Source organism: Schistocerca americana, chromosome 1 (assembly GCF_021461395.2).
Source record: "Schistocerca americana isolate TAMUIC-IGC-003095 chromosome 1, iqSchAmer2.1, whole genome shotgun sequence".
Classification (NCBI taxonomy): Eukaryota; Metazoa; Arthropoda; class Insecta; order Orthoptera; family Acrididae; genus Schistocerca; species Schistocerca americana.
The window spans coordinates 851,799,965-851,872,053 of NC_060119.1; positions in this window are offsets into that span (position 1 = coordinate 851,799,965).

Sequence of the window (72,089 nt, forward strand, 5' to 3'; positions counted from 1 at the left end):
ATATTGTCATGTCTTTCTTGTTATAGACATTTTGATTTTCTGACTCCTCTGTTCGTTCATTCTCGACCATTGGTTGAACAGTTCCATCAGTTTGTCTTTGAATACCATATTTATCTTCTCTCAATGGATTTGTACTTTGAGAGAAAATTTCCTTACCAGAATTTTGTTTAACCTGAATATCATCTTTTTCTTGCTGAGATAGATATCCTGTTGACAAAACATTTTCCTCTTTAGCTTGCACTGTATCATTACATTTGTTGATGTTATTTATATTTCTATTTGTAGTTTCTTCATGTTTTCTCATTTTTAAAGTGTTCTGTTTTAAAACATCTGGTTCATTTTGATTTCTCTGCCGGTCCCTTGCACTGAAAACAATTGCTTCTCTGTAAGGAGTGTCTGTCGTACTTGAACCAAATGAAAATTTCACAGCCTCTGTTTTAAGAGAACTTAGATTATCAGATGTTCTACCAAATATTCTGTTTTCATTAGGATCATTGCTTATGAGATTTTGGTCCTTTTCTTTGTTGGTTTCTAAAAACTGAGATTGTGGTCTACCTATTTTTTCACAAGTCTCAAGAGAATTTGTATCTGCTACAGTCATAAAATAGTTCTTCATATCTGCTGGCTCAGGGCTGGCACACAGTCTCAATGCATCCTGCTTTGCTATGTCATGTTTGGCTTCAGTAGGTTTATCGCTACTGTCAGAAGATTTTACTTCTAATACATGAGTTTCAGAATGCTGCTCTGCTGATGTTATAGTGTTTGTCATGTCATTGTGCTGTAAATAATTTTGTGTTTCTGCGAAAGGAGGGCTCTTCCTGTGCTCCATAGTGTCTTCAAACTTCAAGCTTTCTTCTGTAATTGTCTTAGCAACCTGCAAAAGAAAAATAATATTTGAAAATACATTAATATTAGTAATTGAAAGCAGCAAAAATAGCTTGAAAACCTAGTACATGAGGATGAAATCTAGTTTTCAGGATTTCCTTTCAACAGAAGAAGAACAAAAATGTATAGAATCATAAATAATGTTAATAATCCATAGCTACTTTTTATAGTGTTAATATGTTTTAGTTAGCAGCTGAAGGATTGTTGATAACAGAAACACGCACTGTATATCAACCTGTACATGTTCTAATGTCAAAATAAGGAAAAAAGGAACAAAATAAATACTTCAGAGTTCAAAGCCTTAGATTAATCATCAAGCACAAAACCATGCGGCTTCGCCTAAAAGGATGATGTTCTAAATAAATAATGCAAGAAAATAGAAATTCTTGAATGGAGCAGTATGTAAAACAAGCAAAAGGCAACTATTCATCTATAGCAGACCACTGCATAGAGCACAGAAACATGTAACAGGAAACAGCATTCACACAAGCTTTCAAGCTCTTGCACTTTTTCTAGAAAAAGTGCACATATTCTAAAGACAGTCACACAGACACCCAAACACACACTCCCATGGCCATGGTCAAATCTCCCACTTAACAAGTTTCACTGATAAAAGTATTTTTTTTTTTTTTTTTTTTTTTTGCATAATTCCTGGTGTTTGTGTTTTGCATGTTAGTATTCTGGTTGCTATGGGTTTATTTACCAATTTTAATTTTTTTATTTACCACTGCTGTTTGAGTAGAGATTTTCATTTTGTCATTTGGAGATAGTAAGGGGAGCTGTGGATGCTAGAAATTCGAGTCCCAGTGGAGAAATTGGAAATTTCTGACATAGTCTTCTGTTGAGGAGTGACAGCAGCAGAAACAGCTAGAAACATTTGTGCCGTGTAAGGGGATAATTGCATTGGATGGAGCATAGAAAGAAAATGGTTTTCTAGTTTTAATGAGGACTGTTTTGACATTAGTGCCTCTCAATGTTGTGGAAAACCTTAAGGATTTGATGAAGATCATTTAAATTCATTAAGGCACAATGATCCACATCAGTGTACTCAAGAACTGTCAAATATGATGAACAGTGATCATTCTACCACCATGTGACATTGGCTTGCAATGGGGAAGGTTCAAAAATGGCTCTAAGCCAAAATCACAAAGATCAGTAGGTGGCCATAGGTGCATCTCTGCTTGTCATCAATTGGTTCATGAACATCATCAGTTGTTACTGGTGGTGTCTTTATGATAACATTGATAACATAAGGAAAAGAAAGGAATGCCTGAGCTCAAACAAAGCAGCAACTCCCCGTATAAAGACCTGCGTATATCCACAAAAGATAATGTTATACATCTGGTGCCACAGTAACAGTGTGATGTATTTAAAGTTGCTTCCCCAAACTGACATTTATTGTGAAAACTGAGATATCTTGCAGACAAAATACAAGAACAATGACCAGGAAGACTCCATGAAACAATGTTACTCCACAATAATGCTGGACTGACAAAAAATGCTACATGGGAGTTGGGTTGGGAAGTCATTCCACACGGAACTTATTCACCTGATCTTTTGCCCACAAATTTTCACCTTTTCCAGTCTCTAGAAAACAACCCTCAAGGAACTCCCTTTCTTGGTGAAAATGCACTGTGAACATGGCTCGATGAGTTCTTCGCCTCAAAACCTCACAATTTCTCCAGCTGCAGAATCAAAAATTTAGCCCAGCACTGGTAGACTATTGTAACCAGCGAAGCAGAGTATACTATTGATGAATAAAGTGACTGTTATGTGTATCTGTTGAGATTATTAAACTTATGGAAAAATGCTACAAACTTATGCACCAAACCAATATTTAAGGATTGACCACTGATTGCTTGACAAACTTGATATTTATCTGCAGCTAATACCTCTGGGAACTCTTTATACATTTTCATTGATGTAAACATTTGCTCCCACAGTTTTTTTACTTCATATGGCAGGTTCACATGGCTCTGGATATGTTTCCTTCTGAAACTATATTACACAAAAATGTTTCAAAGCAAAAGGGAATCAAGCCCAGTTTTGGTCGTTTTGGGCTTATTCCATTTCCAACAAGGAGAACACATTGAGTGCCATAACTCAATTTCCTAGAAACCTCGCTCAGTGGAACAGTTAATATAAGCAAACATGTGTCTCGCATTATCTGTAGGCACATGACAGTTTCTAAGAAAATTATGGTCAAAGGTTTTGAATTACATTTCGTGCCTTTTGGCAGATGAATTATTTGGTAACTATGTGAATGTTTTCTGGTGTGTACTGAAATAACTTTGACTTTATTTGTGTGCTAACTCTATATGTCTGTTGAATGAAAACAAATAATGAATGAGCAAATTATTTGAAATTGTTTTTGGTGAAATTCCTTTAGCTTATCTTGATTTACAATTGAGTACAAGAACCTGTTTTGGTACACTGATCTGTTACATGTAGTTTGCCACAAGATTATTTGCAACATATGAAATCTTCAGCAATGTTAATGAAGTTTCTTTTCCCAGTGAGATTCATACGAAGAAATGTCACTGTGGCAAACCTGCCTTCACACATAACGCCCCTAGTGTTCAGAATTTTTATGCTTGGCATGTTTCTATGACCAGGATTATTCTAGGTATGCACTAAATCTTCATGAAGAACAAAAAGAATAAAACAAAAGAATCAATGTAAGAATGGATATAAAAATGAAATACACGAATATTAGAATTTAAAAAGATTATAACCCCTGATAATATCATACACACACACACACACACACACACACACACACACACACACACACTAATTGTGAAACTCAATAGTAATTTTACAATTAATATAGTGCCCTTTATCCTCTAACCTGATGAGAAACATTCATGTAATAATCTTCTATAGACTTGGGTTTATAAACGAAAAATAAGTAAACAAATAAAATAAAATCCAGAAAAACTACACACATCACAAAAAGTTTTGCATCACCTCAGTTCCAAGAGTTACAGAACCTGTACAGAAAACTGGGATAGAGATCAACATAAACATCATTTCCACCCTTTTTCTTGCTCATGAAAACCACACATTGCATGTTGTACCACCATACAGTGAGATCTCCAGAGGTTGTGGTCCAGATTGTTGTACACACCAGTACCTCTAATACCCAGTAGCATGTCCTCTTGCATTGATGGATGCCTGTATTCATTGTGGCATACTATCCACAAGTTCATCAAAGCACTGTTGGTCCACATTGCCCCAATCCTGAATGGCGATTCAACGTAGATCTCTCAGAGTGGTTGGTGGGTCACGTTGTCCATAAACAGCACTTTTCAATCTATCACAGGCATGTTTGATAGGGTTCACGTCTGGAGAACATGCTGGCCACTCTAGTCAAGTGATGTCACTATCCTGAAGGAAGTCATTCACAAGATGTGCATGATGGGGGCGTGAATTGTCGTCCATGACAACGAATGCGTTGACAGTATACTGCCAATATGGTTGCACTATTGGTCAGAGGATGGCATTCGCGTATTGTACAGCCATTTGGTGCCTTCCATGACCACAAGCAGTGTCCATCAGCGCCCCATAATGCCACCCCAAAACAGCAGGAAACCTCCACCTTGCTGCACTTGCTGGACAGTGCGTCTAAGATGTTCAGCCTGACTGGGTTGCCTCCAAACAAGTCTCTGACGATTGTCTGGTTGAAAGCATATGCGACACTCACTGGTGAAGAGAACATGATGCCAATCCTCAGTGGTCCATTCAGCTTGTTGTTGGGCCCATCTGTGCCACGCTGCATGATGTCGTGGTTGCAAAGATGGGCCTCGCCATGAACATTGGGAGTGAAGTTGCGCATCATGCAGCCTATTGCACACAGCTTGTGTTGTAACACGATGTCCTGTGGTTTCACAATAACCATTATTCAACACAGTGGCATTGCTGTCAGGGTTCCTCTGAGCCATAATCCATAGGTAGCAGTCATCCACTGCGGTAGTAGCCCTTGAGCGGCCTGAGCAACGCATGTCATCAACAGTTCCTGTCTCTCTGTATCTCCTCCATATCTGAACAACATCACTTTGGTTCACGCCGAGATGCCTGGACACGTCCCTTGTTGAGAGCCCTTCCTGGCACAAAGTAACAATGCAGACATGATTGAACTGTGGTATTGACCATCCAGGCTTGGTTGAACTACAGACATGAGCTCTGTACCTCCTTCCTGGTGGAATGACGGATGGATCAGCTGTCAGACCCCCTCTGTCAGATGACTGTTTACGTCTTTGGAGGGGTTTAGTGACATCTCTGAACAGTCAAAGGGACTGTGTCTATGATACAATATCCACAGTCAACATCTGTCTTCAGGAGTTCTGGGAAGTGGGGTGATGCAAAACTTTTTTTGATGTGTGTATAATTAGGTTTTGGACACAGGGCACAAAAGTGAGAGGCTGGAGTCCTAGCCACTCTGCAACCATTTCAGCTGAGAATAGTGTGCACCAAAAGGGCATCTAAATTACATCAGAAACTTTGACTGTCATTTCCTCAGAAATGGTCAAGTATCTATGGACAAGCCTAAACATGAGTTCGGATAGTTTGACTCCTCTTCCACTGAGCAAAGTTTCAGGGAAATCGAGTTATGGCATTGGCTGTGTTCTTCTTGTAAATATTATTTATGAAGCTGCTTTCAGAGCGCCAAAGATTCATTTCTGGATATTGTAAATAACTGTCAAACTGTCATAGAACTGGCAACACTGCTGAGCATGGAGGGAAGCACTATTGTGTTCAGAACACTATGGAAAAATGTCCATTGTCATAGTTTGCATATTTTTCATTGTCAGTGTGAGCTATAATTAAAATAGACTGATGATTATGAGTGATTTGTCTTAAGATATGGAAGATAACACATCAGAATACCAATGTTATAGCACAGATAAGCTAATCATTACATTGTAAATTTGTTAAGTGAGAATAAACTAACAGGTTAATAACCAGACTGGGCTATTACGGTTACATGTAGAAGAGTATTATTACATTTTGCAATATTTCATACCTAAAATATAAGATATAATATTACTTGGTACTTTCCAAGTCATTGTACATAATATTAGCACATTTCAGGTTGCAGACAGGCACAAAAGTCACTCACATATACCTTTCAGCCACAGCCTTAACCAGTAAAACAACCACACACACACACACACACACACACACACACACACACACACAAGCAAGTACACATCATGCACATATGACCACCAAATCCAGCATCTTGGGCTGGAATGCAGGTTATTCCAGCCCAAAATGCTGGAGATGGCTGTCATGTGTGCATGATAGGTGCTTTTGTGTGTGTGTGTGTGTGTGTGTGTGTGTGTGTGTGTTTTACTGACGAAGGCTGTGGCCAAAAGCTATATGTGAGTGTTTTTCATTGTGCGAAGGCTGTGGCCAAAAGCTACACTCCTGGAAATGGAAAAAAGAACACCGTGAATTCATTGTCCCAGGAAGGGGAAACTTTATTGACACATTCCTGGGGTCAGATACATCACATGATCACACTGACAGAACCACAGGCACATAGACACAGGCAACAGAGCATGCACAATGTCAGCACTAGTACAGTGTATATCCACCTTTCGCAGCAATGCAGGCTGCTATTCTCCCATGGAGACGATCGTAGAGATGCTGGATGTAGTCCTGTGGAACGGCTTGCCATGCCATTTCCACCTGGCGCCTCAGTTGGACCAGCGTTCGTGCAGGACGTGCAGACCGCGTGAGCCGACGCTTCATCCAGTCCCAAACATGCTCAATGGGGGTCAGATCCGGAGATCTTGCTGGCCAGGGTATTTGACTTACACCTTCTAGAGCACGTTGGGTGGCACGGGATACATGCGGACGTGCTGTTGGAACAGCAAGTTCCCTTGCCGGTCTAGGAATGGTAGAACGATGGGTTCGATGACGGTTTGGATGTACCGTGCACTATTCTGTGTCCCCTCGACGATCACCAGTGGTGTACGGCCAGTGTAGGAGATCGCTCCCCACACCATGATGCCGGGTGTTGGCCCTGTGTGCCTCGGTCGTATGCAGTCCTGATTGTGGCGCTCACCTGCACAGCGCCAAACACGCATACGACCATCATTGGCACCAAGGCAGAAGCGACTCTCATCACTGAAGACGACACGTCTCCATTCGTCCCTCCATTCACACCTGTCGCGACACCACTGGAGGCGAGCTGCACGATGTTGGGGCGTGAGCGGAAGACGGCCTAACGGTGTGCGGGACCGTAGCCCAGCTTCATGGAGACGGTTGCGAATGGTCCTCGCCGATACCCCAGGAGCAACAGTGTCCCTAATTTGCTGGGAAGTGGCGGTGCGGTCCCCTACGGCACTGCGTAGGATCCTACGGTCTTGGCGTGCATCCGTGCGTCGCTGCGGTCCGGTCCCAGGTCGACGGGCACGTGCACCTTCCGCCGACCACTGGCGACAACATCGATGTACTGTGGAGACCTCACGCCCCACGTGTTGAGCAATTCAGCGGTATGTCCACCCGGCCTCCCGCATGCCCACTATACGCCCTCGCTCAAAGTCCGTCAACTGCACATACGGTTCACGTCCACGCTGTCGCGGCATGCTACCAGTGTTAAAGACTGCGATGGAGCTCCGTATGCCACGGCAAACTGGCTGACACTGACGGCGGCGGTGCACAAATGCTGCGCAGCTAGCCCCATTCGACGGCCAACACCGCGGTTCCTGGTGTGTCCGCTGTGCCGTGCGTGTGATCATTGCTTGTACAGCCCTCTCGCAGTGTCCGGAGCAAGTATGGTGGGTCTGACACACCGGTGTCAATGTGTTCTTTTTTCCATTTCTAGGAGTGTATATGTGAGTGTTTTTAATTGTGCCTGTCTGCAATTTGATGTGTCATCTTTAAGGTAAGTAGCAGTCTGTCTTTTCCTACACTGTTGATATTCCTACCTGGAGTTTCCATTGTTTCATTTTGGCACTTTTTTTTTCTTTGAATGCGGAAGATGATACAGCTGCTGAAGATAGTTGTTGATAATAATGTCGTCAATCAGGACGAAGCAGAAAGCAGAGGAAGAAGACACTCTCAGCATCCTGGAGTATTAGGCAACAGCAACAGAATTGTGGGCAGGATTATACTATGAGGAATGGTGTAAGAGTTCCAGCAAAAGCCTTTCTGTTAACACTGCCTACTGCACTTGCAACTGCCACAATCATCTTCAATCAAAAGAGAGAGAAAATATATTTCATTCCTCCTAGAAACTTGGTGATTACATATGGAAAATTGTGTACCTTCAGGAACTTGTTCAGTCAGGTCCAAATATGGTCTCAGAACAAAGATTGTTCCAGAAATCATAAAGGTGGTAGCTTCAAATATTTCTTAAGGATTGGAGTGAGATATGCAGGGTGCGTTTTTTGAAAACCTTTCAAATTGTGGGAAAAGATTATGCATGTGTATAAGTAAAGATGAAATTTTTAATGTATTAGACGGCTGGAAACACTAATTAAGCTGATGGAGAAGCTTACATTTCTTTCTATTCTGTGGCTCAGTGAAGATTAGTTTGGTCTGAAAGAGACAGTAAACTGATTCCATTCTTCACATCTCCAGCACAAGTTTGACTTCTCCTGAGCCTACAAAAGATGATGTAGGCAACCAAACACCTGGGATATACAAAATACCCTGTGTGGGTGGGTAATTTTATGTCAGATAGATTGCACACTAGTGAACAGTGCCATGTAGAACAAGAGAGCTTTTCCTACCTATGGTATCCCAAGAAATTATTGGTAGCAGAACATGCACTGGGAAATGGGCCCCAAATTGCATTCAGTGACGCATCTAATATATTACTGAACATAAATGGTTTCTGAGATAGCATAATAAAAGAAACAGTATAGATAAAAATATCTGAAAACATCCTCAGTAAAGACACATCTTGTAGCTTCATGCACTGGAGCTTATGGACAAATAACTCCCAGCCATAGGTATCTTCCTAGATCTAACAAAGGCCTTAGACATGGTTAATCATAGTATACTTTTGCAAAAGATGCATTCCTATGGAATAAGAGGAAATGCCTATGACTGGTTTAAAAGCTATCTGGAAGATCGACAGCAGTATGTCGAATTAAATGAAACTAAGCTCTCAGATACAGCCAGCACTGTACATTCCTCCATACATACCATAAAACAAGGCAGTCCACAAGGCTCCGTCTTGGGCCACTTGCTGTTCTTACTTTACATAAATGACCTTCCTCACAGCCTACCAGACACAAAAACCCTTTTGTTTGCTGATGACACCTCTGTACTCATATCTGTGCCCGAACAAATTCTCCATTCTAATATAGATAGGACCACAGATCAAATAAATCGATGGCTTCAAAGTAACAGGCTGCTTCTTAATGCAAAAAAGACAATTGGAATAACCTTCCACACTGCCCAAAACAGAAATCCATTACTACCAATTATATCACTGGAAAAAAAAATGTTAAACTTGAAAATGAAATAAAATTTTTGGGGGTCACTATTACTGATACGCTCACATGGAAAAGGCACATTGACGTTACCAGCACAAAACTTAGTAAAGTATGCTTCATGATTAGATCAATAAGGAACATCACTAACACTAGTATCCTAACCACAATGTACCATGCCCTCTTTCACTCTGTACTTAACTACAGAATCATCTTCTGGGGCCAAAATTCTGAATCAGTTAAGATATTCAAACTGCAAAAGAAGATAGTCAGAACAATTATGTTCAAAAAACAAAGAAACACTTGTAAACCATTATTTAAGAAACTAAATATTTTGCCCCTCCCATGCCAATACATACCAGATTTATTATTCTTTACCAAAAAAAGTATCGACAAAATTAGCAAAAATATGGATTACCACGATTATGACACAAGATCAAAAAACTCTCTAAGAACACTTCCCCACTCAACAAAACTGTACAGTGATGGTGTCAAGTGCATGGGAATAAAATTATATAACCATCTTCCAACTTTTATACAAGAAATCCAAGAAATAAATAGATTCAAACAGACAGTGAAATCTCTTTTAATAAAAGACTGCTTTTATACCATCCAGGAATATATGGAATCAAAATTGTCTTAGTGCATGATAATGTATCAAAGCTGAATGTTATTAAGTCAATTTTGTCACATCATGTAACAATTCATTGTAAAGCTTTAACTTTAAGTAACATAATTTGTAGGTAATGTAAAATAATCATTCTTCTGTGTTCTTGTTTACTGTTTTAGACTCCTGTAAACCGTATATTTGTATTGACTTATCCCATATCAGTTGTACAAGCCATTGTACTGATTTGATCTATGGGACAAATAAATAATAAATAAATAATAAATAAATAAATAGCTAAGCACAACTTATGACCCAGCCATCAGAAGTATGAATAGGGTGTGGTGGGTGCACAATCAAAACATTACCATGTATGACATCATCAGTGATGTCACAGATGGTAACAAATCTATATAAGAGTGGAAGCTGTAACCATATAACAGTCACTAATTGACAAAGCCCAAGGATCACTCATCCAAAAGTCCATGCATATTTAACCACTTTACACAGTTGTTAGCTTAAGAAAATTTTACTTGTTAATATTAACAAGAGAGCATTGTGTGTCCAGTTGGCACAGTATAGGTCTAAAAGCTACCACAGTTTTTATTCTCTTTTGTGTGAGCCGGTCAATGACTGAATGCTCCCAAATCCATGAAATCATGCATTCATACAGTCCTCCTATTATTCAGTATTCTGCATTTATCAATGGACTTTTACTAAACCATAACCAGTTTAAATGTAAACTGTCCTTAGCCAAGCAATTGTTGCTTTAGAATTTATTTGTATTTATAAACACTGTACCTAGACTATTAAAGATTTAATTGATATCACAGTTAATTTTCTGCATATGTCACACATACCCAGATCTTTAGTAAACAGTGTCATTAACTGCAGTTCTCCATATTATTAGAGATTTTTGGTGGATCGAATTAAGTTTGTTCCCTTAATAATTTTGTCACTGCCGCTGCTTGAAGAGAATTACTACCTACATGGATGAAGATTCCTTTATAGAGCTTGCAAGATTTTCGTGTTGAACCATCCTGTGTAGTCAGTGTCTTATTGAAACATTTCTTTAATTGGTGTGTTCTGATCCTTGGGTGAACATCTGTTGTGGAACTTTGGACTACCAGATTTGCAGCAAAAAATGATCTATAACAATAAATTCTCCTTTTTCTTTCTGTTTTCCATTTCTGTGTGGTCTCATGTTCTTTTTATTGTCTGCTGCTCTTATTTGCTTGTATTTATTTTCAGATTTTGAAATTTACATTGGAGTTTATGGGTACTTGGCAACATACTTCATATAAGACTGATCAAATGTGTCACTCTGCCTATTTAAGTGGTTCTCATCATGTATCACCTCAGTTTTACTACAAAAACATTTTTTAATGTTTTTGGTCACAGTTGTCTCACTAAAGCAATCCTCGTCCTTCTTTTAGAGTGTCAATGTCACTTTGTAGTAATTCAATAATTTTTCTCTTGAGAACTCAAGCTGGATGAAAGTGCAGGGATATCAACCTCACATGTGATGGAACCTCTCTGACAAGGCAGTGAGGAAGGTCTTCGACTAACAGTTAAGTGACAGTGCAATGTAGATGATAGTATTGTGTGGATGTGTGTATTGTAGGTCTCGTAAGTAAAGTCTAATTCATACAGCATACCATGCATTAATAGTGGTACCCTACTGATCCATAGTCTGATACTTCCTACACTGTGACCAAACGTCTGTTGAGAACACACATTCATTCAGCATTCACGAAACACCAGCTCAGACTATCATGTTGCAATAACGTGGCCATCCCAAATCAATTTAACCATCACAATAATTTCTATGGACAACAACTTGAGGAATGCTGTGTCATATGTGCAGTGTGCTAATTACGTGATTAAAATTGAGTGCAACTTTCAACAATGTGATGTTTCTTGGTTAACTCTGGCCTTGCAATGTCTCATCAATGGCCACCTCCTCCAAACCTATAATTAGACTTCAAAAACAATAGTGTGTATGGCCCTGCCTTGGTTCAGCAACAGACCAATCTATGTACAATTCTGTGTTTGTGTCTCCCACATCCCTCATATCATGCATTGGATTCAAGCAACTGCTAACTGTTCTGCCACAACCAGTTGTGCACTATGTAGATCCAGCAGCCATACTGCTTAACATGACAAATGATATGACTGTTCACCAGCCTTCCTTGTCACCACAGTCAGGCATGTATTTAAAACTACACCCATCCAACACCACTCGATCGTTCGTGACTGCAGAATGTATTTTTGAGACTATCAGAATTTCCAACAATGCCAAAAAGTATGTGCATCTACTCTGTTATACAGAAATGCAGGCCAAACTCATTAGTGACTCTATCCTGACCTTGCTGTTTAAGAACAAGTGAATGGAAATATTCAGAAAACCTTCATGTCCAAAAACAAAAATTTTCAAGAGATATAAAAAAATATTCCAGGTCTTAAAATATGATGAAATTCCAATTTTTTTCACATTTTGAATTAAAAATCAATGTAGAGGGAAGAATGCCAATGAACTGTAGACAATCGTGACACACTTTCTTGATGTAAATTTAAAATTTATTTAAAGAACATGTGGACTTTCTCAATATTTTGTAATACCCAAGCATAATTCATTACTTACTTGTTATTTTATTGCTAACATGGACAAAAATTGAACAAATTATGTCTATTTCAGATTCTCTTTGAAATTATTATTTGGTTCACCCTTTGATGCATTGGCTAATTCTATGTGAAAGTGAAAAAGTTCTGGATTATTTCTTCTTTTGGCTCAAGTGGTAGAAATCACCTTTAAGTCATGCATTTTCTTGTCATTTATAGGCACATATCGATTATTGGCTCTGTTTAAAACAGTGCCAACAACACAAAATTTAACTCTGTATCTCTTGTATTTCGGTTTAGATGACAGAATGGCAGCATAACAGCACAGAAAATGCCAGAATGTATGGCATTTCTCTATATCATGGTCAGCCTACCTGTTTAAAGTACAAAATCATGGGTAACTAAATTTGTCAAAGAATGGACATGTGGGGTTTTTCAATATTCCCTTTCAAGTATGGTGCAGTGAGAATTGCCCTGTTATAGACACTTTCACACTTTCCAGAACAGCAACTTCAGGAGATCATATATGAGCATCCATGAGGACACACTATCACAATTTTGGAACTGACACCATGCTACCGTCAATATCTCCCTTTCTCTAGATATGACATTTTGGACCCTACGGCTAGTGAAGTTACAGACTGAGCTACAACTCACAATGGTCGTCCATGACCCAGCCCTTGTAGAAGATCAACTCAGGCTCATAGAACACATGTCTTCAATGATCCAACACCTTTGCAAGATTAATAAGTGCAAGAAGTGCACACCTGCCGGCATAGGAGGTCACCTGAATCTGCCAGAACCATCCCGACTATTCACAAAGAGGACCTCACACCCCGATGACAGTAGACAACCCACCATGGCTCAGCTACCCAGCCTGCACCACATGGCAGCAGTGCACTAGTCACCACTTCCACCTTCTGACAGATGACTTGTTGATTTCACAGTTGATTCGGTGGTGCTGCTTGTAAGTATCACAAGCTCTGTGATTACCCAAATGCTGCCAGCATTCTGATTTAGGTGCATCAGCCCATGAGGAAGAAACAAGTTGCTTACTGCTTTCATAGCCTATTGCTTTCATAGATTGCCCAGGTGCATGGTGCCATGATGAGATCCATGAAATGACACCTCTTTGTGCCTGACCTCTTGACACATCAATACTTCTTTGTAGATACGGGATCGGACATCAGCTCCCTACCGCGACTCAGCACACCAATGTTCACACCAGCAATGAGTTTATACTCCCATTCAGTGAACGACTCAGAAATTATGGTCCATGGCACCACCAACCACACAGTGCATCTTTCTCTAACCTTGCAATACACTTGGACATTCTGCATTACGGATATCATTGAGCCAGTCAATGGCATGGGCTTATTATGCTTTCACCAGCTGTCACCAGATGTAATAAAATGGAACACCGAAAGCCGTTATTATGATGTTATTTATTATATGGCTACCAGTTTTGGTGCTTCAGTGCACCATCTTCAGGCCTTAACTGATGCTGAGGGGATTAACTCCAATCATACACATGATTCATCAGTGGCCAACATCTATGAATGGTTTTTGCAGACTACTTTTAACAACAAAGTTGTGTCTCCAACTGTGATGTTGGTTGGTGGTTGGAGACACAACACCATTGTTACAGGTAGTCTGTGAAACCCAGTTCAGAGATGTTGGCCACTGATGAATCATGTATATGATTGGAGTTAACTCCCTCAGCATCAGTTAAGACCTGAAGGTGGTGCACTGAAGCTCCAAAACTGGTAGCCATATAATAAATAACATCATAAGGATGGCTGTATGTGTTCATTTTAGTATGTTATGTAAATGGCTGACATCCCCCAAACCTCCAATCAAAACGATGAGCACACAAAAACTCACCAGATGTTGTTTATTCTGCTCTCACCCATCAGCCCACCAGTGCTAGCATTCAGGGCCTCTTCCTCCCCAACCATGTCTACACTGCTCACACCTGCCCAGCATTGTGTTGATGGCATGTACTTCGATATGCTTTGGGAATGTGTCGCACTAGTGGATGATATACTGAGTACACATCAACACTACACTGGCTGTCACAAGCGATGTCAGTGGCTTCACAACAAGGAGCAAGACCTTAGGTGATGCATCAATGATGTAACTACTGAATTGCATATGGCCCGTGAACACCTTCACATGGCTCAGTGTCAACAACTGAGGACAGCAGGCCATGTGCTGGGTCCTGCCCTGCCCCCTCCAGCTAGCCTTGGCTTGCATGCAGCACCTGCCCCACCATGCCAACTCCTGCTGCCTTATGAGCTGTTACATGTGCATTTGTACATACTTCTGACAGCTCTTGGGCTTCCCACATTAAACTGGTGCCCAAAAAAGACAGTTCCATCAGACTCTTCAGTGACTATTGGGTCTTGAACTCCAGGACTGTACATGATACTTATCGCATACCTACTATCTAGTCCTCACACATGCACTTGCTGGTGCAACAGTGTTTAGCATCACTGATTGCAAACAAGCATACTTTAAGTCCCAATGCATCCAGATGATATCCAAAAAAACAGTGATCACTATGCCGTTTGGGCTGTTAAAATATTCCTACATGCCTTGTGGTCTTAAGAACACAGCTCAGACATGGCAGTAGTTTTCGATTGTCTTTTTTCCATTATCCATTTAGTTATACATACCTGGATTCTCATTTTCTCCAAATATCATAATGAATATTCAAGGCATCTAGAACTAGTTCTAGCTATGTTCCAAGTTGGTCAGTAGTTATTAATGAATCCAATCCAAGTCACAGTTACGTCCAGCAGAGGTCACATTCCTAGGTCCCTAGCTCAACACTTCTCGTATCAAGCTGACAGGAGCGTATCTCTATGGTGAGCAATCTTCCTCTTCCTGAAATATAATACAACCTACAGTGCTTCCTGGGGATTCTAAATTTCTATCATCACCACCTGTCTCATGTGGCTGAGCTACAGGTACCTCTCATGAATGCTCTGGTGGGCAGACAAACGTGACAAGAAAATTCAGTTGACTTTAGAGATGGCTGATGAATACACTCTCACCTTGGCACACCCAAAGCCTCATGCCCAATTGACTCTCATAACTGACATGAGCAATTTCATTATGGGCCAGTTCTGCAACAAATCGACAGTGAATCTTAGCTGTGCTGTTTTTTCTCCAAGAAACTGTCACCCTACCAGGCCAAGTGGTATGTGTTTGAGTGGGATCTTCCAGTAGTCTGTTCCACCATTTGGTACTTCCACAGAGACACTGAGGGCTGACAAGTTATCATGTATGCAAATCATAAGCCGCTAGTAGACATAAAAAAACCATCACCAACCTCCAGCTCATGGCTATTACAGTATTTGGACCTTATAAAGCAGAACACCACAGACATCAGACAAGCACATGACACAGACAAAATTATTGAAGATTATCTTTCATGCATCAGTACAAAACAACTTTGCATGTGTAGCAAGGGAACAAATGAAAGACACAAGTATCAGAGAGCTGCACTACAATTCAGACACTAGCCTCCACAATGAACATTGTCCGGTCCCCTCATCTAATGAACATTCGTTATGTGATGTGTCAAAAGACAGACCACATCCACTGGTGCCTTTATTGATGCAGAAGGAGATATCTGACCTGCTACATAACTTGAGTCACCGCAGTATCTAATAACAGTATGCCTCGTCACAGATTTGTGTGGCTGAATGTGAAATGCGGTTGCTCTCACTGGGCTCTGCCTTGCAATCCCATGCCAAAGAGGCAAGATTGGTCACCATGTTTAAGCCCACCTTGGATGCTTTCTGATCCTGAAAGCATGCTTTAAGCATGTGCATCTTGACATCATTGGCCCCTGACTAGAACTAGACGACTATTGCTACATTCTTTCATTGATCAGCCAAACCACATAGTAGGTCAAAGCAGAAACCCTAAATGACATTACAGTTGAGTGTACTGCTCATGTGTATGTCCACCTATGAATCACATGATTCAGTATCCCAGAGCAAGTTACTACTGATCAGGGACATCTATTTGAGTCATGCCTCTTTAACACCCTGGCTGCCTCTGCAGAATATCGCACATGTGCACCACCACCACAAAGTAATGGGCTCTGTGCATGGAGAAGTGGTACAGGACCATGAATGTGGCCCTGATGTGCCATGGCAAGTCCAGGTCTGAAGCTGTTCTGTGGATTCTACTTGGCATATGCACAGCACACAAGGATGATATGCAGACATCACTGGCAGAGGTACTATACAGTGACCTGCTTGCACTACCCGCACATTTTGCACAACCTTCTACGATCCTGTTCAGGCATACCTCTCATCATTGGTTCATCAGGTATGGCAGCATATTTGCACAATTTGAGTACCAGCACCACATTCAACACCAAAATCCTTGAGTGGTTCTATGGACAGTGAAGCAACCTCCTTCATACACATGTCACCCACTGAGCCTCGAAATCACAGTACAGGCACCTTCATCACCCTCCTGCACACTTGGCCCAATACCGGCTGTACAGCATTCAAATGACACCCACATTTCACTGAGAAGCAGTCCAGTCACATCCCACATTTGTACCAGCCATGACATGGCTTATCATGTGCATCTGCATGTGATGACACTCCCTGCCATCAGCTGCATCTTACTGAGAAAAGGTCCAGACACACCAAGCAGTTGGGCCATCCATGATGCGGCCAGTCATGCTCATCTGCATGCATTGACACTCCCTGTTATCATCCACCACAGTACTCCATGCTCCCAGACGGGGACTCTGTGGGGATATTGGTCTAGCCACAATGGGAATCTCTCTGACAAGGCAGTGAGGGAGGTTTTTGGCTAACAGTGAAGCAGCAGTGCATTGTAAATGACAGTATGGGTATGTGTTGTAGCTCTCATAAATAAAGTGACATAAAGCATAGTGTACTGTGCATTATTGGTGGTATCCTACCAACCCACAGTCCAACAGTTTCTGCAAAAGCTTTTTGTATTAGCCCTCCAAACAGTTTAGGCACGACTACTGAATACGGTCATTAATATATTTTAGGTATATTTTTGCACATTTTTCACGCAGTCAGAAGTAACATTTCATGCACAGAATTCCTTTTGCTACACACTTCAGACACTTTTTACTGAATGCACTATTAAATGTCCTGTAAATATCCGCATAGAATGTTACAAGGAACTGTATTAAGTGAAGAGCCTTGTAAATAATGCAGTCTCCCATGTACCACTCACAAAGGACTACCAAGAGAAGATTAGACTCATTACAGTGTGCAGGCAGTCATTCTTCTTGTCCTTCATATGTGAAAGCAATGGGAATAATCTGTAACATGTTACACAATGGGAAGTGCCCTTTCCAAGCATTTCACAGTGCTTTGCAATGTATGGATGTTTGTAAATGTAGATTATCTTCTTGTTTTTCCATAAATTGACACACACAGCTCACAGTAAAACAATAATTGGAGGCATCCCACTACTTCTTGTTAGAGAGCTTGTGCTGTCATATGTTTTAACTTTCCCATCTACATATGTTTCTCAATTAGTTTTAACTCAACATCTGCATCTGTCATATTAAATTAATGGAGAATTCCCCACCATGAACCCTCTGACTGATAAAAACTCATCCCTCTGCTTCATGTTTGACCAATATACCTATATTAACATATTACCAATTTCCTAACAGAGTCATTCAAACAGTCTTTTAGATTTCACTGCTGCAGGATTAAGTATCAGCCATTAATCTACAAGGTGGACACTTGTAGAAAAGCACAATTGGTCAAAATCTTGAAAATTGTGTTCTGTACTTATGTGATACTGACAGCCAATTTAAGACATATAAAGGTCACTTGCACCTGGATCAAGTGATAAACTTGTAAGCAAAATAAGAATTGTTTCAATCAATCTCGATAGGACCTATGATTTCTTGCCAATGTAAAGACACTACAATTCAAACAACAAGCAAATGCATATCTTTGGCAAAAAAGAAAAAATAATAATAATTTGCAAACATCAACTGAACCACATCCTTCACCAGGGCTATGATTATCTCTCATACTGCCCTAAAGTAAGGGAAATCCTACCCAAGATGCTTCCCACCCTTCCTAAAGTGGTGTTCCATCACCCACCCAACCAACACAACATCCTATTCCTCCCTATGCCACTCCCACTTCTGGCAGACTGAGGTTCAAGGCCTGCCCAATCCACCCACCCAGCACTTCCAACCCCATTCTTGTCATAGGCTTATCTTACTCCATCAGAGGACAAACCATCTGTGAAAACACCCATGTCATATATCAACTCTGCTGCAAATACTGCATACACAACCTTTTATGTTGATATGACTACCAACTAACTGACCACCAGCATGAACAGCCACTGCCAAACTATTGTCAAGAACAAATCTGACCACTGAATGGCACAATCTGCAGCTTGGGGCAACATGCGTAATTTCAATGGCTGCTTCACAAGCCAAGCAATCTGGGTCGTTTCAACCACTACCAGCTTCTTTATACTACATGGATGGGAGTCATCCTTACAACACATCCTCTGCTCCTGCAATCATCCCGGCCTCAACTTCAGGTAACCCATTGTCCCCACACCCACCACCCAACAGTTTCCCCTTCCTCTGTCCTGTCACCACCTCCCAGTTCATGTCCCCGTGTTGCCTTCAGCATGTGCCATTTCCCACCAGCCACTATAACTGTACCTACCACCACTCCCTAGTGCATAGCTAGCTGGCAAATCGGCCTTCCTCAGAGCCATTGGCCACCAACCTTCAGTCCCTCTCTCTGCCTCCCAACTCTCTCTCACTCTGTCCACCACAACCGGCCCACCTGCTGCAAAACAGCACTGTCAGTCTAGTTGGCACCAAGGAGGGGCAAAGGCATATGTATGTGTGTATATATATATATATGTGTGTGTGTGTGTGTGTGTGTGTGTGTGTGTGTGTGTGTGTGTGTGTGTGTGTGTGTGTGTGTACTCTAGCTTGTCAAAAGATGGCTCTGAAAGCTAGATGTTTTCCTTCTTTTGTATGTGCCTGTCAACAACTCATTGCTTCTGCTTTATAGTGAGTGGTCTCCTTTAATCGTAGAATATTTACATATTACAAGAACTTTCCTATAACAAAAAATTATAAAACAGTAAGGTGAGTCACATTAAGATGAAACACCCCTTTTATTTCATGAATGGTTACCCAAATCGAAACAAAGTTTTCAGCAAACATTACGAGTGTCAAGAGGCGTATACGTTTTTGTTTGGTTAATGTTTTTAGCACTGGTATCAACTGAGACATTAAAGTAAGTATGTCTTTTTAAATGGAACCATATACTTCCTATAATTGTATTTGATAGCTCTTGAGAAGACAATTACAGTGATATAGCATTTATTAATGTTGATGTTGAAACCTGCCATAAAAAAATTGAGAAATGTCCTAGAACGTATGAGCACAGTGGCAGAAACAGCATTTTCGGTGCAAAAACTGCCAAGCAGGCATCTCAGATCAAGCTGCATAGTTGTGTACTGTAAGGTAGAACTGCAATATGAGAATAAAGCTTTATTTTGCCTTGAGCCAATTTACAACCTAGGTGCAGATTCACCTACGAATTTTGTATATGGAAATACAACAAAGGCTAGAATTTAGGGCTTAGGAAAACTATTTCACATTTGTGTATCCTCCCAGATTAATGTAAGGTGAAATACAGAAATCAACTGCTCATTCTTCAAAAGGAGATCTTATATGCTGTAAAAAGTGACTACTGTATTAAATACTTAAATGTTGGAAGGAAGATTTGACCTCTCTTTTCCTGTACATGGCTGTGTGCTTCTTAGAGGTAAAAGACAGGCTCTCAGACAACTGTCTCTACCTACACTGTTCTAAATTATATCATATTGGATACATTCATTGAACTAAACCTTTTATTAAAAATACTTTGGTGACCACCTGTACACAGCAAAATGAACAGTCTTCTTCAACAAATGTCAATTCATGTGGAATGTAACCACGTAATGACAGTGTTATCACTATGTGAAACACATGCTGTTGACTTATTTGACATAGGAATCCAATTTTGTACATGCATAAATAAACAAACAACACATAAATGAAATAAACAATTTACTAACAATGATTTGGTAACTACCCAAATCACAAACATTAATTTTGTCATCCAAAAAAATAGCTTTATCCATAATCTAAGCATGTGTTCAACCTGTTTACCATGGACTCAAAGGCACATGTGCAATTTCCATTTAAAAGAATGATGATCAGATGTAATTACAGTGAATGATACGGTACAGCATGCACTGGAGATCTGACAGCAAATATTGTCTCGCATAGTTTGGACTTCGTCATAGACTGCATCTTTGAGTGCTTCCCAAAGAAAGAAATTAAGAAAAGTCAAGTCAGGGGATCTCACAGGCCATTTGACAACAGAATTTCATCCTGTCCAGTGTCCAGGAAAGTCTCATTCAGTATTTGCATAGAAACATGGGATGAGTGAGTTGGAAAGCCATCATGTTGCAGCCAAATGCATTGTCTTCTTTCTTCTAGAAGAACTGACAGAATGTTTGTCAGAAAGTGTGTGAATGAACGTCCATTTCGAAGACCTGAGATGAAGTAAGGTCCCACAACATAATTTCCTATGATGCGATACCATATGTTAATGCTCCACAGCCATTGACGTTGCACCTGATGAAGCCAGTGTAGATTTTTGGCTCCCCAGCAGTGCATGTTATATGAATTTACATTGGCATCATTAACAAACATTGCTTCATCAGTAAAGAGCACACATTGGTTAAATGTAGGTTCGCCTCTTAGTTGCTTTGAAGGGAAATCTGACAAAATTCTGTACAATGTTCAAAATCATGCTCACTGAGTGCCTGACCCTGATGTAGTGACAGATGATAGGGATGAAAAATCTGTTGATGCAGGATGTGAATGACACTCGTCTGGCTGATTCCACATTCCTTGGCAATATGTCTCATACCACCGTGCAGATTCTTTAGCATCATAGCCAGGGTAGTTTCTTTGTGTTCTCTGTCAGGTACAGTCTTCTTTCTTGTCCTCTTTTTGACATTCAAGCAGCCTGTCCACTTTACTAGCATTTTAATAATTCCTGCATTTGCCTGGTGTGTCAGATATTGGCAATCCAGATAGATAGCACAAAACCACAGTACTGTTTTTACAGCATTTCTTTTACATTCACCACATAAAAGTATTATATCCAACTTTGTCTCATTGGTGCACATGTCTGCATGCAACAAATGTTGAAAAAGAAATGAGCAGCCTGCCATGCTGACACATAAGCAGGCAAATGTGTTGACATTCTGACACGGAGTAGCATGAGAGCTCAGCTTGGTGGTGTTAGCACTGCTAATGCTGATTCCGGCCACAATGGTCTCACATTCTAGGACATTTCTCAAATTTTGTAAGACAGGTTTCAACGTCAACATTAACAAAGGCTATATCACTCTAATTGTCTTCTTGAAAGCTATTGAATGTATTTATACGAAGTATATGGTTCCATATAAAAAACATACTTGCTTCAATATTCTCATAGACACAAACACAGGGTTGAGAAAAACTGTGTCATGAAATTTTATCCCTGGATAGTTGGTGCCCATAGGAACCAAAATTACTAATGTTGTGTAGGTTGACAATGCACAATTTTTAAACTATGGAAACTTGGCACCACACGCTCCGATTGGACATGAGATTGCTCTTTTGCTGTTCGCCAGTTGACAAGCAGCGCTATGGTTGTTGGTTCACACATTCAAACGTCCCTTGCCCCATCACTGTCCCAACTCATCTTGTCCTATATCATGATGTGCTTTGCTGTACAAATTGTATGATCTACAGGACCAATAATAAATTAAATCAAATAAAATCAACATGATATGTACACATGTCAAATAGGTATTGTTGTTTGTCTCCATCTCATGTTACAGGCATTCACATGTAAGCTTCACTGACACATAAGCAGGCAAATGTGTTGACATTCTGACACGGAGTAGCATGAGAGCTCAGCTTGGTGGTGTTAGCACTGCTAATGCTGATTCCGGCCACAATGGTCTCACATTCTAGGACATTTCTCAAATTTTGTAAGACAGATTTCAACGTCAACATTAACAAAGGCTATATCACTCTAATTGTCTTCTTGAAAGCTATTGAATGTATTTATACGAAGTATATGGTTCCATATAAAAAACATACTTGCTTCAATATTCTCATAGACACAAACACAGGGTTGAGAAAAACTGTGTCATGAAATTTCATCCCTGGATAGTTGGTGCCCGTAGGAACCAAAATTACTAATGTTGTGTAGGTTGACAATGCACAATTTTTAAACTATGGAAACTTGGCACCACACGCTCCGATTGGACATGAGATTGCTCTTTTGCTGTTCGCCAGTTGACAAGCAGCGCTATGGTTGTTGGTTCACACATTCAAACATCCCTTGCCCCATCACTGTCCCAACACATCTTGTCCGATATCATGATGTGCTTTGCTGTACAAATTGTATGATCTACAGGACCAATAATAAATCAAATCAAATAAAATCAACATGATATGTACACATGTCAAATAGGTATTGTTGTTTGTCTCCATCTCATGTCACAGGCATTCACATGCAAGCTTCGCTTCGGAGTACACACACGTCACCTGCGATTTAGTCATACAGTAAGCATGGTACCACAGTATTTGTTTGACAAACAACAAGATATGGTTTTTGTTTATGGACTAGCCAATGATGATGTGCATGGAGCTTGATGGTTGTATGAGGAACAGTACCCAGCAAGATGTCACCCACACCCGCAAACATTTACAGCAGTTCACCGGCGACATGGTGAAACAGGCTCGTTAGCAGGATATCATGGTGATGCTGGAAGACCTTGAACACAACAGGATGCTGCATTTGAAGAGACTGTTCTTGAGCACTTCGAGGAAGCATCTACGACAAGTACTCAAGCAGTTGCACATGACACGGGGGTCACTCATCAATTAGTCTGGGAGGTTTCGAGGGATGACAGCCAGCATCCGTTTAGTTTCCACCTTGTCCAAGCCCTAAATTCTGTGGCAGACTATGAACACAGACTAGGGTTTTGCCAATGGTTTCTGCGATGCGTAGCACAAGAACCCGACTTCCCCACCATTGTGCTGTTTACTGACAAGTGCACCTTCCATCGGGATGGCCTTTACAACACTCAAAACGTTCATTACTGGGAAAGGGGAAATCCTCACATCACATACATCCATGGACACCAGGAACGATTTTTGCTCAACATTTGGGCAGGAACTGTGAATGGCCATCTGACTGGGTTGGTGTGTCTAACCTCCTCAACTTACTGAAGCAAATTACCTTCACTTTTTGCAAGAAACTCTACCTGGCCTGCTGGAAGATGTTCCCCTGGGCACAGGGCTGTGCATGTGGTTGCAGCATGATGGGGAGCCTCCACATAACAGTCATGCTGTGCACAGATATTTAAATGAACTCTTTTGACAGACGGGTAATTGGCAGAGGTACTCATAGGACATGGCACCCACAATCACCAGACCTCATGCCACCGGACATTTTCCTGTGAGGATTCTTCAATGTTCTATTTCACCTGCCTGGACGCAAACCACAAAAAAATGAAGATGAATTAATGGATCACATTAAAAATGCCACCAATCACATCAGGGCAATGCCAGGAATGTTTCAAAGAGTTCAGCAAAACAACATTTGACGTTACCAAGTTTGTGTCACATCAGAAGATCACCAGTTTGACCACCTGCTTTAAGTAAACAATGTCCTAGCTACAAAAAAGGCCCTTTTCAGGGCTGACACAATTTGTAAAAGACTTTCTGTACATGAACTAACAGCTGTTGACAGATTTGTTCGTGGTACGTCTTATCAAGAAAGTACAATGGATGTGTCGGGACCTCGGTGGACTCGGCCCCAGGTCCCCAGAGTGGAAGACTGGCACACTACCACATCGTGATCTCCAGCAGGCAAAGCATTTGCAGGCATGCATTGTCCAGAGCATCCAGCAATCGGGCAATCCTGCAGCCAATCAGAGTGCATGGCGCCAAGTTTCCATAGTTTAAAAATAGTGCGTTGTCAACCTACAGAACATTAGTAATTTTGGTTCCTATTGGCATCAGCTATCCAGAGTTAAAATTTTGTGACACAGTTTTTCTCCATCCCATGTGTGTTATACATATATCTGTTGTTGTGGTCTTCAGTCCAGTGACTGGTTTGATGCAGCTCTCCATGATACTGTATCCTGTGCACGCTTTTTCATCTCTGAGTAACTACTGCAACCTACATCCTTCCAAATCTGTCAAGTGTTTCCATCTCTTGGTCTCCCTCTATGGTTTTTACCCTAAATGATTCCTTCAATTAAATGCTCACTAACCATGTGTAATCATCCAGCAGTTCAAACAAAATCCACAATTATTGGGACAGTCTTTGCACACATGTGGTGTCAGTACACTTGCCCCATTTGGTGCACTTCTTACACCTCTTTTCCATGACTTGCTTTTAAACTTCAGTTGGTTCCCTCTATTGTTTGCATAATGAGTGTTTTATTCTAAGGTCACTTTCCCATATCACCACAAATTACCATCTGTAGGAATTGCTATTGGAGGAAATAGTCACTTTATTGTTTTTAGTCTGTAATCATACAGCATCATTTCACTCCCCAAGCATTTGTTTTACAAGTAATGTGGATTGAAAAGTGGCATGTAACTTAAGTGGAAGAATAGTTTTTCATGCCAGTGGATGGTCTTCCTTTCACATAAATGATATTACAGCATCTGGTTCTGCCTATCAGTCCCAGACATATTCATGTTACATTTGACAATTGCCAGTGGTTTTCAGACTACTTGCTGGTAGAAATTCATCATCAGTACCACTGTATTTTGAAATTCTATGCAAACGTAACTAACTTCTCATCTATTATGATCAAATTCCTTACTGATAGTGAGCAACTGTATTGCCTTTACCCAGTTTTGCAGATACAGCTTCTTTAGGAATGTTTCTCCAATTTAAATATAGTGGCCCATGCAACACATTTTTAGATTCAATAAGGTTTTAGCTAACGTAAAGCTATTGTAATAACTGGCTATGTAAATATGATGGCTAACATGCTGCTTCTCCACCACCAAATGTAAAATGACCTTTTCAGCATGATATTATCAATCTATACTGTCAAATATCCCTTTGTAGACAGTGCACTTATTTATAAAACCTTCTAGATTGTTCAGAACGTACATTTTAATGCCATTTTATACCTTCTATTTAATATATATTGTCTAAAGGACACACTTGCCAATGAAAGAATCACTGATTCACCTAAAGATAGGTCTCAATCTGGATAATCATTCTACATATTTAGTATAAGTCATATTTTGTGTACACAGTCATTAAGTTTTGGGTGTCCTGGTTGTGGGTACTTAGCACAATGTAATGAGTGTAAGATGATCATATGTCTGTCTCTGCTCATGCCCATCACTATTCCTCTATTTTGAAACAGAGGATCTTTCTTCCAGTGGTGTTATAACTGGACAGATTTCACATTATCCATATATAACAAAATACTCAAGATGGCAAGTATTTCATTTACACTAATAGGTTTCCAGCTACAAATCCTAGACCCATCCACATTATCACTTAAAAACATTTAAAGTGATGTCAGTAATTTCATGAACTGGGCACTGGATTCAATCATATGTAAGTAACAGCCTAAAGAAATTCAGTGGTGTGGTGTATTGCTAGTAAGATGAAAAAACAAACTTTGTGTTTTGCAAACAGATGATATTGAATGTCATGTGTTCCATTATGCCATATATTGCGTGCGAACATTATGAATTGCCTTAAAGAGAATGGTTTATTGATGCACAGTCAACATGGATTTAAAAAACATCATTCTTGTGAAGCTCTTTAGTCACATGAACTGTTGAGTGCTATCAATAAAGGAAGTTAAACAAGTCCATGTTTCTAGATTTCCAAATCCCTTTGGACACCATACCTCACAAGTGACTTGTAATCAAATCATGTGCTTATGGAAAATCGTCTCAGATATACGAATGGGTTCATGATTTCCTGCCAGAGGGGTCACAGTTTGTAGTAACTGATGAACAGTCATTGAGTAAAACAGAAGTGATTTCTGGTGTTACTGTTGTAGAGCCTCTGCTGTTCCTCATCTATGTAAACAGTTTAGGAGTCAATCTGAGCAGCCATCTTAGTTTGTTTGCAGATGATGTTAACATTAATTGTCTAGTAAAGTCATCAAAAAATCAAAACAAATTGCAAAACAATTAAGAGAAGATACCCATAGGGTGAAAAGATTGGCAATCGAGCCTAAATAATGAAAAAAGTGAAGTCATCCACATCAGTGCTAAAAGGAATCCATTAAACTTCAGTTACACAATAAATCAGTCAAATCTGAAGGCTGTAAATTCAAATAAATACCTAGAAATTACAATTATAAACAACTTAAATTGGAAAGAATACATAGAAAATGTTGTGAGGAAGGCAAACCAAGGACTGCAATTTACTGGCAGAACACTTGGTAGGTGCAACAGATCTATTAAAGAGACTGGCTACACTATGCTTGTTGGTCCTCTTTTGGAGTATCGATGCATGGTGTGAGATCCCTACTAGAGGGATTAATGGAGTTCATCAAAAAAGTTCAAAGAAGGGCAGCATGTTTATGTTGTCAAGAAACGGGGGAGAGAGTGTCATGGACATGATACAGGATTTGGGGTCGACATCATTAAAACAAAAGCATTTCTGGTTGCAGCAGGACCATCTCACAAAATTTCAATCACAAACTTTCTCCTCCAAATGCAAAAATATTTTGCTGACACCGACCTACATAGTGAGAAATAATCAAAGCGTTTGTTTTTTCCGCATACTGTTTGAGAGCGGTATAATGGAGAATTATTGTGAGGGTGGATTGATGAACCCTCTGCCAGGCACTTAGATGTAGATCATGTTCACAATAAATATTTAAAAACATTATTGGGCTACATGCTGGTTGCTTAAAGCTTTTTCTGTGTAACTCACTGATTATTTTTGACAAAATAATTGAATTGCGTAGACAATTATAATAAAGCAAGCTTTTGGAGCCTGTGACTCCTCCTTCATTCAGAGAGGTTTAAAGGGAAGGTAGAGGGGTGAAGGAAAAGAACTGGAGACGTCTAGGAAAAGGGGTAGATTTCAGGAAAGTAACCCAGAACCACAGGTCAGGGGAGACTTACCACACAGGATGAGAAGGAAAGACTGATTGTTAGGGACTACACCAGTGAGATCTGAAAACCTGAGAGCTTAAAGAAGGAAGACAGGGTAATATGCAAGACAGAGATTACTGCTTAAACATTGTGCATGAGTTAATAAAGGTAAAAAGCTAAGTGTATTGTAAATAACATTGAAAACAATCAATTATTGGCCTCTGTTATGTACAATGCACTTAGCTTTTTACTCTTATCAACTCATGCATGATGTTTAAGTAGTAATCTCTGTCTTGTGTATTACCCTGTCTTCCACCTTTAAGCTCTCAGTTTTCAAATCTCATCCAATGCAGTCCTCAACGATATCTTTCCTTCTCATCTCATACAGTAAGTCACCCCCTGACCTGCAGTTCGCTGAGTGACTTTCCCAAAATCTACCCCTTTTCCTGGACCTCTCCAGTCCTCTTCCTTCACCATTCTTCCTTCCCCTTCAATCCTTCTGCCTGCAGAAGGAGCCACTGGCTCCGTAAGCTTGCCAATGACAACAGGCTTTTATGTGTATGTTCTGCCACCACATGGTGAGCAGATTTTTTTATCTAAGTGCATTGTACATATGGAAGGTGGCTGGTGAAAAATAGATGGGTAAGACAATGAAAGATGCAGAAAACTACAATGCAGTGCAGAAAAGAGTAGTTACTGAGAAGAAATGATGAGACAGAAGAAATTAATGTAAATTAATGCCAGGTGGGCAGTGAGAACCAAGGACATGTTGTAGTGCTAGTTACCACATGCAGAGTTCTGAGAAACTGCTGTCTGGGGGAAAACCCAGATGGGGCATGTGGTGAAACAGGCATTGAGCTCACAACTGTCATGTTGTTGAGCATATTCTGGAACAGGATATTGCATGTTGCCAGTATACACCATCTGTCTATGCTCATTCATTCTAATTGATAATTTGTTAGTAGTCATGCCTCGTTTCACACGTGGGTCTTCCTTTGATAGTATATGTTTTGCCAGTTACAGGGCTGGTATATGTGGTGGTACAAGGGTGCGTAGGGTAAGTCTTGCAGTGGGGACAGTCACAGAGATAGGTGCCATAGGGTAGGGAGAAGGGTGCAGAAGGAGCATAGGGTCTGACAAGAGTATTGTGGAAATTGGGAGGGTGATGAAATGCTATTCTAGGTGTGTTGGGCAAAATTTCAGGGCATGATTTTAGGAAGTCATGGCCCTGTTGAAGTAGCTGATTAACACATCCCACACTCAGGATAATACTGAGTGACCAGTGGTGTTCTCCAAAGTTATTTTTGGAGGGATCAACAGCACCAGGATTGTATGTGATGGCCCAGGAAATCTGCTTTTGAACTAGGCCAGTGGGGTAATTACATCCAGTGAAGGCTGAGTTGAGAATGGTGCTGTACTGCTGTAAAGAATTTGCATATGAACAAATATGTTTGCCTTGAAAACCAAGGCTATATGGGAGGGAAAGAGTGTCAACTGTCAAAACTGTAAGAACTTTTGTCTGTTGGTAGATTTAATGTGGGCAGGAGTGTGCAGGTGGCCTTCAGTGAGAAAGAGATCAACATCAAGGGATTCAGAATAGAACTATGTGAAATTTAAATGGGGGAAGGTATTTGGAGATTCCAGGAATTTTAACAGGTCTGCCTCACCATGAGCCCATATGGTAAATGTATCACTGTATCTAAATCAAACCATGGGCTCAAGACTTACAGAGCCCAGGAAAGTGCCATCCAAGCAAACCATGAAGGAGAGGTTGGCTTAGGAAGGAGCCATTGTGGTTGCCGTGGTCGTACCCCTGATCTGTTCCTACGTCTGCCCCTCAAAGGTGAATTAGTTGTTGGTAAGTATAAAGTTGATTAAAGTGAGTAGATAGGATGTCATAGGTTTGGAATCAGCTGGGCACTGACTGAGGAAATGTTCCACAGCAGACAGACCATGTACATGGAGAAAGCTGGTATAGAGAGAGGTGGCATCAATGGTGACAAGCAAGGTGTGTGGTTGAAGTGGGATGGGCACAGATTTTAGACACTCTAGGAAATGGTTGGTATCTTTGATATAGGAGGGAGGTCTTTGTACTATGGGTTGCAGGTGTTGATCAACTCAGGCAGATATTCATTCTGTGGGTGCTTTGACACCAGAAACTATAGGACGGCCTGGATGATTGGGTGTGTGGATCTTCCAAACCTATGAAATCCTCCCTACTCATATTAATCAACTTAATCCACCACTCAATATTATCCTGAGTCTGGAATGTATTAACCAGCTACTTCAACAAGGCCATGACTTCCGTGCCCTGAAATAAGATCAGTGCTGTCTGAAATTTTGCCCACCACACCTCGAATAGCTGTTTGTCACCCTCCCAATCTCCACAATATTCTTGTCAAACCCTATGCTGCTTCTGCACCCATCGCCCTACCTATGGCAACTACTCCTGTGAGTGTATACTGGCAACATGCAATATCCAGTTGCAGAGCATGTTCTTCAACATGTTAATCATGACCTCAGTGCCTGTTTCACCACACACCCCATCTGGATTATTCCCCCAACACCAGTTTCTCAGAACTCCACAGGTGGGTACTAGCACTATAACATGTCCTTGGCTCTCACAACCCACATGCCCTTAATTTACAGTAATTTCTTCAATCTCAGTATTTCTTCACAGTAACTACTCTTTTCTTCCCTCTGTTTTAGTTTTCTATATCTTTCATTGTCTTACCCATCTATTTTTCACTACTCCCCTCCCATCTCTGTTACGTACAATGCACTTAGCTCTTCTCTCTTATTATCTCATACACACTGTATAAGCAGTAATCTTTGTCTTACATATTGCCCTGTCTACCACCTTTAAGATCTCAGGTTTTCAAATCTCATCTGATGCAATCCCCAACAATTAGTCTTTCTTTCTCATCCTGTGCAGTAAGTCTTCCCTGACCTGTGGTTCTGGGTGACTTTCCCAAAATCTACCCCTTTTCCTAGACATCTCCAGTCCTTTTCCTTCACCCCTCTTCCTTCCCCTTAAACCCTTCTGCCCAAAGAAGGAGCCACAGTCTCTGAAAGCTTGCATAATTATAACCTTTTTTTTGTGTGTTCTGCTGCCACTTGGTGAGTAGATTTTTTCATCCATCCAATTAAATTATTTTGAGTAATTATTTGCATTTAAGAATTTATCAGTGGTACAGATAAAGTTGTTAAGAAGAAACATTTTTAATCTATAATTGACAACACCTCTGATATTTGTCAAAGCTTTTATTTCTCTGGACAGATTATTAGAGAGTTTATGGTTGCATATTCCGGCCCTTTCTGTGTGAAAGTTAGATTCATTAAATGGAAGTGCTGAATATTTTTCCTCCTAGTGTTGTACTTGTGAATATCTCTGTTACTCTCAAACTCAGATAGATTGTTGATAACAGATTTCATAAGTGAATGTAATGTACAGTGAGGCTGTGTACAATAATTATAGCTGCTTAATGAGATGCTTGCACAATGTATGCTTTTGAATTCTACATAAAAATTCTAATTACTTTCTTTTGTGTATTGGATACTTTTGCTTCAGTGAGGAGTTGTGCGAGAATATTATCCCATATGACATCAGTGAATGAAAATATGCAAAATATGTTAACTTACTGACTTCTGTATCCCAAAAGATGACAATTATCCTTATGGCAAAGGTAATCAAACTTAAATATTTAAGTAGGTCTAATAAATAGGTTTTCCATTTCACATTTCCATCAGTATTTGTGCCTAAAAAACTTAGAACTCTCTATGTTGGTTATTACTTCTTGTTGGCCTCGTACTAGGTTGACAGGAATTGGGGTATTTCTGACAACTCGAAACTGTATTTTTTCAAAGTTTAAATTAGCCCATTTGTGCAAAGCCAGTCAATAACTTTGTTTATGCTTCTTTGCTTGGGTTCACAACAATGCTAGTATCATCTACAAACAGGACTAATTCTGCCTCCTGATTCAAGTAAAGAGGTAGAACATTAAAATAAAGTGAGAACAGTATGGACCAGTCATCAAACCTTGAGGGACTCCCATTGCAATACTTCCCCATGCAGATGATGTGGTGTCCCTCTCTGTATTACTCGCACAGCCTAGAGTAATGAGGATCACAGCTGGAGGTATTTTATCATTTAAAGGTTTTATTATGTGCTCAATAAATGTATGAATAGTTGTCTCAGCAGTGTGCTCCTTCTGAAATTCAAACTGTGATTCATTAAGTATCCCAGTATTAGAGAGTATATTACCTACCCAAAAGTTTAAGAAAATGATGTAAGGAGTGACACTGGGTGGTAGTTATTGACATCTGTAGAATCAGCCTTCTTACAGAGAGGCCTAACAGTAGCATATTTTAAACTGTCTGGGAAAATACCCTTTTGTCCATGTGGCTAGCAGTGGTACAAGGTACCCTCTGCCAAGCACCACATGGTGACTGGCGGAGTATATATCTAGACGTAGAAACATATTCCATATTGATAAAATGACGTTGTGGATATAATTAAAGACTGTTTGTGTATTGTAATTCCCTGAGTTTGCAGAAAACAGTATATAAAAGACTTACCATCAGTACCTGAAAAGCTACTGAGGGCAAATTCCATGAGGTCACAGAAAACAATATGTAAAGGACTATTATCAGCCTCTGCAAAGCTACTGAGCAACTATCTGAATCATTGCAATAAAAATATTTTCAGCAGTGAAACACTGCAAACTGAAGAACTAGCAGGTACATCCAAAGGTTTATAAAACAAGACACTTGTGCAAACCTCTTCATCTCAGAGTAGCACTTGCAGCCTATGTCCTCTATTATTGCTGGTGTATTCCAACCTCTGTCTGCCTCTACAGTTTTTTGTCTTCTGCAGCTCCCTCTAATACCATGCAAGTCATTCCCTCATGTCTTAACAGATGTCGTATCATCCTCTCCCTTCTCCTTATCAGTGTTTTCCACATATTCCTTTCCTCTCCGATTCTGCACAGAACCTCCTCATACTTTACCTCATCAGTCCACCTAATTTTCAACCTTCATCTGTAGCACCACATCTCAAATTTCTCAGAAATTTCTTCCTCAAATTAAGGCTCATATTTGATATTAGTAAACTTCTCTTGGCCAGGAATGACCTTTTTGCCATTGATAGTCTGCTTTTGATGTCCTCCTTCCTCCATCCGTCACTTGTTATTTTACTGTCTAGGTAGCATAATTCCTTAACTTCATCTACTTTGCGACCATCAATCCTGATATTAAGTTTCTCGCTGTTGTCATTTCTACTACTTCTCATTACCTTCATCTTTCTTCAATTTACTCTCAATCCATACTCTGTACTCATTAGACTGTTCATCCCATTCAGCAGATCTTGTAATTCATCTTCACTTTCACTCAGGATAGTAATGTCATCAGCGAATCATATCATTGATATCCTTTCACCTTGAATTTTAATTCCACTTCTGAACCTTTGCTTTATTTTGATCATTGCTTCCTCGATGTAAAGATTGAAGAGTAGGGGTGAAAGGCGACATCCTTGTTTTACACCCTTTTTAATACGAGCACTTTGTTCTTGGTCATCCACTCTTTTTTCCTCTTGGCTGTTGTTCATATTGTATATGACCCATCTTTCCCAATAACTTACTCCTCCTTTTCTCAGAATTTCAAACATCTTGCACCATTTTACATCGTTGAATGCTTTTTCCAGGTCAAAAAAGCCTATGAACATGTCTTAATTTTTCTTTAGTCTTGCTACCATTATTAACTGCAACGTCAGAATTGCCTCTCTCATGCCTATACCTTTCCCAAAGCCAAACTGTTCATCATCTAGCACATCCTCAATTTTCTTTTCCATTCTTCTGTATATTATTCTTGTCAGCCACTTGGATACATGAGCTGTTAAGCTGATTGTGCAGCAATTGTCGCACTTGTCAGCGCTTGCCATCTTCAGAATTGTGTGGATGATGCTTTTCCTGAAGTCAGATGGTATGTTGCCAGACTCATACATCTACACACCAACATGAGTAGTCGTTTTGTTGCCACTTCCCCAAAGATTTTAGAAATTCTGATGGAATTTTATCTATCCCTACTGCTTTATTTGGTCTTAAGTCCTCCAAAGCTCTGTTAAATTCTGATTCTAGTACTGGATCCCCTATCTCTTCTAAATCAACTCCTGTTTCTTCTTCTATTACATCAGACAAATCTTTCCCCTCATAGAGACTTTCAATGTATTCTTTCTGTCTATCTGCTCTCCCTTCTGCATTCCTCTGCATTTAACAATGGAATTCCTGTTGCATTCTTAATGTTATCACCCTTGTTTTTAATGCCACGAAAGGTTTTTTGACTTTCCTGTACGCTGAGTCTGTCCTTCCAACAATAATTCCTTTTTCAATGTCTTCACATTTTTCCTGCAGCCATTTTGTCTTAGCTTCCATGCATTTCCTATTTATTTCATTCCTCAGTGACTTGTATTTCTCTATCCCTGAGTTCCCTGGAACATTTTTATACTTTCTCCTTTCATCGATCAATTGAAGTATTTCTTCTGTTACCCAAGGTTTCCTTGTAGTTACCTTCTTTGTACCTATGTTTTCCTTCCCAACTTCTGTGATGGCCCTTTTCAGGGATGTCCATTCCTCTTCAACTATACTGCCTACTGAGCTATTCCTTATTGCTGTATTTATAGCCTTAGAGAACTCCAACCGTATCTTGTCATTCCTTAGTACTTCCGTATCCCACTTCTTTGCATATTGATTCTTCCTGACTAATGTCTTAAACTTCAGCCTACTTTCATCACTACTATGTTATGATCTGAGTCTATGTCTGTCCCTGGGTACACCTTACAATCCAGCATCTGATTTCAGAATTTCTGTCTGACCGTGATGTAATCTAACTGAAATCTTCCCATATCACCCACCCTTTTACAAGTATACCTTCTTGTGTTGTGATTCTTGAACAGAGTATTTGCTATTACTAGCTGAAACTTGTTACAGAACTCAATTAGTCTTTCTCCTCTCTCATTCCTTTTCCCAAACCCATATTCTCCAGTAACCAAACCCATATTCTCCTGTAACCTTTTCTTCTACTCCTTCCCCTACAACTGCATTCCAGTCTCCCATGACTATTAGATTTTCATATCCCTTTACATACTGTATTATCCTTTCAATATACTCATACACTTTCTCTCTCTCTTCATCTTCAGCTTGCGACATCAGCATATATACCTGAACTATTGTTGTCGGTGTTGGTCTGCTGTTGATTCTGATAAGAACAACCCTATCGAAGCACTGTTCACAGTAACACTGAATTGTTCACAGTAACACACTCTCTGCCCTACCTTCCTATTCATAGCAAATCCTACTCTCGTTATACTGTTTTCTGTTGCTGTTAATATTACCCTATAGTCATCTGGCTAGAAATCCTTGTCTTCTTTCCACTTCACTTCACTGACACCTACTGTATCTAGATTGAGCCTTTGCACTTCCCTTTTCAGATTTTCTAGTTTCCCTACCAAAGTTCAATCTTCTGACATTGCACGCCTTGACTTGTAGAACATTATCCTTCCATAGATTATTCAATATTTTTCTCATGATAACCTCCCCCTTGGCAGTGTCCTCCCAGAGATCTGAATGGGGACTATCCCGGAATCTTTTGCCAATGGAGAGATCATCATGACACTTCTTCAATTACAGGCCACATGTCCTGTGGATACACTTTATGTGTCTTTAATGCAGTGGTTTCCATTGCCTTCTGCTTCCTCATGCTGTTGATCATTGCGATTCTTTCTCCTTTAGGGACAGATTCCCACCGCTAGGACAAGAGAGTGCCTTGAACCTCTGTCCGCTCCTCCACCCTCTTTGACAAGGCCGTTGGCAGAAAGAGGGGTGACTTCTTATGCTGGAAGTCTTCAGCTGCCAATGCTGATTATTAATCAAAATTTAAGTAGCAGCAGGATTCAAACCTGGGGCCAAAGACATTTTGATTATGCATTAAAGACACTACCCCTAGACCACGGGTAGTACTACACTAACAAAGAAAGTATTTGGACTCAAACAAACACCTTTATGCATAATCCCCCGAGGGATCATTTAAAAGTCCTTTATTGCACTAGTGATATTTGGTTATCTGCAAACCTCTGCAGTTGTACATCAGAGGTCGCTGGGTGTGTCTTGGCAAATTAGACCTTTGCCTTGCACTACACCAGTCAAGACCAGCAGAGATAGTGCAGTGTGTATGTTAAGTTGCATTTTGTGAAGTTTTTATGTAGTGACATATCGTACAGGCCACAATTCATAATAAACCCTGCTAATGCACTGCAATTCACTGAGATGAAATTATGATGAACTGTTCTTTGTGAAGATGGCACTGAGGTAGAAGAAGAATCATCCATGTGTTTTCTGTATCTATTATAGTGCAAAAATATTATCACTTGTTAGAAATGGATACTGTTGTGGCACTGACACACATTTTTGATGATAGTGCTGATAATGAGGAAGACATCATTGCAAATGGTAGTGATATGGCAGGTTCGAGAAGAGGCAATGGAAGCTGTCAAAGTGAATTCCAGCCTTCTCCTGATAAGAAGCTGAAAGTTGGAAGTGTCATCACAGTGTCTGATGACAACACATACAATGATCACCATATCAAGGGTTTCAACACACATGACAAATTGCTGAAGAGATACCCTAAACTGAAGGCTCAAAGCAATATTAAAAGTGTAGCAGACTATGTGTCAAAGAAAGAGAAGGTAACACAGTTTTCAAAGGAAACCATAAGTTGCAGTTCAATATCATCAGGCAGCATGTAATGGTGAAGTTCGATGAAGTGCACGAATGCAGTTCTTCCATTCAGTAGTGGCATTTATAACATTGGGTATTGGGCACAGCCAGAAATCTCGGGTTCACAAACTATACAGTGTCTCTGGGATTCATTTCTAATTGGAAGAAGGAGTTCAGAATAACATCACACCATATATCTATGTGCCAAGCACGAAAAGATAAGGATGATGAAGAAGAAATGATTCAATGAGTTCAGACATTTGTTGCTGAAGCCAAAATGTATATCATGATAGGAAACATCCAAGTGGGTTCTGTATGGAACTGTGATCATGGTCATTTCAACTACAAGCTTTTTTGTGAAAGAATGTTATCCATGAAAGGGGAAGGGAACATTACCTCAACATTGCAAGCAGTTAGAAATGTAACACACAGTTACATGGCTGATGTTGGTATGCCATCCATCCATCCATTGATATAGATCAATGGATGGATGGGTGGCATACCAACTCTATATACAAGAACTAAATGGAAAGTTTCAACCCCATGTGCAAAGGGCAAGAAAAAAACTGTGCCCTCCAAATGTCTTCATAGATGCAAGTTTGACAGGAAGATGACAAAAGAACACATGAAGACTTTTTTCTGTCAGTTTTACATTTGCTGACAAAGTCACTAGTAATTTGTGACTCCTGGTCTGGGCATAAGGATGAACAAGTACTACTGTAAGCCTCTGGAGGAAATCATTCCATCCAAAACTACAAAATATGCACAACTTTTGAACACTTATTTTTTCAGCAGTATAAAATATATGCCAAGATAATAACAGATTTTCTTAGACAACATTTCAGGAATATGCAGTCAAAATTGCATAGCTGATTGTTTATAATGAAAATGCATTCTGTCATTTACAATCGTCAGTGGAAGTATACAGACCAATGCTTTGTTAGGTGCAGCAGAACACTGGCTACAATATTCATAAACCTATGGGCAACTTCAAAAGTGTCACTGACATGGTGTTCAGCTCTGATATTATAGAATGTGCAGTCATGACATGATCATCTTGCTTTCCTTCACTGTGCATTTTGTAGTCATTCATATTGTTTTGAGAATTACAGTTGCATTTATAGTTAAGATATCTGCATTACATTTGGGCTTCTAAAATGACAACTTATGTGACATCTACAGCATGTCTGTGGAGTCTTGCAGAAAAATGACACTCAACAGCACATTGGAGGTATGTAATGGTCCTGCGAACACGAATACTTTCCTGGTGAGCTAACTCATACACACATCATTATTCTCATTTCTTGTAACCTACCAGGAATTATTTCATCTGCAGTTCGTTTTAGTTCTACGTGCCACGTATAATGTCTTCTGCGTCAGTTTCTGTATAGTTTATCAAGTTGTTGTTTCAGACTACTTGACAAGGCAGTGTTGATGGTTCCACTATTTTCTTTGCCAAAATGGAGGCAAGTGCACCAGCAATGCAAGTATGTTATTGTTGTGGAAACATTCCTGAGCTGTTCTCTGCTGAAAGTATGTGGTTTGATCATAGTTACTGTCCTACCACATGCAGCTAAAACATGGATAGTAACATAAATTCTGATAGGGACAGTAACTATGATGTGTCTGATTCCCTGTCAGGTTATGAATGTGGGAGATGTTTGAACATTCTAAATCATCAGTTAAACTATTTCCAGTTTAGATTTATTTTTCATGGCGATATTTGTGACATGTTGATTCTAATGCTGTACTCAGTTTTACAGTGAAATCAGATAATTAAAAGTTACACCTAACTGAAAATTCCACCTAATTACATTATAAGGAAACCCTTATGAGCTAATATGTATTACTAGGCATAGTGAAACCACTAGTTATATATACTGCCAAATCAGATTTCTAATAACACATTTAAAATTCTGTGAAATTAATTTACAGGATTGTTAATTTTCAATTTCAGATTTTGTCACTACGCTAATTAAATTCCAACTGCTGTCATCATACTTTTGTTAATCTGAATTTTATGCACAAAATGATGTACTTAAATATTTGATTAAGCCAATAATTAAGATTTTTGCATATTCCCTCATGATGTTTAATATGTTGCTTGTAGTCATTAGTTGGGTATTCCTACTGTGGATGTATAAAATGATTTCATAAACTTTTCAAAATTTATAGACCACCACATATTTCACAAACTGATTTTTTCTAATTATAGTCCATACTGCATAGCAAACTCTAACCTAAGCGTTTTTCGAAATATTGTGTAGTTTTTGAAATAACAATGTGTTCATTCACTAGTATTCAAATAGTAAGACCTCCCTTCAAGTCTGTAGTGTGGACACAATCCCAGCCAAGCTAACAGATAGGTAACACCTATGTCGAGTCTGCTTATGCTGTTCACTAACACTACACTATAAATACAGTTTATTCACAAAAAATTCTTCTATCAGCACTTGTGACAATTCAGAATGCTGATGTCTAAAAGCTTTCAACTCATTTCTGTAACTCAAGTTAGTGAATATTTTGATTGGACTGTGTCATGAATGGTAGAAGACTTGAACTGTTATTGTCATTTTGAATGAGCAGTTGTTGATAGTGATGATTCTCATTTACGTCTGAAGTAACTGGACCATTGCAAGTGTACCTTTACTGGGCAAATTACTCAAGACAGCATGAGTATAATGATGTAAAGTGTAAATGTGAACTGCAGTCTGTGCCACACTTAAATACTTTGCTTAGTTACTTGTTAAAACTGCCACTAACTATTGGACAGCACTTTATTAATTTGTGCTCCTATAACTTAACAGTTTATCTGAGCAATTCTGCCACCAAACACTTTGTATTGAAAAGTGCAAGCAAAATTGCAGTGGTGTGCACATTTTTGGACAAACACCATCGCATACTCATTAAGAGTTCCAGATTCATAATTACAGACTGACATGCTATCCAGATTCATAATTACAGACTGACATGCTATCCAGATTCATAATTACAGACTGACATGCTACCAAAGAGGTGACAGAGAAGATGTTATGAAAATCGGGTTGGTGTCATTACAAATGAAACTTATAATGGAAAGGTTGGTGTCATTACAAATGTAACTTATAATGGAAATGACCTGAACATATTTGAACAATTTTTACATAAGGGAAGGGACTATCACGTATAAAAATCCATGTGGTAATGTTGATGTTTTTCTCCCTTTGTTGATAGAAGAACTATGTATATTCTTTAGCACTCTGATATTAGAGTGTGACAGAGAAATTAGAAATTGAAATGTACTGGATGAAGAGATACCATTTCAACTCTTCTTTTTGGCAAACGATATCAAATAAAATGTTTTGCAGAATCAAAATGTATTTTCACTTTTATGTCAACCTCCACTTGCCTCCAAAAAAATCGTCCTAATCTGAAACTCAATAAAATGTTTTGAATTTACCAATACACAGAAGTGTTCAGACATATTTATGTGCTACACAGCAACATTACCATAAATATGGCCTACTCCTTAAGAAAGGACATGATGGTTGAGTACAATATGTTGACTAAAAGGGGCACGATCTGGTGTAAAACTGTGGATGTTATGTGAATCAAAAAATGGTTAGAAAATGGTTATGTTTGGCCACTGCAAGGAACAAAGTTGAATTGGGAATATGAGAACCTTCCATTATCTTCGCATGTGATCATGACTATAAACAGTATTGCTTGATACTGGACACCTGGTGAGAGTTGTATGAGGAAATAAACACATAGTAGTATAAAAACTATGATGTTTGTGTGTGAAAGCTTGCTTCAGGAAATATCACACAGTGGAAGACCCGTAAACAATGAATATGCAATAATAATGTAAATAAATATATGGAAAATTATAAGCACTGTAGTTTTCCTCACAGTCCAAAATATCTCAGATAAGTCTTACACTAACATTTATTTGTGATACATTTACAAACACTGTAAAAAATAACCCAAAATTTGAGCAGAACCAAAAAGTTTTTGAGAAAGTGGATCAATGCTTGGAGTACAGAAACAGGGGGAAGAGGGAGAGAGAGAAGGTAGAAGGCGACAGGGGGATGGAGGGAGACAGAGAGACAGAGAGAGGGGGGGGGGGGGAGAGAATGGCCACATGGGAGGAGGGGGGGGGGGGAATCTGGATGGAGAAGGATTGGTGTGATCAGGAGAGAGAAGGGAAAAGGTAAGGTGAAGTAGTGGGAAGTTTAGGCCAGGGGATTGCGAGAGTGCAGTATATGTTAGAGAGACAATTTCCATAATAATCTGAAGGGCCCACAATGTGAAACAGCTGTTTAAGTCAGTTGTGTTGTGCTATGTAGCAGGTTTGGAAACTAGATGGTCAATTTTGTGGTTTGTCACAGTTTGCCAGTGGCCAAGTAGACAGTTGGTTACTTGTGATGCCCACGTAATATGCTGTACAGTAATTGCAGCATAGCTGATATATAATAGGGCTGCTTTCACACATGGCCCTATCATTTATTGGGTAGGAGACGCCTGTGATTGGACTGCAGTAGGAAGTAGTGGGAGGGTGCATCAGATAGTTCTTTTTCCCTGGGCCGACAACAAAGGAATGACCCATGGCGTGCATGATTGTGTATAGGATTGGAAAAGGGATGGACAAGGGTAATCTGTAAACTGGTTGGACAGCCAAAAACTACTTTGAGGGATATGGTAAGGATTTCGGTTAAGATATCTCTCAGCTCAGGGCATGGTGAGAGGTAGTTGAGGACAGGGTGACACTGGATGTTAACAGGAGTGCTGGTCAGTGGCTAGTTGACAGGTTTACTGGCATCAGAGGAGCAGATGGCATAGGACAGTCGTTTAGAGATAGGGTACTAGCCTTGCATGGGTCTTTGGTAGGATATTGTGCTTCAGCAAAGGTTGTGGTAAGGTTATTGGCATATTTTGACCACTCCTGCATTCCACTGCAAGTGTGGCATCCATGGATAGTGTGGCCATAAGAAAGAGACTTTTTGACATGGAATGGGGGATAGCTGCCAAAGTAGATGTACTGCTCATGGTAGGTGCACATAATATGGAGCCATCTGAGATGTGGAGATCAACATCTAGGAAAGTGGCTCGATGAATTGAGAAGGGTTAGGTGAAGCTGATTTGGAGACAGGTGTTGTGGTTATGGAGGAAAGTGTAAAGGTTGTCATTGTCATGTGCCCTGATCATGAAAATGTCATTAGAATCTGACCCAGACAAAAAGTTCTTAGGTGTTGGCTGGATAGGAAGGATTTCTTCAGATGGCCTTTCAACAAGCTGGCATAGAAAGATTGTACACACTTACACATCACTCCTTCATGGTCCAGATTGTGTATTGCCTTCTCCCACCCACGTTCCCCTCGCTCTCCCATGCAGGCATTCTCTCTCTCTCCCTACCCTTTTCCAACTCCTCACCCTTCCCTCAGTAATCGAGCATCTGGAGCATCTGTCACGCCATGCCCACGGAAGTGTATGTCTGTGTGGTTGTGTGTGTATGAATGTGTGTACTTTTGCTAGGAAAAGAGCTAGTGCCCAAAAGCTAGTGTGGATGCTGTTTCTGTTATTGTTCCTGTACTCCATACATCAATCTGTTAGAGGTGAGTGTTGTCTTTCCCTTTTAATTATAGCTCTATCCAGGAATTTCCTTTAGTACTATACATGTTACATCTGTAATAACAATATTAGGAAAGGTATAGACTGCTGCAGATAGGCATAACAAAAAGATGGTCACACATTATAGCTTTCAGCCAAAGCTTTCTCCAGAAAAAAGAAAATACACATACATTCACACAAGCAACCACACCTTATGCACACACGACTGCTACCACTGGCAGCTGAAACTGAAATGCAAGTGTCACATGAATAGCTACCTGGAGTGAGGCAGGGAAGGGGAATGGATAGCAGGGTATGAGTGGGGGGAGAGAAAAGTGCTGTCTAGCAGGACATGCCGGGACTAGTGACTGTCAGTGTCAGCCACAGCATTGGGAGGTGGGGTGTGAGGGGGAAAAAAAAGGAAGTGGAAAAAGGGAGGAGAAGGAAAGTGGAAGGGATGGGCAGGTACATTGGCAGAGGGTGGCACACAGAGAGGATGAGGGAATGTGAAAAGGGAGGTGGTGATAGGGTGATGGGGACAGAGTGCTGGGTGGAGGGTGTGGGGTAGCAGGTTACCATAGGTTGAGGCCAGGGTAATTTCAAGAGTGGAGAATGGGTTGTAAGGATAACTCCCTACTGTGCATTTCACAAAAGTTGATGGTGGAGAGAAGGTTCCAGATGGCCTGGGTTGTGAAGCAGCCATTGAAATCAAGCATGTTATGTTCAGCTGTATGTTGCGCTACAGAATGGTCTAGTTTGCTCTTGGCCACAGTCCAGCAGTGGCCATTCATCCTGGTGGACAGGTGGTTGATAGTCATATCAACATAAAAAGAGGTACAATGGTAGCAGCAGAGCTGGTAAACAACATGGCTGCTCTCACAGATAGCCCTACATTTGAGAGAATAAGATAATCCTGTGACAAAACTGGAACAGGAAGGGTTGGGAGGGTGGACTGGGCAGGTCTTGAACCTATCTTCCACATGGGTATGATCCCTGTGGCAAGGGGTTGGGACTAGATGTGGCATAGGGATGGACTAGGATGTTGTGGAGGTTGGATGGGTGACAGAACACCACTGAAGAAGGGGTGGGAAGGATTTTGTGTAGGGTGTCCCTAACATTAGGGTATGATGGTAGATAATCAAAGCCCTTACAAAGGATTTGGTTCAGTTGTTACAGTCCAGGGTCGTATAGAGTGATGAAGGGGGCACTCTTTTGTAGCTGACTCTTGAGGGTGGTGGGAGGACTGAGGGTATACGGGGAAATGACACAGGGAATCTGTTTGCAGACTATGTCTGGGGAATAGTGCCTGTCTGTGAAGGCCTTGGTGAGGCTCCCCAGGTGGCAATGCTGTATGGGAGGAATTATTTGGTGAGGAAGGGATGGCAGCTGTCAAAATGAAGATATTGTTGGTGGTTGGTGGGTTTAATGTGGACAGAGGAGTGGATGGAGCCATCAGAGAGGAGGAGATCAATGTCTAGAAAGGCAGCATGCTGGTTGAGGAGGAGCAGGTGAAACAGATGGGAGAGAACGTGTTGCGGCTGTGAATGAATGAGGATAGGGTGTTCTAGCCCTGAGTCCAGATCATGAAGATATCATTAATGAACATCAATCAGACAAGGGCTTTTGGGGTTCTGGGAGGCTAGGAAGGTTTCCTCTAGATGCCACATAAACTCTTCCCACCTCCCAACTCTGGGCTTGGCAGTCTCTAGTCCCTGCATGGCCTGTCAGATAGCACTCTTCTCTTCCACCCCCCCCTCCCCCCCCACCTGCCCCCCCCCTGCCCCATACCCTGCTATTCTCCAAAATCTATAATGTGTGACAGTCTTTTCTTTGTGCCTATCAGCAACTCAATGGGTCATCTATCGTTTCCCTAATGTTGCTAATTTTCCAGCCTAGAGTTTCCATTATTTCATTACATCTATAATAGGGCAAGAAAATATTACTCTCACATCCTCATGAATGCAGTCCTGAAAATCAAGTAATAGTTAATGTTGTAATAAAGTGGACAAACGACTAATGACCTAATTCAGTCTTTTTATATAGCTGAAGTGAATATAGCCATTGATTGTTCCAATAATGGACAGCAGCAAGTATATGAGGTCTGTTAAAAAAGTTCTCAAGCATTCATAATTTTGTGCCAATGGTGTGTTGGAGCAAACTGTAGTTGGCATACCTGCACACTCCTGTGTTTGATGTGTAACTGCCAGAAGTTTCATTGTTGTACAAGAGGGGTTTGAAAAGTTCTCAGAATGGAATAGAAAAACGTACTTAAATCACTGAAACTTTTTCATTTTTCAATTTAATCTCCTTGTAGATTAATGCACTTGGTCCAACGATGTTCCAGTGCCTTGATCCCATCTTGAAAATGAGTTTCCTCCAGTCCTGCAAAATAGTTGCCAACTCCAGCTATCAATTCTTTGTCTGAAGTTAATCTTCATCCACCAAGCAAAATTTTCAGTTTTGGGAAGAGATGGAAGTCTGACAGATCCATATCAGGTGACTAAGGTGGGTGTGGCAATAATTCATACCTTAGTTCGTGTAATTTTGCTATGGCAATGGCACATATGTGTGGGCGCACACTGTTTTGATGGAAGATGACTTTCTTTCTAGCTGAAGCTGGCCTTTTTTCACATATCTTCTGTTGCAGTTTACCCAGGAGGTTTGCCCAGTGGGGAGATAATCTACAAAAAGAACACTGATGCCATGACCTTTCCCACTGAAGGAATTGCCTTTGCTTTCTTTGGTAGTGGAGAATCAGCAAGTTTCCACTGCTCTGACTGTTGTTCTGTCTCTGGGGTATAGAAGTGCACCCAAGTTTCATCTGTGGTCACAAGTAGTGGAACCCATCTTGTAGATAATTTTTTCATTTCTAATTCTTCAGTTAAAGTGTGATATACCCATTCAGATTACATCTGGCAAGTGTGAGCAATTTCACGCGCTTTCAATCGGTGATTGTCCATGACCAATTTGTGCACTTTTGTAATGATTTCTGGAGTAGTGAGACATCTTGGCTGACCACTGTGCAGATCATCATCTAAGCTCTCCTGACCAAATTTAAATTCATTTGTCCACTTGGCAACAGTTGGATGTGAAGGAGCAAAATTCCCCAGTGTATTCTGGAAGTCAGCATGAATGTCCTTTGCTTTCATACCTTTCTCTACAAAGTACTTAAACACTGCTCGAATCTCAATTTTTTCAATCTTCGCAAATCACTTTGCGGGAACAACAACCGGGCCACATCACTGCCACAGCCCTCTTCCAAGAGCACTGATGTGGCACATGTTTACAGGCAACAGTCCAATGAATATCACATGAACAACTCATTGTACTAATGCATGGGGATTCTGAGAACTTTTCAAACCACCCTTTTATGTATCTTAGTTATTGTTCAGTGCTGTATTGAGTAGAACATTGTGTTGCACAGTTTGTGAATTTCAAGTTGGCAGAGTTAGAGGAGCAATGTGTCTGCATTAAATTTTGTGTGAAACTCAAGAAAACCTTTACAGAGACACACCAAATGATACAGGAAGCCAACAGCAATGAGCACTTAAGCTGTACTTGGTGTTATGAATGGTTCACATAGTTTAAAAAGCGCCAGGTGGATGTTAAAATGACCCTTTGATGTCTGCCAACAACATTCATGTTAGGAATGCCAACAAAATTGTGGATGCCAATAGAAGACTGACTGTTCGAGAGATTGCAGAAGAACGTAACATTTCAGTTGGATCATGTCATGAAATCCTGACATAGCATCTTAGAATGCATTATGTTGCCACCAAGTTCATCCTAGGGCTCAGAGTCAAGACCAGAAGGACTTTCACCCCACAATCACACAAATGAGAATCAGATGTTCCTTAAGAGAATTGTAACTGGTGATGAGATGTGGCTCTACAGTTAGGTTGTTGAGACCAAGGTTCAATCTTCACAATGGGTTGGCAAAGGTTCTCCAAGACCAAAAAAGTTTGTCAGGTAAGGTCAAATGTGAAAGCCATGCTAATAATTTTCTTGGACTTTGAAGGATTAATTCACCATGAACTCATGCAATGGGGACAAACTCTTAATTGACGATACTAATGGGATGTGTTGCAACGCTTGCGAGAAAATGTGAGAGTGGCCTGAAATGTGGTGAGACATTTCATGGCTCTTGCATCACGATAATGCACCTGCACATTCATCCCTCTTGATGCATGAGTATTGCACAAAAAATGAATCACTGCGCGGCCTCATCCTCCATACTCTCCAGATCTGACCCCTGTGAACTTTTTTTTATTTCCAAAGTTGAAAACCCCATTGAAAGGATAAACATTTGCAACAATAGACGTGATACAAGAAAATTCGCAGATGGCGCATTGTCAAATCCAACAAGAGACATTCTAAGACTGCTTATGGAAGTGGAAACGGCATTGGGAGCAGTGTATCAGTTGTGGAAGAGAGTATTTCAAAGAAGACCATGCACAATAAGCAAAAGGTAAGTGTAGAAAAATTTTGTGGACAAAGTTCTGGAATTTTTGGAACAGATGTTGTGGATGACATCAGAGCCAAACAGAAAATACATTTAAGTAGGAAAGTGAGAGAATGAATCCTAGAGCTCTGTAATAGCTGCCTAAAAAAATCCTGTCCTAAAAATCTGAAGGAAATTACATGTAATATCCAAGTAAACTACCAGTATTGGATACTAAGACCTATAGACCAATACCCTCTCATTTCTATAAAATCTTTGAGAGACTGTTGCTGAATCACTTACAACATGTGATGAAATTGGCATTAATTTGTCAAGAAATAAGTTTCACACCGGGGAAGGAATTTACATTTCAGGTTCGTAGTCTAACTCAATACTCATATTTACTGATCAGGAAGAACATTATGACCACCGACCCAGTAGCTGGTACATCCACCTTTGGCACAGTTAACAATGGCAATGCATTATGGCATGGAAGCAATGAGGCCTTGATAGGCTGGTTAAGTTTCACACCAGGGAAGCAATGTACCTTTCAGGTCCTTAGTCTAACTCAGTACTCATATTTACTGATCAGGAAGAACATTATGACCACCTACCCAGTAGCTGGTATATCCATCTTTGGCACAGTTAACAATGGCAATGCATTGTGGCATGGAAGCAATAAGGCCTTGATAGGCTGCTGGAGGGAGATGGCACCACATTAGCACACATAAGTCACCCAATTCCCTTTAATTCTGGGCAGGGGGGCAATGAGCTCTGATGCCAAATTCAATCACACTCCAGATGTGTTCCATCGGGCTCAGATTTGGTGAGTTGGAAGCCAGCACCATAATTAGAACTCGCCACTGTTTTCCTCAGACCAGTCCATCACACTCCTAGCCTTGTAAAATGGAGCATTATCTTGTTGAAAAATTCCACTGCATTCGGGCAACATAATCAACATGAACAGGTTCATGTGGTCTGCAACCAGTGTACAATACTCCTCAAGCATCATGATGCCTTGTATGAGCTCCACTGGAACCATGGATGCCCAGCTGAATGTTCCCCAGAGCATAATGGAGTCACTGCTGACTTGTCTCTGTCCCACAGTACAGTCCCCTGGAAGATGACCAATTCACACACTCCCATCAGCATGATGAAGAAGGTATCAGGATTCATCAGACCAAGCAACACTCTGCTACTGTGTCAACATCCAGTGCTGAAGTCACTTGCCCATTTCAGTCGTAGTTGCTGATGTCGTGATCAGGCCCATAATTGGGAGTGTTTGGTGCACTGTGTTTTCTGACACACTTGTACTCTATCCAACATTAAAGTCTGATGTTAGTTGCACTACAGTTCACAACCTACCAGTCTGCCCACCCTGTGATATCTGACATCTGTAATGACGGGTGGCAGCCCAACCCCATGGCATCTGGACAAGGTTTCAACTTGGTTTTGCCACATGTTGAAGACACTCACCATAGCAATCCTCAAACACCCGAGAGGTTGTGCAGTTTCTGAAATGTTTGTGCCAAATCTCAAGGCCATCACAACCTGCCACCAGTCTACCTCAGATATATCATGTGCTTCCCTATTCTACACACAGACAGCACACTCACTGATGCTACATTCAGTGTGCATGTGTCTGACTAGCAGTCCTTCCACACCAGGTGATTGTGCTATCACCTGAATGGGTTTATATTGATAGTAGGTCAGTTATCATAATGTTCTGGTTGATCAGTGTATTTAGGACAAATTATAAATATGCAACTTACAATTGTAGCTTTTATCAATGGGACAACTGTTAATGAACCCGTCAGTCATTATATCTCAGTAAAGGAGATCTATGGACTTACCAAGGACTATAATTGCACAAACTCATTGAAGGATTATTTAAAAACAAAAGCTTTCAGACACAATACAGTACTTGGAAACATCAGAAAAATGGATTAACTCATGGAAAATTATTGGTTCCTGTTCTTTGTTACGTCTATAATAATGATCAGGGACTTTCAAAGTGCAACAGAAATTTTATTTATTCAAATGGTCAGGTTTAGGAATGAAACAAATATTTTAAAGAAGGAGGTTTACCTGACAAATGCTTTAAAGAAGATGAGTATTTGTTGCAACAAAAATTGACTTCACTCTAATCCAGCTACAGTCCAACCATGTGGATTCCATCTTAAACAATGACAGGGATATCATAAACTCAGTGTCCCATGGCAAAAGTGCAATTAGATGTCATACTACAGCCAAAATATTTAGGTGTCTTTTTTTAACACACCTTGCCATAAAAGAGCTTTACAATAGTACTAGGCTGAAAGTGGAAACAAGAAATAAGATCATTATGAAGATATGTGATTCTACATTGGGCTCACAGCCACTAGTTTTAAGAACAGCAACATAAATCTGCTGCACTGTGGCAGAATATGTATGCTCTACCTGGCACAAGTCTGGTAATGGCAAAGAAGCCAAGAGGCACTGAATGAGGTATGCAGGCTTATTACTGGATTTTTATGGCCTGACCATTTCCTCAAGTAATATCTATTGTGAGGTTGTGCCAATGTACAAAAAATGAAACTTGTCACTAGACCTAGGCATTCACTTCTTGGTTATGAACCAACTAACCAAAGATTGAGCTCTATGAAAAGATTTATACAAACCAGCAATATCTTGTAAACAACATCATCCATGCTCTCAATCAATGATGCTATGTAGTCAGAAGATGCAATATAATCTCCAAAAATGGGTATTCCTGCTTCTCACTACCAACTGAGACTGTGAAGAAGTGCTACTCATGCTTTCAAACTAAACATGCTCTGTTTCTGATTCTGTCCCATGTCTCATGTCCAGCAGTAAGGAATATTTACAACATATGGCCCCCAATGCTCTTGTGGTTACCTGATTATGGTTGTCCTTGGTGTAATCTTCCATGTACCTGTACCTGAGCATGTTTACCTTAAATTACTGGGCCCTATCCTATTTTTGATATATATAAATGACCTAACATCAGCCAACCAGTACCATAGCACTATCCAGTTTGCAGATGACACAAGCATATTAGTCAGCGGGAAGACTGCAGAGATACTACAGACAAGACTGTCTGAAGCATTAACAAATGTTGTAAACTGGTTCAACCAAAACAAACTAATAATAAATAAAAGCAAAACAGTAGCATTAAATTTTCATAATATCAAGAGAAACATTGAAGAGGATATAAAAATTCAGATGTCAGACACGGATATTGCAAGTGTGCCTAATACAAAATTTCTGGGGGTCTGGCTACAGGATAATCTTAGATGGGAAACTCACATTGACAACATATTAAAGAAGTTAAGTACCATGTGTTATTTAATGAGAGTGCTAGAAAACTGCTGTCATAAGGACTGTCTAATGACAGTTTACTATTCTAATATACATTCTGTCCTAAAATATGGGATCACTTTTTGGGGTAACTCGCCATCCTGCCTAAAACTCTTCAGGATGCAAAAAAGAATAGTGAGAATCATGGCTGGAATAAAAAGGAACAAACCATGTAGACCATTATTTAAAAGGATGGGGATTCTTCCCCTTCCATGTATTTTCCTATTTGAAAGTGCAATGTTTATAAAGAAATATACAATAACAAATCCTAGTATCCTCCCCAAAAATGAAAATGTTCATCATCATAATACAAGACAGAAAACTGACTTTCATGTACTCCATACAAAAACCAGTTTGTGCCAAAAAGGAACATTACACCATGGAAAAATTATCTACAATAAATTGCCAAGAGAAATTAAAGTAATGACAGATGTAAAAAATTTTAAAGCAGCATTAAAAGAATATCTGTTGACACATTGCTTTTATAGTGTGGAAGAGTTCCTCCAAAATCCTCGAGAGTCTAAGTGATGATTATGCAAATACTGTAACCATTAATATTGGCCTATAAATACATTCAGATGTAATTCTCAAGTTTATAATGGGGTTCAAGTATAAGTTGTATAGCGACTTGCCCAGTATATGAAGTAAAATTCTGTGAATGTAATTCTCTAGTGTACATGTCAGTTCATAGTGTAGAAGAGTTCCTCAAAAATCCTTAGAGCTTAAGTGAGGATCATGCAAATACTTTAATCGTTAATATTGGCTTATACATGTATTCAGTTGTAAACTTCAAGTTTCTAATGTGGTTTAATTATAACTTACACATTAACTTGCCCAGTATATGAAGTGCTGTAAAATTTTGTGAACATAATTTTCTAGTTTCTAAAGTGTTTTAATTATAAGATATACTTTGACCTGTCCAATATCTGATGTGCTGTACTGTACATGTAAGATTTACTGGACCAATAAATACAATACAATACAATACAATACAATATATTATGTATTTTGTTTCGTTTCTTAGTATTGATGCTTTGGACTCAAAATAACCTCCACACACAGAGACCTTCATGATAAAATTAGACTAATAGTGCCACACACAGAGATGTATGGGCTGACATTCTTTGCACAACCTATGCATGAGTTGAAGATAAGAGACCTAAAACTTGCTGCAATAAAAATTATCCTTTTCCAATCAGTTAATGCTGAATTACAGAGCAAGCAAAATTAAGAGAGCTTTGAGAATTTTAAGCAAACAAACAAAAAAAGCAGCAACAATAATAATGTAATTGAAGCATGTTGTCCTAAATGCTGCAAGAAAATACTGAAGCAAAATCATTACACCAAGCCACAAAATCTAAAGAGCTGGTACACACCACCTCTAAGCAGAATAAGAATCATAATGCTACTCTATCATGATAGGTTTAAGCACAATAATGCTGACAAGGCAATGTATATGAAAGTGAAAAAGATTTACAGGTCTGAAATCAAGGCAGGTAAGTGCAAAGAAAATGATACATATATACTGAACTCAGTGAATAAATGCAAAGCTGCATGGGAAATTATTAAAACTTAAACTGTGATGATAAAGTATACCAGACACCAAATCTGCCTGATATTCTAAGTGCACATTTTGTTAGTCCTCAATCAGATAACACCATAATGGAGGCAGATGTGAGTAAGGCAGAGGCATTGCTGCCAGAAATGAACAGTAAGTAGACAGACAACTTTCACTGGATTCATGTAACTGAGAAGATGGTCAATGAAACAATGGCTTAGCTCAGTAATTCTAGAGCAGAGTATTACTATGGTCTTTCAAATTATGTTATTAAATATATCAGAAATCAAATTTTAATGCCACTGACTAAAATAATCAGCAAAATTTTAAATGAAGATAATCATCCGGAATTTTAAAAATATCTGTAGTTAAAAAAGTACATAAGAAAGGAGATATCGCATCTCCAGATAACTACTGAACAATATCACTTATACCCATAATATCAAAAATAATAGAATATTGCATGCATAAACAGATGAGTCAATATTGTGAACATAATTATATACTTACCTTCTCACAGTATGGTTTCAGATCCAGCCTCTCTACAGTCAAAGCAGTTGAGAGCATGGTAACAAAAATATACACTTGTTTTGAAAATAAAGATATTCTCTGTGCAACACTGTTGGACCTCAGGAAAGCTTTTGATATGGTCTTCCACAATATTCTCATAAAAAATTTCTACCATTACGGAGTGTGAGAGAATGTTATATGCCTAATGCAATCTTACTTGGACAATAGAAAACAGTTAAGGTAAATAGACAAATGTCAGAATGTCTCCCAGTTGTAAAGGATGTACCCCAAGGACCTGTTCTTGGACCTTTCCTTTTCATTATTTTTATAAATGCTTTATCTGCAGTTGAACCATGTGATGCAGTGCTACATGCTGATGGCACAACACTCATCACATGTGATACCAGCCTTCAAAATGTGCAACACAGCATGGCAGTGATAATGGAGAGATGCACTACTTACTTGAGATAAACTTACTCTGAAAGAATGATAGTAAAACTGAAGCTATTGTATTCAATCTGAATGCTCCCAGTCATGATAACAAAACAGTAAAATTATTAGAATTTCATATAGATCAAAAGCTCAGCTGCGATATCCACACAGGGAAGGTATGTGGCAAATTGGCACATGTCACCTATTTGCTGTACAAGCTAAGGAGCAGTGCCAGTAAGGAACTTTTGTTGTATACATATTTTGCATTCTTCCATTCTCACCTGAGTTATGGAATACTGTCATGGGGCAATTCCGTAGGCTCAAAATTTGTGTTTAAATGGCAAAAGAAAGCCATAAGGTGGATAGCAGGACTTAGCTCATATGAAGCATGTTGAGATTAAGAAATGAATGTAATGACAGTGCCTGGCCTGTATATTTACAACTGCCTTGTCTTTGTTAAAAAGAATCTGAGTAAATTTGACTGAAGGAGGACAGTTCATGACCATAACATAAGAAATGGACATACAATTAACATACCATATGCTAGGCTTATAAAGACACATAACAGTTACAAATTTCTTGGTCCTGTCTACTTCAACAAATGCCAGGCATACAAAGACACATAACAGGTACAAATTTCTTGGTCCTGCCTACTTCAACAAATGTCAGGCTTACAAAGACACATAACAGATACAAATATCTTGGTCCTGTCTACTTCAACAAATTACCTGTAAATGCTTAAATAGTGCCAGTAAATAAATTTAAAACTAGTCTTTTGGGGTGGATGAAAAGTAAAGTAATTTACTCTGCTCAAGAGTTCCTAGAGTATGTGACAAATGACCCACTTTCCTTTTGAGAATGAACAATAAATTAAATGTAAACTATACATATGCCACACTGTGCAACTATTTTATCACTGTTCCATGTACTTATTGTTAATTATCTGTTTGATTATTTATTTGGCATGCACTGAACTATGTAGTTCATTTATCTTGTAATTGATCTGTTAGGAAACTTTTTGTTGTTATTGACATTCGCATAAATATGTATTGTATCCATCTTGGATTATTATATTTAGTTAGTGACGTTTGTCCAATTTTATATTATTATTATTGTGGTAACACTGACGACACTAGCTGCATGTAAATATGCTCAAAGGTGGAATAAAACAGTTGTATTTGTATTTGTAACAGTATGAACTCATTCTAAATAGCATGCTACTGTGTTGTATTGTTAAGAGTGAATAAGTTTATCTTATCCAAGAGATGCAAATGTGCTGAAATTTTAATCACCATTAAAGGCAGCTGACTTGAGTTACTGGGCAGTGGAACTTTCCATATTTTATACATTTCAACATGATTTAAAATAATGTGTGTAACATTTACCAGAAAAGCACAGCTTCCAGGATGAGCTGCTGTTTTTTTTTCCTAATTATGTTGGCCTGGTGTACATCTGTTGTAACACGCTTAATAATTATGTATATATAAAAATTTCTGTTTTAAGTGTAATATTGACACTGTACTGTATTAGTTGTGAATGATTTAAAATTTACTTTGTTTCTTATAGTGACACAGTATTTTCAAATCTAGAATGCTAATATTCAAATAACTTGTAGAAGAAGTATCTTGTAAGTAATGAATGTAATTTAGTTTCTTATTTCAGAAATTTGTAAGCCCTGTCTCATGTTAGTGGATAGCTTGTTCTAACTATTTTTGCTAGAATAAACATATATTCCCCATAGTCATGACATGTATGTAAGATACATCTGAATTGAGGTCTTATACACCGCAGTACATTCAAAATTGCTTGATAATTAAGGGTTGCACTTTCAGTGGTTGATAGGCAATCATGTCATCAAACAATAAAGGGTTATTTTGCCCATGTAAGTTTAATGTTACATTTGTTTATGTTGAGATTCAACTGCCACTCCCTGCATCAGGTCTTACTACATGTTGCTACAATTTTATGGCACTGCAACTTTCCCACATATGATAGTATCTTTCACTAACAGAGTCATGGAGCTTTTGATGAATTTTGTGAATTTTAAACCATAAAACATACATGACCAAAAGGAGTGCCAAACATCTGACTCATCAATGTGTTGAGTATTTGATCAAATTGTTTAAAGTCGATCAAGAAAACTTTTGATCTTCTACCTGGGGAGGGAAGAAGGATAAAAGCCAGTTACACATATAGCTTACAAAGACACTGAACTTTCTTTTTGGGAAAAAGTGTACCTGATAATTGTACAGTTGTTCTATTCCAGACAATTTCTACTCATCAGGAGTCATGAATCCTCTCTCCCTCTAGTGGCATTTGTTCATATTTTCAAATCCTTTCTCTGTAGTCATAATCTTAACCTACTGTTCTCCCTCTTTACATTTATACAGGAGATATCAGTGAGTTGAAAGTGTTTCACATAGATTTTACTGGAATGTAGAGTACTCTTAATACAATGAGAATCAACTCTCATTGCTTCACCTGACAAATAATAGCTGAACAAAGTGAAAAATTGCATAAGGAGAGCAATGTGAGCAGTATTCAGTGGCCTTAGAAGTACAGTTTTGTCAACTGATTTAAGTAAAATCCCTAAGAGCTTTTTGTATTATGTGAAATCAATACGCATTTCAAAATTCTCTATTCATTCATGCAATGGCTGTACAGTCACTGGAGCAGAAGATAACAGAGAGAAGGCTGAAATACTGAATTTGATCTTCTGAAACTGTTTGCCACTGAAGATCATAACACAGTCTCTCCTTTCAATGATTGTATGAACATCAAAATAGCAGATAATAATATTACCGAGTACAGAATAGAAAAACAATTACAATTCCTTAGCAATCAGAATGCACCAAGACCAGTGGGACTCCTATAAGATTTTACAAAGATTATATGAAAGAACTTGCTCCCGTCCTAGCAGCAGTTTATTGTAGATTGATGGAGCAATGAAGCATACCTAGTGGCTTGTCATTCCCGTTTTCAAGAAGCGTCATAGGACAGGTGCATATAATTATAGGCCTATGTCATTGATGTCAGTCTGTTGTAGGATTATGGAACATGTTTGTGTTCTTGATGTTTTTTGGAGAACAAAAATCCAGATTATAAAAATCAACGTGGATTTTGCAAACAGAGATCTTGCAAGGCTCAGCTTGTCTTGTTTCTCTATGAGATCCATAGCATTGTAGACAACAGCACTCAGGTTGATGCCACATTCCTTGACTTCAGAAAGGCATTTGAAACCACACCACATTGTTGTTTAGTGAAAAAAATGAGCTTTTTGAGTATTTGATCTTATTCAAGACTTCCTTACAGATAGAGCTCAATACATCACTCTTAACAGAACAAAATTGACAAAGATAAATGTGATTTCCACTGTACCCTAAGTAAGATTGATAGGACCATTACTGTTTCTATTGTATATAAATGATCTAGTAGAAAGCATTGTGAGCTCTTTTAGACTGGTAAAGATGAGGTGGTTATCTATAAGACAGTAGCAACACTAGAAGATAGTACTGATTTGCAAAATAAGCTGAGGGGACTGATGATGGTACAATCTCTGGCAGTTGACCCTGAAAATAAATACACTCCTGGAAATTGAAATAAGAACACCGTGAATTCATTGTCCCAGGAAGGGGAAACTTTATTGACACATTCCTGGGGTCAGATACATCACATGATCACACTGACAGAACCACAGGCACATAGACACAGGCAACAGAGCATGCACAATGTCGGCACTAGTACACTGTATATCCACCTTTCGCAGCAATGCAGGCTGCTATTCTCCCATGGAGACGATCGTAGAGATGCTGGATGTAGTCCTGTGGAACGGCTTGCCATGCCATTTCCACCTGGCGCCTCAGTTGGACCAGCGTTCGTGCTGGACGTGCAGACCGCGTGAGACGACGCTTCATCCAGTCCCAAACATGCTCAATGGGGGACAGATCCGGAGATCTTGCTGGCCAGGGTAGTTGACTTACACCTTCTAGAGCACGTTGGGTGGCACGGGATACATGCGGACGTGCATTGTCCTGTTGGAACAGCAAGTTCCCTTGCCGGTCTAGGAATGGTAGAGCGATGGGTTCGATGACGGTTTGGATGTACCGTGCACTATTCAGTGTCCCCTCGACGATCACCAGTGGTGTACGGCCAGTGTAGGAGATCGCTCCCCACACCATGATGCCGGGTGTTGGCCCTGTGTGCCTCGGTCGTATGCAGTCCTGATTGTGGCGCTCACCTGCACGGCGCCAAACACGCATACGACCATCATTGGCACCAAGGCAGAAGCGACTCTCATCGCTGAAGACGACACGTCTCCATTCGTCCCTCCATTCACGCCTGTCGCGACACCACTGGAGGCGGGCTGCACGATGTTGGGGCGTGAGCGGAAGACGGCCTAACGGTGTGCGGGACCGTAGCCCAGCTTCATGGAGACGGTTGTGAATGGTCCTCGCTGATACCCCAGGAGCAACAGTGTCCCTAATTTGCTGGGAAGTGGCGGTGCGGTCCCCTACGGCACTGCGTAGGATCCTACGGTCTTGGCGTGCATCCGTGCGTCGCTGCGGTCCGGTCCCAGGTCGACGGGCACGTGCACCTTCCGCCGACCACTGGCGACAACATCGATGTACTGTGGAGACCTCACGCCCCACGTGTTGAGCAATTCGGCGGTACGTCCACCCGGCCTCCCGCATGCCCACTATACGCCCTCGCTCAAAGTCCGTCAACTGCACATACGGTTCACGTCCACACTGTCGCGGCATGCTACCAGTGTTAAAGACTGCGATGGAGCTCCGTATGCCACGGCAAACTGGCTGACACTGACGGCGGCGGTGCACAAATGCTGCGCAGCTAGCGCCATTCGACGGCCAACACCGCGGTTCCTGGTGTGTCCGCTGTGCCGTGCGTGTGATCATTTCTTGTACAGCCCTCTCGCAGTGTCCAGAGCAAGTATGGTGGGTCTGACACACCGGTGTCAATGTGTTCTTTTTTCCATTTCCAGGAGTGTAAATGTAACATGTTGAGCAAACACTGGAAAAGGAATACACTACTGCAGAACTACACTATTGACGACATATTGCTGGAAACAGTATCTACTGTAAAATATATAGGAATAACTATTGAGAATGACTTTAAGTAGAAGACTACATGAAGCAAATACTAGGAAAAGCAGATGTTGGACTGAGATTGATAAGAAGAATCTTAAGAAAATGTAACTCATACATGAAGCAAGTGGCATACAAGGGACTCGTTTGACCGATTCTTGAGTTCTGTTCATCTATCTGGGATCCTTGCCAAGTAGGACTGATAGAAGAGACAGAGAAGATCCAACAAAGAGTAGCATGTTTCATCATCATAGGATTGTTTAATTGACATCAGAGCATTACAGAGCTGCTCAACAAACTCCAGTGGCAGACACTACAAGAGCATCATGCAGAGGTTTACTACTGAAATTTTGAGAGAGTTCTTTCCTGGAAGAGCCTGACAACTTATTAACTTCCTCCCACATACATCTCATGAAATGACCATGATGAGAAAATTCAGGAAATTAGAGCAAATACAGAGGCTTACCAACAATCATTCTTGCCATGCACTATTTGCGAGTGGAACAGGAAATGGAGGGTCAGTTTGTGGTACCAGAAGTACCCTCCACCACACACCATTAAGTGGCTTGTGGAGTATGATATAGACGCAAATACAGAGGCTTACCAACAATCATTCTTGCCATGCACTATTTGCGAGTGGAACAGGAAATGGAGGGTCAGTTTGTGGTACCAGAAGTACCCTCCACCACACACCATTAAGTGGCTTGTGGAGTATGATATAGACGCAAATACAGAGGCTTACCAACAATCATTCTTGCCATGCACTATTTGCGAGTGGAACAGGAAATGGAGGGTCAGTTTGTGGTACCAGAAGTACCCTCCACCACACACCATTAAGTGGCTTGTGGAGTATGATATAGATGGTTGGAAGTTATCTTAGAAAATAATGGGACATGCTTTCAGACAGTTTTGGACATTTACTTGTTTATAATTGACCCCACATGGTGCGATGTAATATAAATATCTCCATGTGACTGAAGAATGTAATAAACTAAGAAAATATTTTATTCTTATTATTATTTTACCTATGATCTGTCTCCTATAAGTAACTAAATGTGTCACTTTATTGGGTACAGACACATACTTACTTGATAAGATGTCACTTCATCTTTCATGATTTCATTTTTGTCTTCACATTTACTTTCCTGTCCAGAGTTACCTTTTGTGACTAGGTTCTCTTCTTTTAAATGTATTCGTTTGATTCCGTATCTTACGACAGTCTCACTTGTTTTCTGAATACTCCTCTTTCTTGTTTGTTGTTTAGTACATGTTATATTTGCTGCAGATTTATCAACATTGTATTCAGTTATTTTATTCAGAGGCAAAGAATTAGTATTATGTGGTCTTTTAAAAGTCATTACTGGCACATCACCTGATCTTTTAGTACTATATACATTTTGTGCAATATTATTATGTTTGTTCATCTTTTTCCATATGCCATCTCTTTCTTTCAGGTCATCTGAGGAGTCTAGAGCAAACCATGCATACCTAGTAGGCTGTCTTTCAAATATTAATGAATGGGGTTTATATACACTTTCTACAGGTTTCTCAGATGCTTCTGCCTGATACATCTGATCTTCAGAAACTTGTTTGTTTCTCTCATCTTCCATTAAATTTAACATCTACAACATAAATTGAACAGTTTGGTATAAGTATCATTGTTTAAGAGTGCTCATATATTTTAATGTCAAAATTATATTGATTTGTTCAGGCAAGTAGTTTGAATCTGTATTTTTTTAAAAGTCTTTCAAATATATTTGTTTTCTTGCCACTAAATATTGTACTCTGTGTTGCCCTCTTTTTCAATGCTGTTTATTTGACCATTTTTTGTTTCTGAATTGGCCACCATGCATCATTTGATAAGACTGTTTCTATCACCAAGGTGTGAGTAAAATATTACATTTGATTCTTGATTGAATCATCCATAGTTATTTTTTATCACAATATATATACGGAAATTTAATGAGCAATGCACAATTGAAATCTTCTAGCCTTCCTCTTGCAGAAGTCAGAATTTATGGACAACTAAGTCCCTTTCATAAAATTCTGAAAATGCATAAAAGTTTCCAAAATGCATACATATTAAGTAAAATAATGAACCATGAACCATGGACCTTGCTGTTGGTGGGGTGTCTTGCATGCCTCAGCAATACAGATAGCTGCTGTAGATGCAACCACAATGGAGGGGTATATGTTGAGAGGCCATACAAACTTGTTGTTCCTGAAGAGGAGCAGCAGCTATTCAGTAGTAGCAGGGACAACAGTCTGGATGACTGACTGCTCTGGCCTTGTAACACCAAAAAAACAGCTTTGTTGTGCTGATAATGCAAATGGCTAAAAGCAAGGGGGAACTACAGCTGTAATTTTTCCCACAGGCATGCAGCTCTACTTTAGGCTAAACAATGATGGCATCCTCTTGGGTAAAATATTCCAGAAGTAAAATAGTCACCCATTTGGATTCCTCAGTGGGGACTACTAAGGAAAAACAAAACGGGCATTCTGTAGATTGAAGAGTGGAATGTTAGATCATTTAATGAGGCAAACAGTTTAGAAAATTTAAAAATGGAAATTGATAGGTTGAAGCTAGATGTAGTGGGAGTTAGAGAGGTTCAATGGGAGGAGGAACAGGACTTCTGCTCAGCTGAATATGGGGTTATAAATACAAACTCACATAGGGGTAAGCAGGAATGGGTTTAGTAATGAACACGAAAATAGGAATGAGGGTAAGCTGTTATGAACAGCATAATGAATGCATTATCACAGCCATGATAGACATGAAGTCTACACCTACCACACCAACTCTGCAGGTGATGAAGAGATTGAAGAAATGTATGATGAGATAAAAGAAATTATTCGGGTCATTAATGGAGATGAAAATTTAATTGTGATGGAGACTGGAATTCAATAGTAGGAAAAGGAAGAGCAGAAAAATAGTTGGTGAATATGGACTGTGGGAGAGGAATGAAAGAGGAAGCCGCCTGGTAGAATTTGCACAGAACACAATTTAATCATCACTAACACTTGGTTTAAGAATCGCGACAGGAAGTGGTATATGTGGAAGAGATCTGGAGACACCAGAACGTTTGAGATTGATTATATAATGGTAAGGCAGGGATTTAGGAACCACATTTTAAATTGTAAGACATTTCATGGGTAGATGGGGACTCTGACCACAATTGGATGAACTGTAGATTAAAACCGAAGAAATTTCGAAAAAGTAGGAAATTAAGGAGATGGGAACTGGATAAACTGAAAGAACCAGAGGTTGTTGAACATTTCAGAGGGAGCATTAGGCAAATGTTGACTGGAACAGGGGAAAGGAATACAGTAGAAGACAAATGGGTAGCTTTAAGAGATGAAATAGTGAAGGAAGCACAGAATCAAATAAGTAAAAACGTAAGGGCTAGTAGAAATCCTTGGGTAACAGAAGAGATATTGAATTTAATTGATGAAAGGAGAAAATATAAAAATTCAGTAAATGAAGCAGACAAAAAGGAATACAAACGTCTAAAAAATGAGATTGACAGGAAGTACAAAATGACTAAGCAGGAATGGCTAGGGGACAAGTGTAAGAATTTAGAAGCACATTTCACTAGGGGAAAAATGGATACTGCCTACAGGAAAGACATTTGGAGAAAAGAGAAGTAGCTGCATGAATATCAAGAGCTCAGGTGGAAAACCAGTAGTATGCAAAGAAGGGAAAGTTGGAAGGTGTAAGGAGCATATATATATATATATATATATATATATATATATCCCTCTATTATATATATATACAAAGATGATGTGACTTACCAAACGAATATATTTCCCTCTATTATATATATATATATATATATATATATATATATATATATATATATATATATATATATGTGGATGGATATGTGTGTGAGTGCGAGTGTATACCCGTCCTTTTTTCCCCCTAAGGTAAGTCTTTCTGTTCCCGGGATTGGAATGACTCCTTACCCTCTCCCTTAAAACCCACATCCTTTCGTCTTTCCCTCTCCTTCCCTCTTTCCTGATGAGGCAACAGTTTGTTGCGAAAGCTTGAATTTTGTGTGTATATTTGTGTTTGTTTGTGTGTCTGTCGACCTGCCAGCACTTTCATTTGGTAAGTCACTACATCTTTGTATATATATATATATATATATATATATATATATATAGAGGGAAACATTCCACGTGTTTGTTTGTGTGTCTGTCGACCTGCCAGCACTTTCATTTGGTAAGTCACTACATCTTTGTATATATATATATATATATATATATATATATATATATATATATATAGAGGGAAACATTCCATGTAGGAAAAATATATCTAAAAACAAAGATGATGTGACTTGGTCTTTAAATATGTCTGCTTGTGTCTGTATAAGTGTGGATGGATATGTGTGTGTGTGTGTGTGTGTGTGTGCGAGTGTATACCCGTCCTTTTTTCCCCTAAGGTAAGTCTTCGTTTGGTAAGTCACATCATCTTTGTTTTTAGATATATTTTTCCCAAGTGGAATGTTTCCCTCTATTTTTATATATATATATATATATATATATATATATATATATATATATATATATATATATATATTTTTTTTTTTTTTTTTTTTTACAAGGGAGAGACAATATTACGGGAATGGAAGAGGACATAAGTGAAGATGAGATGGGAGATATGATAATGTGAGAAAGACAGGACCAACAAACCTAGGTCGAAACAAGGCCCCTAGAGTAGAGTAGACTGTCAGAACTACTCATAGCCTTGGGAGAGCCAGCCATGACAAAACTCTTCCATCTGATGTGTGAGAAGTATGACTTCAAGAAGAATGTAATAATTCCAATTACAAAGAAAGTATTTGCTGACAGGAGTGAAAATTACCGAACCATCAGTTTAATAAGTCATGGTTACAAAACATTAACATAAATAATATTTACATAAAAACGGAAAAACTAGTAGAAGCAAACCTTTGGGAAAATCAGTTTGGATTTCAGAGAAATGTAGGAACACAAGATGCAGCACTGATTTTCTGTCTCATCTTAGAAGATAGGTTAAGAAAAGGCAACCCTACATTTCCAGTGTTTTTAGACTCAGAGAAAGCTTTTGACAAGGTTGACTGAAAAATTCTCTTTGAAATTATGGAGATAGTGAGTGTAAAATAGGCAATACTCCCTTTGATAGTTTGAAAGTAGCCGGTGCAAAATACAGGGAGCAAAAGACTATTTACAACTTGTGTAGAAACCAGATGGCAGCTATGAGAGTCAAGGGCCATGAAAGGGAAGCAGTGGATGAGAAGGGAGTGAGACAGGGCTGCAGGCTATCCCCAACATTATTCACTCTGTACATTGAGCAAGCAGTACAGGAAGCCAAAGAAAAATCTGGAGTAGGAATTAAAGTTCATGGAGAAAAAATAGAAACCTTGAGGTTTGCTGATGACATTCTAATTCTGTCAGAAACAGTGAAACAATTGGAAGAGTGATTGATTGAACAGAATAGTGTCCTGAAAGGATGATGTAAGATCAACGTCAATAAGAACAACATATGTATAATGGAAAGCACTAAAACAGAATCAGATGATGCTGACGGAAATAGATTAGGGTGTAGGGGTAGCATCTTTGATTCATCATCAAAACATTTTCAGTCCCAGGTGCGAATCCCACTGATGCTTAAATTTTGATTAATAATCAGCATTGGCAGCTGAAGACTTCCAGCATAAGCAGTCGCATTCATTCTGCCAACAGCCTTGTCAAAGAGGGTGGAGGAGTGGACAGAGGTTCAGGGCACTCTCTTGTCCTAGCGGTGGGAAACTGGCCCTAAAGGAGAAAGAATCGCAATGATCAACAGCATGAGGAAGCAGAAGGCAATGGAAACCACTACATTAAAGACACATAATGTGTATCCACAGGACATGTGACCTGCAATTGAAGAAGTGTCATGATGATCTCTCCATTGGCAAAAGATTCCGGGATAGTCCCCCATTCAGATCTCTGGGAGGGCACTGCCAAGGGGGAGGTTACCAAGAGAAAAAGATTGAATAATCAACAAAAGGATAACATTCTATGAGTAGGGGTGTGGAATGTCAGAAGCTTCAATGCGGTAAGGAAACTAGAAAATCTGAAAAGGGAAATGCAAAGGCTCAATCTAGATATAGTAGGGGTCAGTGAAGTGAAGTGGAAAGAAGACAAGGATTTCTGGTCAGATGAGTATAGCGTAATATTAACAGCAACAGAAAATGGTGTAATGGGAGTAGGAATCATTATGAATCGGAAGGTATGGCATAGAGTGTGTTACCGTGAACAGCTCAGTAACAGGGTTGTTCTTACCAGAATCAACAGCAAATCAAAACCAACAATGATAGTTCAGGTATACATGGCAACGCCGCAAGCTGAAGATGAGGAGATAGAGAAAGTGTATGAGGATATTGAAAGGGTAATTCAGTATGTAAATGGATACGAAAATCTAATAGTCATGGGAGACTGGAATGCACTTGTAGGGGAATGAGTAGAAGAAAATGTTACAGGAGAATATGGGCTTGGGTCAAGGAATGAGAGGAGAAAGACTAATTGAGTTCTGTAACGAGTTTCAGCTAGTAATAGTGAATACTGTGTTCAAGAATCACAAGTTGAGGATGTATAGTTGGAAAAGGCCAGGCAATACGGGAAGATTTCAGTTAGATTACATCATGATCAGACAGAGATTCTGAAATCAGATACTGGATTGTAAGGCATACCCAGGAGTAGATAGTCTCAGATCACAACATAGTAGTGATGAAGACTAGCCTGAAGTTTAAGACATTAGTCAGGAAGAATCGATATGCAAAGAAGTGGGATACAGAAGTACTAAGGAATGACGAGATATGGTTGAAGTTCTCTAAGGCTATAGATACAGAAATAAGGGATAGCTTAGTAGGCAGTACAGTTGAAGAGGAATTGACATCACCAAAAGGGGCCATCACAGAAGTTGGTAAAGAAAACATAGGTAGAAAGGAGGTATATGCGAAGTAACCATGGGTAACAGAAGAAATACTTCAGTTGATTGATGAAAGGAGGAAGTATAAAAATCTTTCAGAAAACTCAGGAATACAGAAATACAAGTTGCTGAGGAATGAAATAAACAGGAAGTGCAGGGAAGCTAAGATGAAATGGCTCCAGGAAAAATGGGAAGACATCAAAACAGAAATGACTGTCAAAAGGGCACACTCAGCATACAGGAATGTCAAAACAACTTTCAGTGGCATTATAAACAAGGGTGATAACATTAAGACTGCAACAGGAACTGTTAAAAGCAGAGGGGATAGCAGATAGGTGGAAAGGATACATTGAAAGCCTCTATGAGTGGAAAGATTTGTCTGAAGAAGAAGAAGAAACAGGAGTCGATTTAGAAGAGATAGGGGACCCAGTACTAGAATCAGAATTTAACAGAGCTTTGGAGGACTTAAGATCAAATAAAGCAGTAGGGATCTACATCTACATCTAAATCTACATCCATACTCCACAAGTCACCTGACAATGTGTGGCGGAGGGTACCTTGAGTACCTCTATCGGTTCTCCCTTCTATTCCAGTCTAGTATTGTTCGTGGAAAGGATTGTCGGTATGCCTCTGTGTGGGCTCTAATTTCTCTGATTTTATCCTCATGGTCTCTTTGCGAGATATACATAGGAGGGAGCAATATACTGCTTGACTCCTCGGTGAAGGTATGTTCTCGAAACTTCAACAAAACCCCGTACCGAGCTACTGAGCATCTCTCCAGCAGAGTCTACCACTGGAGTTTATCTATCATCTCCGTAATGCTTTTGTGATTACGAAATGATCCTGTAACGAAGCGCGCTGCTCTCTGTTGGATCTTCTCTATCTCTTCTATCAACCCTATCTGGTATGGATCCCACACTGCTGAGCAGTATTCAAGCAGTGGGCGAACAAGTGTACTGTAACCTACTTCCTTTGTTTTCGGATTGCATTTCCTTAGGATTCTTCCAATGAATCTCAGTCTGGCATCTGCTTTACCGATGATCAACTTTATATGATCATTCCATTTTAAATCACTCCTAATGCGTACTCTCGGATAATTTACGGAATTAACTGCTTCCAGTTGCTGACCTGCTATATTGTAGCTAAATGATATGGGATCTTTCTTTCTATGTATTCGCAGCACATTACACTTGTCTACATTGAGATTCAATTGCCATTCCCTGCTCCATGCATCAATTCGCTGCAGATCCTCCTGCATTTAAGTACAATTTTCCATCGTTACAACCTCTCGATATACCACAGCATCACCCGCAAAAAACCTCAGTCAACTTCCGATGTCATCCACAAGGTCATTTATGTATATTGTGAATAGCAACGGTCCTACAACATTCCCCTGCGGCACACCTGAAATCACTCTTACTTCAGAAGACTTCTCTCCATTGAGAATGACATGCTGCATTCTGTTAGCTAGGAACTCTTCAATCCAATCACACAATTGGTCTGATAGTCCATATGCTCTTACTTTGTTCATTAAACGACTGTGGGGAAGTGTATTGAACGGCATCTACCTGGGAACCCATGTCTATGGCCCTCTGAGTCTCGTGGACGAATAGCGTGAGCTGGGTATCACATGATCGTCTTTTTCGAAACCCATGCTGATTCCTACAGAGTAGATTTCTAGTTTCCAAAAAAGTCATTATACTCGAACATAATGTGTGTTCCAAAATTCTACAACTGATCGATGTTAGAGATATAGGTCTATAGTTCTGCACATCTGTTCAACGTCCCTTCTTGAAAATGGGGATGACCTGTGCCCTTTTCCAATCCTTTGGAACGCTATGCTCTTCTAGAGACCTACGGTACACCGCTGCAAGAAGGGGGGCAAGTTCCTTTGCGTACTCTGTGTAAAATCGAACTGGTATCCCATCAGGTCCAGTGGCCTTTCCTCTTTTGAGCGATCTCTATCCCTCTGTTATCTATTTCAATATCTCCAATTTTGTCATCTGTGCAACAATCTAGAGAAGGAACTACAGTACAGTCTTCCTCTGTGAAACAGCTCTGGAAAAAGACATTTAGTATTTCAGCCTTTAGTCTGTCATCCTCTGTTTCAGTACCATTTTGGTCACAGAGTGTCTGGACATTTTGTTTTGATCCACCTACCATTTTGACATAAGACCAAAATTTCTTAGGATAGCTAACATTCCACCAGAATTTCTAAAATTGTTGAGGGAAGTGGCAACAAAACAACTATTCATGTTGTTGTGTAGAATGTATGAGACTGGCGATATACCATCTGACTTTCAGAAAAGCACCATCCACACAATTCCGAAGATGACAAGAGCTGACAAATGTGACAATTATTGCACAATCAGCTTGACAGCTCATGTATCCTAGTTGCTTACAAGAATAATATCCCAAGAATGGAAAAGAAAATTGAGGATGTGCTAGATGATGATCAGTTTGGCTTTAGGAAAGGTAAAGGCACGAGAGAGGCAATTCAGACATTGCAGTTAATAATGGAAGCAAAACTAAAGAAAAATCAAGACATGTTCATATGATTTGTCAACCCGAGAAAAGCACTCGACAATGTACACTAGTGCAAGATGTTCGAAATTCTGAAAAAAGTAGCGGTAAGCTATAGGGAGAGACAGGTCATACACAATATGTACAACAGCCAAGAGGGTATAATAAGAGTGGATGACCAAGAACGAAGTGCTCGTATTAAAAAGGATGTAAGACAAGGATGTAGACTTACACCCCTACTGTTCAATCTGTACATCAAGAAAGCAATGATGGAAATAAAAGAATAGTTCAGGAGTGAAATTAAAATTCAAGGTGAGAGGATATCAATGATACTATTCGCTGATGACATTGCTATCCTGAGTGAAAGTGAAGAAGAATTACATGATCTGCCGAACGGAACGAACAGTCTAATGAGTACAGAGTAAGGATTGAGAGTAAATCAAAGAAAGATGAAGGTAATGAGAAGTAGCAGAAATGAGAAAAGCAAGAAACTTAACATTGGGATTGATGGTCACGAAGTAGCTGAAGTTAAGGAATTATGCTACCTAGGCAGTAAAATAACCAATGACGGACAGAGCAAGGAGGACATCAAAAGCAGACTAGCAATGGCAAAAAGGTCATTTCTGGCCATGAGGTGTCTACTAATACCAAATATTGGCCTTAATTTGAGGAAGAAATTTCTGGGAATGTATGTCTGGAGTACAGCATTGAATGGTAGTGAAACGTGGACTGTGGGGAAACTGGAACAAAAGAGAACTGAAGCATTTGAGATGTGGTGCTACAGATGAATGTTGAAAATTAGGTGGACTGATTAGGTAAGGAATGAGAAGGCTCAGCGCAGAATGAGAGAGAAAAGGAATATGTGGAAAACACTGATAAGGAGAAGGGAGAGGATGATAGAACATCTGTTAAGATGTGAGGGAATGACTTCCATGGTACTAGTGGGAGCTGTATAGGGCAAAAACTGTAGATGAAGACAAGATTGGAATACATCCAGCAAATAACTGAGGGCGTAGGTTGCACGTGCTACTTTGAGATGAAGAGGCTAGCACAGGAGAGGAATTTAGCAAAATAACTGATGATCTTTGAAGTAGAGTGGGTGTAAAATATATATTGGCAATGGCAAAGAAAGTGCTTCTGATGAAGAGAAATTTATTAGCATCAAATGTAATGTCTTTTATTAATGAATTTGTCTGGAGTGAAGCCATATATGATAGTGAAACATGGGCGGTAAACAGTTTAGAATAGAAAAATTTTGAAATGTGGTGCTACAGAAGAATGCTGAAGACTAGATGGGTAGATCACATAACTAATGAGGAGGTACTGAATAGAACTGGGGAGACAAGAAATCAGTGTCACAATTTGACTAAAAGAAGGGATCTATTGATAGGACACAATCTGAGACAGCAAGAGATAGAGTAAAACATTGAGAACTGCATCAAACCAGTCTCTGGGATGAAGATCACAACAACAACAATGAAAAATTTTGAAGTGAAGATAGGACATATTGTCACTTACTGTATAGATGACACACTTTACCACAGACATGCACATATAATGGAACTGGGAATTGTTGGTCAACTTTTAATTTGCAAGCTAGAGCATGCACACTAAGAATATACACAATCTCTCATCTCATATTGAAACCTAGTTGTGTTCAATAGTTGTTTCATATGGAATCAGTGGTGGAGCAGGCAGTGTTGTAGAAAGGGAGAACCCAGAAAGGTAAGAGAGAGAGAGATTGGGGGGGGGGGGGGGGGGACAGTAAGGCTGGGAGAAGTAAAGATATTGTGTTAAACTAGTTTAGAAGGTTCACAGGAAGAGAGAAGGTGGGTTCAAATAAGGATATGTTGTGACTAGAGAATCACAAACAAAAATAAAGTAAGTGGTAGGGAATAGCACGACACTAATGACAGAGGATGTTGGAGGAGAGGGGGGGGGGGGGGTCATGGGGAGTACATGCAACAGGTTGCACAGAAGGGAACAGAGGGAAGTGGGTGGTAGTAATTAGGAATAGCTCAGATTAGGAGGACTGTAGGTTTGTATTATGTGTTGGGGCAACTCCCACCTGTGTGGTTCAAAGAAGTTAGGACTTGAACAGAGAACCAAGATTAGAGGATTACACAAAATTATTAATCAGTAAGTGTATTGATCATTTAACACCAAACACTTTGCCCTGCAACTAGCAGAATCAATTAGTAACACTCTTAGCCATAAAGTCTTGAATGCTCTTTATGACCATTTTAGTTCAGCAAAGATGAATTATTAAACACTTTGATCAAAATAATTTTTATGTTAATGTTTTCTTATGACTTGCTTTGGCCACATAATCGTTTTTTGATCTGTGGTGCATGACACAAATTAGCATAACCCATGAATAACAGTTAGTAAGTGAAACAGAATGTAATAAAACTTACAACTATCGAGGGGAGTAAAAATGCTCGTCTGCAACAAGCTTTTTATCACAGTGATCATTTTTCTGGCATCTCCTGCTGGAAATTAAAGTCAGAAACATTGATAGGCCATGCTTTCACTGTCCCTGTGCATGCTGGACACTGAGGTTGTAGTGAACCCACCTGACATTACTATGGAAACCAGTTAGCTGGTGCAACATCACTATGACCACTGTGACATCGCTACTCAGATGGCCTTGTCATCAGGAGTGACCTCTGATGAATTCGGCATACAAACCAGGCCAGAAATGGCCTCAGTCAGTTGTGGTGCAATCTGTGTGGTGTGTGGAGAGTGTGCAACTGATTTGGCTTAGGTGCTACTGCCATCGACAATGTTTGTCATAAGCAGAACTTTGATACAGTGTGGGCTATATTTTGCTTTGGAACATGGAATTAAGTTAGCTTGCACTGAGGTATATCCTGCATGTATCACTTGTAAACAAACTGGGGTGAGTCCCCACTAGCTCATGTGTAACACCTCCCCCCTCTCAGCTCATGCATAACTTTACAAAAAAGGTCAAACTAAGTTTAGTCCTTTTGCTCTGTGTGAAGTTTTTGTCATTGTGGGGATGGTTTAGGACATCAATATACATCTTTGCCAGAGATATCAAACTTATCAAAATCAAGCATCTTGCAGTGTGCGGGAATTTGGTCATGCAAGGGTGTATGCATTTTTGAAACATGGGTAATGAAGGAGAGAGACGTAAACAAATTATAGAAATGTGAAATGAAGATCCCCGGAAGTAGGATAGGAGTAACAAGGAGAGATAGGACAAGGAATGAAAGGGTAATGGAAACAGTGAGAGAGGAATTCTTGCAGAGCAGGATAGAAACACCAAAGCTATGATGGTATGGGCACTTAAAGAGAATGGAAAACAAGAGGATTCCCAAGGAGACAAATGAAACAGAAATGTGAAGGAAACAACCAAGAGGAAGACCAAGGGACAGAGGGCCAAAAGGTGTGGAGGAGTGTGTTGAAAAAAGGGACAAGGGCTGGACAAGAGTGAACGTGAAAGGATGATGGGAAAACAGAACTAGATGGTGAGGCTTATGTTCCAAACAGACCCAACCTGAGGCTGGAAACTGTTCAGATGATGATGATGATGAAGGTGATGATGATGATGATGTGCAATGTGCACACACATGCAATGATAGTGCAGAGACATGCCAAGAAACTCTGCAAAACTATATTTATATTATAAGTTACATTGAGTAAATTGTATATGAACAAAGGGTTAAATGAATGAGACAGTGAAGTTGGACACTGACCTATTTGGGAGAATGGAGTTTGCTCTATCCAGCCATTTGGATTTACATTTTCTCTAGTCTTCCTAAATAATTTTAGGCAAATGCCAGGTTCCTTCAGAAAGGGCACAGCCTACCACATGTCCTATCGTTGTGCCATGTGAAAACGTCCTTATACACTGGTCAACAAAAACATTATGACCACAGCCCACTATGAGACTGAATATTGCTTGTTGGCATTGTGCGTACATGTCAAGATAAGGGAAATGAGAGCAGTCGAAGTAGACAGCAGTAAAAAGACAGGGACAGATCCCACAGAGTTGACCGAGTGCAGTGCCAAGCCTCCACACAAGAGAGCAGAAAGGTAGGGCAAAGCAAAATAGAAGCAAACCATTAAGTCTAATGAGGAACCATTTGTGTGAGAAAAATGGACCACAAATGGGGGAATCAACTAACATAAGACACTTTGTCAAAGGACAGGTTGCCATGGACCAGCACATAGGAATGAACAACACAGAAATGAAGAAGCTGGACAGATGCTCATGTACTACCATCATGAGCATCTGTGGAAAGTGGTTGAAGGTAATTGAAACCAGAGGAGGTGCCAAGGTGCTGGATGTTTGTGTCTTATCACAGAACATAGAGCTCAGACAGTCGCCTGCTGTGTAAAGCATGACAGGCAGCAGTCTATTGTAGAGATGATGGCAGAGTAAATGCTAATGCAGGCTTAAGTGCTTCAGGGCACAATGTCCAACACTTATTGGTGAACACATTACACTGGAGGCAGTATTAAATCACCAAAGATTGGGCTGTGGATCTACGGAAATGTGTCATCTGGTAAGATGAATCACGTTTCTTGTTACATCAGGTGTATGGTTTTGACCACATACTCCATTATTCAATTGAATGGCTGCTTGAAACATGCACCCACTGCAGATGCTGACATGTGAGGACAGTATTTTGCTATGGGGTATATCATCTGGGCTTCCATGGGATCTCTGGTAGTACTGAAGGCCCCAGGATAGATGTGGACTGCGTGAACATTATTGCAGATCACATGCATTACTTTATGCCTGATGTGTTCCCTAATGGTGATCACATCCTCCTGCAGGATAGCTGTCTGTGTTACAAAGCCATAACCTTGCTATTGTGGTTTGAGAAGGATGATAGTGAACTGAAATTGACATACTGGCCACCAAATTCACCTGATCTCAATCCGATGGGTGCTAGTTCTGCACCCCCAAACCACTGGCCCATAATTTATGGAAATTGCATGATCTGTACACAGAAATCTCATGCAACATACCTCCAGAAATCTACCAAGGAATTCTTGAGCCAATGCCATGCAGAATTT